Source organism: Phoenix dactylifera, chromosome 13 (assembly GCF_051530095.1).
Source record: "Phoenix dactylifera cultivar Ajwa chromosome 13, Ajwa_hap1_PhDact_Kaust_v1.1, whole genome shotgun sequence".
NCBI classification, from domain to species: domain Eukaryota; kingdom Viridiplantae; phylum Streptophyta; class Magnoliopsida; order Arecales; family Arecaceae; genus Phoenix; species Phoenix dactylifera.
Genome location: NC_143202.1, coordinates 3,477,473 through 3,549,561, shown reverse-complemented (window position 1 = coordinate 3,549,561; position 72,089 = coordinate 3,477,473). Strand labels below are relative to the sequence as shown.

At 39.0% G+C, this 72,089-nt stretch overlaps 2 protein-coding genes across 8 annotated transcripts; one reads left to right on the top strand and one right to left on the bottom strand.

The window, feature by feature from the left end:
• The first annotated feature begins 12,616 nt into the window (after positions 1 to 12,616).
• Positions 12,617 to 38,061, top strand: LOC103695928 (uncharacterized). 2 transcript variants are annotated; one of them, XM_088710202.2, is made up of 2 exons: positions 12,617 to 13,711; positions 13,822 to 37,286. In XM_088710202.2, exon 1 carries the CDS (start codon positions 12,699 to 12,701, stop codon positions 13,623 to 13,625), a length of 927 nt encoding a protein of 308 aa, XP_088566328.2. In that variant the 5' UTR covers positions 12,617 to 12,698; the 3' UTR covers positions 13,626 to 13,711; positions 13,822 to 37,286. The 2 variants fall into 2 exon arrangements, with proteins under 2 accessions (XP_088566328.2, XP_008775600.4); XM_008777378.5 differs by lacking the exon at positions 13,822 to 37,286 and adding an exon at positions 37,562 to 38,061 and having other exon boundaries at positions 12,618 to 13,711.
• Positions 38,062 to 40,552: 2,491 nt separating this feature from the next.
• Positions 40,553 to 51,427, bottom strand: LOC103695930 (uncharacterized). Of its 6 annotated transcripts, XM_088709951.2 has the most exons (6): positions 51,274 to 51,421; positions 50,433 to 51,122; positions 50,209 to 50,259; positions 49,988 to 50,060; positions 49,775 to 49,886; positions 40,553 to 40,938 (listed from the first exon to the last, which is right to left on the bottom strand). In XM_088709951.2, the coding sequence occupies exons 2-6, from the start codon at positions 51,047 to 51,049 to the stop codon at positions 40,922 to 40,924; spliced, it is 870 nt and encodes a 289-aa protein (XP_088566077.1). In that variant the 5' UTR covers positions 51,050 to 51,122; positions 51,274 to 51,421; the 3' UTR covers positions 40,553 to 40,921. The 6 variants fall into 6 exon arrangements, with proteins under 6 accessions (XP_088566077.1, XP_088566075.1, XP_088566076.1 ...); XM_088709949.2 differs by having other exon boundaries at positions 50,158 to 50,259; positions 50,433 to 51,427; XM_088709950.2 differs by having other exon boundaries at positions 50,433 to 51,427.
• Between the last annotated feature and the right edge of the window lie 20,662 nt (positions 51,428 to 72,089).

Genomic DNA, 72,089 nt, shown 5'->3' with positions numbered 1-72,089 from the left:
AGTAAAGATTCTAGTTAGACTTTTGTACTTGATCCTAATCTGTCCTAAGGTCTTTTAGAACAAATTGTGACTCCCACTATTTTCTCGAATTCCTCACACTCCCCTGGTAGGAAAATGGAAATCCCACACGACTAGGGTTTCTAGTGGGTACTGCGGTCCCACCAATTTACATGCCACCTCACCTAACAGTTATTGGTGACACATAGATGGATGAGTGTACAACTCTTGTACAATGCTTCTCAAGCATGTTGCAGTGCAACTTGGTCTCTAAGCCATGAAGACCTCACCTAACAGTTATTGGTCTCATTTCTTAGTTAAGTCAGACCCACTGTATAACCGTAGGAATAAAGTCGTCATTGGGTCCTCACCTAACAGTTATTGGTGCCCAACCCCACCTTTACCCTACAACATCTCATGTCTATAGAGAGGTCCAGCCCCCCAATGCAACTTGACCACTGTATCCAGCCGAGACAAGTCAACATCAGAAAGGCCTTAGCAGCTCTACTACAGTGGAAGACCTATTGACTTAATATTGGTTAATCAGGTCTTAGTGTTTGCAACTTGAGCCTTTCATAAGAGGTAATCGAACAATTGGCCAGGTAAGCAGGTGGGAGGCTCCCCTTACTCAGAGAGTAAGGTCCTAATTAAGTAACCACCTTTCATGCTTTCCTAGACACCAATTAGATCAATTAATCTAATATGACTTGCTCATGTCGGTTCACTCTCGACTTGATTGAGGAGGTTTTGATTTAGGTCTCAATTGGGTTTGCTACATCACATGTAGACCTATCTACCCGACTCTCATTCACATCACATGCAAACGGCGCATTGCAGGCAGTTATAATCGCGGCAATAATTAAAGCTAAACTTTAACTAGGTGATGATCATGGATTCTAATTAGGTCGTATTACAAGCACATGCACATCAATTGATCGAGTGGTCTTCAACTCTTGAATTGGTTCCAAGCCTCCTTGATTCGATCCTTGATCAACCCTTGATCCCATCGCCATCAACCGCTTGGATCACCTTTCATCTCATGCCTTTGCTTCAACTTGATCGTTGATGTACATCACATCACAGAAATACAACCAGATGTAAAATAAAAATAAAAATAATTTACATCTCCTTTTAGGAGGCACGCAGGCCTCTCAAAACATCAAATAAGATGCATGCAAGCATCTGAAAAATTACATGACATCGCAGATCACATCGCAGGTCATTACATTTGATACCAAAAGGGGTTGAATCCTATGATCATCACCGTATGCAACAATTATAATTTTCAGATCTGAAACTTAACTGATTATATCATGACATAGGTCGCTGATCATGCTAATCATGATTCTAAACTTTGTAATCCCATTAACAATGCAATTAGAATCATCTTTTTATCACATAAAAATCAGCATGTAAAAATCAGCACCCATGAAAAATCTGCATGCAGAATTTTTCAGCATGCATGATCATTTAATTTTCAGATCTAATATGCCTTTAGATATTTAATTCTTACCTTAATCTACGAAGCCTAGGCTCTGATACCACTGTTGGGAACCCGCCCATGCCGCTGATATTTCAAAAAATTTTCAGATGGCAGCGGAATCGGCATGCGCGAGTTCGACGTTCATCACATGAACGTTGTTTCGAGACCTTTCGTAATTAGGTAAGAATTAAAACTTTTAAAACTAATAGGAAGATCAAATCTTCACCTTGCGCGGGTAGATGATCACCGCGAATCTGAATTCGTGGTTTTAGGAAGAGGGTTCGCTTGAAGCCGTTCAAACGTCCGGCCTCTACGGGTATCCACACGAAGTAGAGATCCGATCAACGTTTCCTTGTCTCCCCGGGGTGCTAGCTCCCTTGCAGAGACTTCCTTTGATGGCTGATCTCCTCTCTTTCTTTCAACTCTTGAAAGTGCTTGAGAGGAGGAAGAAGAAGGAGGGATGATGAAGAAGAACAAGAACCCTTTGCAGCCTTCTCTTCCTTGCTTGCGTTGGAGCCCAAACAAGAGAAGAAGGATGAGCCGGCAATCCCTTTCTCTCTTCTTGCTGATGGCGGCTGAAAACCCAAGGGGAGGATGAAGGGCGTACGGCACAAGGGAGAGGAAATCCCAATACCCTAGGTGCTGCCCCTTGAGCCCCTTTAAATAGATTGTGGAGCTCCTAACTTTTAGGAGCTCCATACTATTTTCCAAGAGGGGCGTCGGCCCCTCTTACCTTGCCGCACCAAAGAAGAGAAGAAGGAGGGGGCGTACGGCCCTCCTCTTGGTTTGCCCTAATCCTCATCTAATGAGGATTGGGAGGCCCTAATCCGGTTTAGTCCTAATTCGATTAGGCTTAGCCAAATTTGGTTCAATGCATACTAGTCCTAATCCAATTAGGACTTGAATGAACCATGACTCAATTGAACTCTTCAATCCTAATCCAATTAGGAGTCATGTTGATTCATTAGATTATTAATTAATTTAGACTTAAGGAATCCTAATCCAATTAGGATTTTTTTAATTTTAGTCCTAATCCAATTAGGACTCTATTTGAATCCGAAGTCCTAATCCAATTAGGATTTCTAGGAATCCTACTCCAAGTAGGAATCCAATTTTAATTCAAAATTCCTAATCTCATTAGGATTGTAGGAATCCTATTCTAAGTAGGAATTCCAGTCCTACTCCAACTAGGATTCCCAGTCCTAATCCAATTAGGACTCTAGGTATCCTACTCGAAGTAGGACTCTTGTTTCAAGTCCAATTAATTAATTCCCTTTGTTCCTTCTTCAACTTCTTATCAATCAAATTGATTACTTGTGATTCCTAATCACGATTTCAACTATCGGATCGGTCAATACTTCTAGTGTGTGTGACCCCATAGGTTCTATCCTGACTGGTAGTGAGATATATTGTGATCTCTATCACTATATCATTGAAAACTCCTTTCAATGGGTTGGAACGATTCCAACTCAACTCGTTAGGGTTTATCGATCATCAAGATAATCCCTATGAGTCCCACCATCCACCAGTGACACCTAGCAGCATGTAGTGGCTACCCAGCAGAATGGAATGATGAACCTCTAGGTGCAGTTAACATGTGATACAGTCCTACTATCGTGGATCCCTACAGGACGGAGGTCATGGACAACTCGTCAAACCCCATCGTCTGTCATATGTCAAGATTTATTCGACTTGAGTTCGATAGTGGAAAACTCTTTCTCCACTTTACTGCCCTGGCCAAGGTCTTAGAACTCAGTCTAACAAATCACATAGGATCACTCCTCTTCTATCAAGGTCGATAGATTCCTTATAGGTGCATACCCTACTCCTACAGTGAACCTACTGCAGCCAATCTACACTGCATGGACCCATATGGCTAGAGACCATGTATGTGTGCAGTCAAACTACAATAACCTCACTGTGAGTAGCCGAAGCACCGCAGGTCAAAGGACCAGTCACACTACTGCAACATCAAGTAAGTCACTGACGAGTGGATAGACATCCAAGTGACTTCTTGTCTTGGTCACGCTCAGTACCCTTGTTCTCTAACAAGCACCTGCACTATCACTTCAGTGTCCCTACACTGTGGACTCAAGTCTCGTCCATCCAGAAGGAAAGTGATCTGTGCACTGATCGGATCGATCACCGTCCTCGTGATGATCCATTGATCAGGAGCATTTAGAAATTAATCACCAATGATACATGGCTCAAATTCTCAACTCTTGAGAATATGTATCATCATCTTATTAATTTCTTGGACGATTCATAGACACATAAATAATATGAATGAAAAGATGCCTTTTATTTATTCAATAATAAACAGTCAAGTACAAAATTATGTCCCTAGAATCAACAATGTGTCAGCCAAATTGGCTTCTAGGGCATACATCTAACACTATCAATAATTTTTGTGGGTGTGTAAGGACCATTTGTTATGACATTTCCCATGTCATGGTCAAGTACTTAAACAAGTATGTGCATGTGTGCTTTCCAAAATGTGTAGTTTGTTTCAACAAATAGAGATGGTCTATTTGTGAATTGTCTCTCAGCTAGAGAGGTACCAATAGGGGCTACCATATATCTCTAACTCTTATGATTACGTCAATGAGCAGCTTGAGTATCAGGGGTTCGATACCACTTGTTGCCAAGCTATGCAACCCAAGAAGAAGGATAAACTAGATTTTTCAAAAATATTAACTGATAATGCATTGGAATAAAATGTTAAATAGATAATTATTCAACTCAGTAAGTAACCACTAAGTAAATATGCGAGAAAGTAAAGAAAGGAAAACAACAAGACGAATACAAAAAAATTATAGTAGTTCGGTGCCAAGCCTATACCTTCATTCACTCTCCAGGATCTCTTGAGAATTTTACTATAATTTATATCTTAGATTACAGTCTAGTTTTTCGGATTTATAACCAAATCTAGTTAATTTTTTTAGATCAATCAACCAAAACCATCATCGATTATTTTTCGAGTTCATAATCAACCTAGTTTATTTTTTAGGCCAACCAACCAAAATCTACCCCGAGCCTATTGTTGGGAATTGTATCCTAAATGTCAATCATCAGCATATTGATAATTAAATTTTGTAAATGAATTGATAAATCAATAAAATATTTTTTGGCATTATTCATCATTTTACATCTTCAAATGAACTCTTATATGATGAAGTCCTTAGGACTTATTAATGATAAAGGAGGATTTATCTTCGAGTCCTTAAACTAGTTCGCGACCAAATGATATGTTGTTACAAGGACGACAGCATTATCGAGATTAGGTCATTGTGTGATATATACGTTGGTTGTCCTCTTAACCAAGGAGTGTGGAGACACTAGTATGCCACACAGGTGAAGTGTTGGAGTACATTTCACTGAACGTGACCAATTTCGGAATACTCTACTGTCAAGAGATGTTCCGAGTGGATATGGATATAAGTTTGACCCTCTGACCTGAGACTGCAATCTCTGACTAGCATGCAACTCATTGTACTTTGGTACCGAACTACCTGAATTTCTAATTCAGTAACGGAAGGTCATTGGGTGCAGTCAAGTACTTGCGTAGTCAGTTATGAGTCGAGATGGAATTGACCCCTCCTGGAAACAGAAGATAATGTATTGTGATTAATTTAGCAAAACCTTAGCCAGGATAATTCCAGTGAGGAGTCACGGGATATCTAAAGTTAATCACATAATGGATGTACTAATTATAGGGTTAACAATGAGCTCTAAGTTATTCTGGCATTAGGAGTCAAAGGGATTGAATTATACAGTAACCATAGTTCAGGGTTCCAAAATATTTGCTTTGCATATATTCGGCCTATCCGTACGTCGGATACCATTGCTAGATGGTCACATTGATTAGTGTAGGAAGTCGTTCCTATACTACGGGCTTAGGTTCGAACCTATGAGGTCACACGCATAGAAGATTCCTGATTGATCAAGAAGGCTGATGAATGATTAAGAATCAATCAGGGATAATTTGGTCAATTCGATTGGTAAATTATCTTATAAAATAATTAAAGTAATTATCGAAGGATTAATTAGTAATTAGATTGCTAATGAACTCAATTGGATTGAGTAATTAGACTAAGGATGAGCCAAATTGAATTAGATTCAATTCTGAGCTCAATCAGAATTTTTGACCTGATTGGATTAGGTCTTAATCAAGAGGACTTAGATTGACCAAACTAAATTAGATTAAATTTGTGCTTAATTAGGGATTGACCTAATTGGATTAGGTTCAACCCATGGTAATTGGATCATTCTAATTGTTAGGATTTAATTAAATTAAATGTGTTTGATCTGAAACTGTTCGGATCTTGAAATCCACTTGTCACATATCCATGCATGGCACCATAAATTGATTTTTAATATGATTAAAAATTAATTTAATTTATTTAATGGTGCCATGGGACACTTGGCAACATCAGGGATCTCTTTTATCATCAGATGGGGTGACATGGAGAGATAAATTCATGAAAAGAATTCGATAAGATCAAATTCTTTCTCTTCATGGCACATGTCATCCTTATCTTTATCTCACTTCTAATTAAGGTTGAATTTCGAATTTAATCACCACAAAATCACCACGTGACCCTCTAATCTGATTGTGGGCATGGGAATTTCGAAATGGAGTGAGGGAATGGGCGACATGATGAAGGGCTTGGATGTGATCAATCCTTCATCATGTGATAGCGCATGAAGCTATATTTGAATTTTGAATTCAAAATATAACTTAACTCTACAAAATCTTGATTGTTGGCATGTGAAGAGGAGTAGAGTTAGAGTATAAGAGGGGGTTATCAGATGGTGGTCGAATTCAAGGAAAAAAGAGAGAAAAAGGAAAAAGGAGAAAAGAAAAAAGAAAAAAAAAGAAACTAGTTCATCATCCAACTTGCCATTTGATCTTCCACTAAGTCCTTCACGCCATTAGTATTAGGGGTCCCTGATAAGAGTCTTTAGATCAGATCTAAGTCCTCTTCAATCCCTCTAAACCTTTCCTCCAAGTTCTTCCAAAAAGGCGGATCAAAAGTTGATAGCGTTGGAAAGATCAAATTTCAGCCTCAAGAAATTCTGCGCAAGCTAGCACTTCCGCAGGATTGGATCTCTTCAGGAACTTCGCATGTACTTCTCATAGAGGCCATTCGTGTGAGTGGCTGCAAAGTCAAGGATCAGATCCACAAGTTTCATCCATCATAAAAAGCATTAATCTAGTATTAATCATTCATTATGGTGTCAAGATCTAGGTCTCATTCTCCGAGATTTTACCCTCTTTTGGGGCTCCTCACGGAGATATCTCCAGAATCCATTCGATGGATATTCGGAGATTAATTGAAATAGAGTTCTTAAGTTTCAAATCTGATTGTTAATCATGCATAAAATTTTAAGCATAATTATTTAAACTATTCCGGCATAATCCTATGTGTTCTTACAGTGCTGATTTCTAGATTTGATCTTGTAAGCATGCATGAATTAAAATTGTTTGATTCGATTTTTTTGCTGTATTTTTGAAACTTAAAAGAACTACGTATGGCTTAATCCCCCTTATGAAAGGGTACATAGGCAACCCAATCAGGTTCAGCCATGGTTTTAAAAAATAATAATAATTTAGCATGCTTAATACCGAAGAACCTAGGAATCACTTTCACCTATCCCATGCTCAACACAATCTAATTACAGATTTGGACAGACTTTTCTTCATGTTTCAATCTCTAAAACTTGTTACAGCAATAGATAGAAAGAATTAATTGTTGTTACAAAGAAAACAACTCCTAAATAGTAAATGCAAAAATAATAAATGGAGCTACATTCTGTTGGTTGACTTGATGGATCTTGAAGGCGCTTCACCAACTTTCTAATTTTGAAGATGTAATCTTACCTCACAATGAAAGCTCTTAAAATGATATCTTCTTTGAAGCTCTCTCTTTTGCTCTCTATTTCTGACTCTTAGTGGATTTGTCTTTGTGGTGCCTAAGCTCTTATCTTTTCTTTGGTGTTCCCTTGCATTTATACTCTTTGGAGATGATTGGAATACGTTTCTAGCCGTTAGACAGTTAATAGAGTCGTTGAGAGGAGAAAACAGTCGTTAGACTCGTAGAAAAATTAGTCGTTGCAGTTGTCAGGTGTAGAGGGATCGACTTGCAGATTTTTAGGATCGATTCAAGATTTTCAAAAATCGACTCATGATCCTTAGAAGTTGGCTCGAGCTTACTTCTGCTTTTACTGCTCTCTGTCTTCTATCTGCGACACTTGTCGTGTTGGCTCTCTCTTAGTTCATGGGTCATCTCGAGATTTTCAAGAGTCAACTCATTGATTTCATGGGTCGAGTTTCTTCTTGTTTTATGAATTAATCAATTAAACTGAAAGCAATAGATTAGTAAATTTTTGACTCAACTATTTTGCATCATCAAAATTAACTCTTTAGGGTTAACATGATTCATTGGCAGAGAAAGGTGATAAGTCTTGTAACTAAGTTGTGTAATTGTGTCACCGATGTAAGATTAGCTAGAAATAGGACGATCAAAAGATAATGAAAGTAGCATAGATCCAGATGTCTTAATCTTTAAGGACTTTCTTTATATTCACACCATTCGTTTAAGAGAAGAAGGATAGGGTAGCATATGGCATAGTTGGGGCTACAATCAAAATAATCTATTGCTACTCCTATAGATAAATTAGAATCTTTTTGGTAAATTAAGAGCAAAAAATTTAAAAATAAAGTTAAAGATAATTTGAAAATAAAGATAAATTATTTTTGTTGATGGGTCGAGAGGTCCTCTGTTTGGATTATAATCTATTATTTATACATATCACAAAAATTGTAGAATAATTGCTGAATTTTTGTAACTATCCATGTTGGCTCATCTTGATCTTCACCAGTTCTAGAACTTTACCTCCATAATTCCACATATCTCATATATGGCATAACCATAAGTCAAATGCCAATTAAGATAAAATTAACATCCTTCAACCTATGCCTGCACACACTATACTCGAGTCCCATTCTTTCGGCCTATGTCCCTACACTTGTCTTGGTTAGATTGTTATAGTTGAATCCTATTACGTCAAGTATGGATTATGTGATTTCCATCTATTCTGCTTCCTTAATCTCGTCCATATAATGCTTATTCATGACTGCCTAAGTGTTAGATGTTAGCTCTAAAAGCTAATCTGGCTGACACATTATTAATTCTGGAACATAAATTTGTACTTGACTTTATTATTACTGAATAATAGGGCATCTTTGTCATTCATATTATTTATGTGTCTATGAATCGTCCAAGGAATAATAAGATGATGATACATATTCTCAAGAGTTGAGAATTTGAGCCATGTATCATTGATAATTAATTTCTAAATGCTCCTGATCAATGGATCATCACGAGAATGGTGATCGATCCGATGAGATCAGTGCACAGATCGCTTTCCTTATGGATGGACGAAACTCGAGTTCACAGTGTAGAGACACTAAAGTGATAGTGCAGGTGCTTGTTAGAGAACAAGGGTACAGAGCGTGACCAAGATAAGAAGTCACTTGGATGTCTATCCACTCGTCAGTGACTTGCTTGATGTTGCAGTAGTATGACTGGTCCTTTGACCTGCGGTGATTCGGCTACTCATATGAGGTTATTGTAGTTTGACTACACATATACATACTCTCTAGTCATATGGATCCTTGTAGTGTAGATTGGCTGCAGTAGGTTCACTGTAGGAGTAGGGTATGCACATACAAGAAATCTATCGACCTTGATAGATAAGGAGTGATCCTATGCGATTTATAAGATTAAGTTCATAAGACCTTGGCCAGGGCAATATATATATAATGGAGAAAGAGTTTTCTACTCTCGAACTCAACTCGAATAAATCTAGATATATGACAGACGACGGGGTTTGACGAGTTATCCATTACCTCCATTCTGTAGGAATCCACGATAGAAGGACTGTATTATACGATAATTGCACCTAGAGGTTCATCATTTCATTTTGCTGGGTAGCCACTACATACTGCTAGGTGTCACTGGTGGATGGTGAGACTCATAGGGACCATCTTGATGGTTGATGATCCCTAGTGAGTTGAGTTGGAATTGTTTCAACTCATTAAAAGAAGTTTTTAATGATATTGTGATAGAGATCGCAATATATCTCACTACCAGACAAAATAGAACCTATGGGGTCACACACATTAGAGGTATTGACCGATCCGATGGTTGAATATGATTAGGAATCAGAAATAATCAATTTGATTGATAATTAATTGACTCGTTAAAGGTTAGTGAGTTGAAGAAGGAATAATTGCAATCGGATTGCAATTTAATTAAATTAATTAGACTTGATCACGAGTCCTACTTGGAGTAGGATTTCTAAAGTCCTAATTGAATTAGGACTGAAATTTCAGTGGTCCTAATTAGATTAGAATTTCTTAAGTCCTAATTAATTTTAATTTAATTAATTAAATAACTTCTAATTAGATTAGGATTGAAGAGTTCAATTGAGTCATGGTTCAATTAAATCCTAATTAGATTAGGATTTGAAAGGAAAGGAAAAGGGTGCACATAATCCTATTTTGAATAGGATTGAATCCTAGCACTTGGATCCAACCCTCCCCACTTAATTAGATTAAGTGGGGGCTAACCAAATAGGAGAAGAGGGAGGGGCGTAGGCCTACGCCCCTCCCTTGGCTGGTGGCGTGAAGGAAAAAGGAGGGGCCATGCCCCTTCTATTTTGAATTCACAAAGGGATAAAATGAGCTCCTAAAATTTAGGAGCTCATCTCTATCCACACACCATAAAAGAGGGGTACAAGGGGCTACAAATTTTTCATGGTTTTTCCTTGGGATTTCGGCAGCAAACTCCTCCTCTTCTATCCTTCTTTGAGCCGCAAGCAACAAGAAAAAAAAGGAGCCTTGGCGGCTCTCCTACTTCCTCCATTTTGGTTCCAACGCGAAGGAAAAAGAAAAAGGCTGCGGGCTTTTGTTCTCCTTCCATTGAACCAACCTTCTTCTTCTTTCTCCCTTAGGCATTCAAGAGTTGATTGAAAGAGAGGATATCGGCTATCAATAGCCATCTCTGCAAGAGAGCTAGCACTCCAGGAAGATCCAAAAGCTTGGATCGGTGCTTTACTTCATGTGGATACCCGTAGAGGCCGGACGCATGTGCGGCTTCCATCGAACCTTCAACAAATCCACGTAAATCAAATTTGTGGAGACCATCTACCGGACAAGATGAAGATCTGATCTTTTTAATGTCTTAAAAATGGTTCATAAGAATTTAATCCTAATCTATCTACAAACGATATTTTAAAAATATGTTCATGCGATGAACGGGATTCGCGCATGCCCTTCCGCTGCAGATCTGAAAATTTTTGAAATTTTTCTGCGACATGCATGAGATCCTAACACTAAGTTGTTGAGATGGATTGTAAATAGAATCCATAAAATAAATATCTATAACAATCCAAGATGCAAGCATATAAAAATTCAAACACTTACTCCTCCTTTTGCAGCTTCAAAGTTCAATCTCAAGCTTCCTATTGCACTGCAAAAGCTTATTAATGATCTCCTTCTTCCTTGTATTTGAAGGCCGATCATGCCAACAGAAGTAAATACAAGGGAACATTGAGTTGATATTGATAATTAAAATAAAAAAATGAGAGAATAATGAAGAAAATATGTCAAAGTGAACTTTGACTTTAGTATGCCAGTGGATGGTGTATATGGAGGTGTTGGATTTATGATCAGAGATTTCTTGGCAGGTTGGTAGCAGCCGGAAGTCGGTGGATGCCCGATCTCACTGTTGTAGAGGCAGAGATTCGGGCTGCATAGGAGGGGCTGTTATATGTGAGGGGTGTATCTCGAGGGAGATTCTTCTATAGTGATTGACTGTATACGAGGTTTGGATAGGTATGATGATGGCCACCCTCTTATCAGAGAGTCGCGCAGACTGATTCGGAAGATGGGTGGTCTCCAGATAGCACATGTTTTTCAGGAGGCGAGTCGAGCAGCAGACTGAGTTACTTCCTTCGTCGTCTGGCACTTTGGGGAGTTCCTCTGAACTTCTATAGGAGATATTCTCTATCCCTTGTACTCTTTACTTTCTATTGATTTGGCAGGATGTACTCATGTTAGAGCTATATAAATTGTCGCTTTCACCAAAAAAAATTGTCTAAAATGGTAATATACCTCATATATCGAACATCTAAAAATATGCCAAGCAAGATTTATGCTAGTCCATAATATTTTCCATGATATCCTTTTTCTATAATGGTAGAAATCGATATAACAAATTAGAGAGAATCTAAAATTTGCTTTAAATGCTTCCATAATTTTTTTTCTTTCATTGCATTCGCCATCACCTTTCTTTCTTCGAGTTCCTCTAGGCCTAAAGAAGCATCGGTTATTTAAAATAAAGGCCCATTTGGGGGAGCTGTTGATAATAGAATTTTTGAAAATATAACTTTTAGAAGTAGAGCTTTTATAAAAAGTTATTTGATATTTGGTAACTACATTTATAAAGTGTTGTCACTTTAATATGTGTTTTGTAAACAAACTAAATTTTTTCGTATGACAAAATGACTATAAAGAACATTACATAGTATTATACAACAGAGCATAATAAAATACAATACATAAAAATATAATATAGTATAATATTACTATAATGTAATATAATATTATTATAATATAGTAATATAATTTTGTATACTATAGCATAATAATTTAATATAATATTAAATTATTTCATATAATATATCAATGTATTATGTTATAATATAATATAATATTATATTTATAATATAATATAATAATAAAGATATAAAATATTATAATATTAGCATAAATTAATTTTACATAATATAACATATTTTCTAGCTAGGTAATAAAATTGGTTAAAAAATTATTAAAGAGATATTTTATGTAATTGTTTTATTTTTTTATGGATATTTTGATTAAAAAAAGGTTTTGGGATGGAACTTAAAATGTTTTTTCAGAAAGCTCTAAAATAATAGGTAATTGCTGATACCGCTATTTTTATTTGCAATAGCTTTATATTATGATGTAATGCTCACGTGGGGCAGGACTCACCCAAACCGGAGCGGGGAAACAATAATTTTTCCAAAAACTAAAACCTTCGCTTTTTCCGCTCGCGAGTGTCCGCTTTCCGTTCCTCCTTCGCTTCCCCATTTATTTCCCCCCTTCCTCTCTACCCGAAGCTCCATGGCGGAACCCCAACCGCCGGAGGCCCCCACCAACGGCGCCGCCACCATCGCTGGCGAAACCTTCGTCCCGGGCTCCAAGCGGCAGCGTCGCCCCAGCGTCCGCCTCGGCGACATAGGCGAGCAGCCCGCGGCCATCACTTCCGAGCCCCACCTCCGCCGCGGCAAGCAGTGGAAGATCTCCTCCTCCTTAGTCGGAGATCATCCCCGCCACCCCCTGCCGTCCAAGGACCCCTGGAAGCCCACCTCCAAGACCCGTCCCCTCACCATCCTCGGCCCCGACGACCCCCGCGACGCTCGCGACCTTCCCCTGCCCTCCTCGTCCTCCGGCGCCGCCGGAGCCGCTGAGGACAGGGTCGTCCTCCCCGTCGACGAGATCCCGGAGCCCGTCGCCGTCGCCGTCGCGATCCGGCGGGGGATCCGGGACGCCAAGGCTCGGCGGGCCGTCGCAAGGCGGGTGAGGTCGGCCTGGACTTCCAAGGTCGACGAGGGCACGGACGGCGCCGACATGAAATCGAGCGGCGGGGAGGACGCCGGAGAAGAAGGGTATCGGGAGTTCGACGACCTCCGGGGGGGGGACTCCGAGTGCACGAGGGCGGCGGCGGGGGCTAGGGTTAGGGTTTCGGACAGCAGGGATATAGGTCCGGCCAGTGATGCCGTGGAAGGGGATTTGCCGTCGGAGACCGACGGTGGGGATTGGGACAATCAAAATGGACGGTGCGGATCGTACGAGGACGGCGAGGTCCGGTCGTGGCTGAACCGGCTGGGGCTGGGCCGGTATGCGCCGGTGTTCGAGATCCATGAGGTGGATGATGAGGTGCTACCCTACCTGACCCTTGAAGATCTGAAGGACATGGGTATCAATGCGGTGGGGTCGAGAAGGAAGATATTCTGCGCCATCCAAAAGCTGCAGAAGGGCTTCTTGTGAGAGTTCCTGTCAGGAATGATGTTGAAAGGGAAAAAGAAAGCAGTTTTGAAACTGGTGGCCAACATGAGAATTGCGAATCTGAAATGGTTGGTTGGTGTTCCTCTGTTTTCTATGAATCCACTCGATATAAGTTTTTCCTGACATAATATTTTCACTTGCTTCAAGATATGATATCTTGCCATTTTTTTCTGGTCAGATGGTTGAGATAGCTGCCCTTGGTAGATAACATGGCAAGGGGCTGTTTTGAATTGTATTAGAAGTTACAACTATGGTATTTACTTGTGAGTCACTGTATTAGTGCGAGATTCAAATGGACATCTTTTAATTTAGCTGTACATGGTTTCAGGATTCGATTCTCATTTCACAACCTTTAGTCTGCATCATAATTTCAATAATAGATGCTTAGGGATGATGATGTGGATGCTGCTATGAATTCCACAATTTGTGTTTCTTAAATTTTGGAACTAGTCTTTCTTTCTTCCTCATTGTACTCTTCATGCTTCACTACATCATACTAGCTTGATATGAGGAATAAAAAGAAATTTATAGACGTGCATACAGATAGATCCAAGAGAGGTAAAAGCTAGGGGTGGAACTATCGAATTATGTTGCCACTGAATTTTTATCTTGTGCCTGTTTGACAAGCATCTCGCTCTGGGACATGCATTCATCTTTCCAAACTCTTGATACATCTTGCTTTAGAAACCTCAATCTAGGAATAAGGATAATAAACATTTGATGTTTTTGGATCACAATGAAAAAGAATAATATATTATCATTTTCTATTTATTGGTTTCTACTTTATGATGTGCATATCTCTCTCAGTGTTGTGTGTTCCTTCATGAAAATGTTCCTATAAAACAGGGGAGGTAATTTCAATCATATTTTAGCTTATTCAGACTATCTCTAGCAAATGCCTTAAACATTAAATACAATACTGTCCATACAACACTTGTTATAGGACATGCTTAGCTGGTGAAGGAGAATAGTAGTTATTAGGCTTTGAATATTCAGTTATGCAGATTTTTTTTGATCTTGTATTATTGGATACTTGTGGACTTCTTGTTGATGTGTTTGGTGATGGTGACATTCTCTTGTAGTTCCTCATTGAGCTTTCTCAAAAGGATGTAGAAGATTATCTTTTGAAAGGAGAATCATGAATAATATAGGAAGTCTGAAAAAGTGCGGTGAAGCTAGGGTATCATGGACATGACTCATGAATAAGTAAATGCAACTTTACTTGGAAAATGTCTACATAAGATGGGGGTTTGTACTCATTACTTGAGGTGTATGGAGCAGCACAGCTACCTTAAGGAATTGACCATGGGTACCACATCAATTTTGTCAACCACTCAAGTTTTGGATGTTGGAGTGAGAATTTGGGTTATGTCGGAGGGTTAAGAAATTAAATGGTACTTTCATGTGCATGACATTTGAAAAGAAACAAATAAAGAGAAATTCTGGCAGGGTAGTATGTCGCCATCATTTTTTTGGCTGCTAGTTGTGGTGACCTTACATGATTTTAATTGAGTTAGTCTAGCCTGTGGTGAGAACTTTCTTCTCCATCTACGGCCCGAGGATGATGGATGGACTGACCTTTATACGGTCATCTTCTAGCGAGATAGGCAATATTCCTGAGATTTTATAGTAGACAAGGCAGGAAAGGGGTCTTTGAGAAATTTGGTTTTTAAGTGATGAGTTTGAAGAAATGATATTTGGTCAACTGCAGCTCATGAGTGGTTAAGACTTTAGCAAACTCTTTTGAAGATTTGCTCGTCTCTCTTCTTTTACAAGCGAATGAAAAAGCCAATGCATATGCCAGAGGGTCCAAGAGTTGAAAGCTCATTCTATAAAAGTACTTGTAATATGCTGATGTGTGTGCATCTCATCTTTTTTTAAATATTAGAGATAAACTGATGCATATCGGTTGGTTATGATTTTTCTGATTGCACAAGTTTTAATGTTTTTAGATGTTGATGTTTGATGTTTTTACCATGGGGCTAGTGAGACCTTAAGGGTAGATATAATTTACCTTGAAATGGTGCTTTTCAAATTTTGTGCCATATCCAAATGGGGATCATGGCAAGCAACACCAGACATGGCATGATGTCTTAATAGCATGTTCCATGGTATTGACTCTTCATGCTTGCTTATACGTATCTTTTCAATGGTCTCAACTCACCAGTATTTCTTTCTAAACATCAAGAAATCATGAGGGAAAAAGCAAAGGAACTAGGATTGTATTAGTCTCTTTATGCCCCCCCCCCTCTATAAAACAAAAACCCAACCCGAAATGATCACCACCACCATCATTCTTGGTTGGTTCAAAACCAGGCTTTTTAATCCCTTGTCCTTTTATTATTATTATTTTTTGGGATTTCTATGCATGATCCGCTTCAAAACCCGGTTGTCTTTTATCTTCCCTTTCCTTTATTTCTTTAATAGCTATCTCTCTTATTATTTAATAGATTTTAGGAAACTGCTATCAGCTATTATGTGATCTTAACAGTAACATCACTAGTGTGGTGTATGGACTGGTGAACTGGTGTTGGTCTAGTCTGGCCGATTTTAATGTCTCCTCATCTCAATATTTATTCTTTTGTTTATTGATTGAAACATGCATGTTGCCCAAAATGACATTTAAATGGGTCTGCCTATGTCTGAGTTTTTTTGAGGTTGCTGTATCAGATTCTATAGGATACTTGACTCCTATGTCCCATGTCTAGATAAAAGGGAGTGAAGGGGTTGGGTTTCTAAATCACTTCATCAAGTTTTATAAGTTATGTAGGTCAGACAATATGATGGCTTTGGATGCTAGACTAGGAGCTTTGATCATTTCAGGTGCTTCAACCCTGAATTTAGGGACAGGACAACCAATGTGGCTGCTTATATGGTGCTTACAGACATGAAGGTACCTTTCCTATTATAGACTTTTTCTCACTCTCTCTTTCAACACTCTATTTCTCTCTCAAATCAGGCGGGGGGAGGGTTTGTCTAGGCAGTCATGCATATAATGGTGACTGGGGTCAGGTTGCCATTGTTTTGACTACATAGGTCAAGGTTTGATGGTGGTGGTGATGTCCCGAGGAACATGCAGGTAGTTTGAGTGGTAATGCTGGCATAATTGAATTAGTGGGGCTTTTGAGCAATGATGACAAGGATAGACCTAAATAAATAGCAAGCTTATATTTTAAAGGGAATCTAAGGTATTGTAATTTTATGGGATTTTAAGTTGCATGCACTGAGAGTGGGGGCCAAAACAATTGGGTGTGGGGGACAGGTTACAAACCTAAAATAACTCAGAAACAGAATTACCTCAATGGTATAATTAGCTAGTACTCTACTTGATACTGTATTGAAGTTTTTCCTTTTTTTTTTTTTTGGGGGGGGGGAGGTGTTATATTGAGTTCATTTAATTTGCACTTTGGAAAGGTATTTGTATTAGTTTCAAAGAGCCACGGTCGAAATGTGCATTACTTAATAAATGTTATGTGGTTTGGATGGATGTATCAATACCAATTGGAATTTTTATTCAATATATTGCAACCTGCAAGAGCATGGGAAGAAAAAATTGAGTGGAGAACAATTCTCTAGTGCATGTATCAACATCCAAGTTAATAAATTCTTGCAACTAAGATTTAAACCTTTAGTTGTAGCAATTATTCTTTATTTATTTTTCAGATTATGTCAATAGGGTTTATAAATATCTAGAATGACTTGGAAAGAGTTTCTAGGTAAGCTATTTAATACCTTGAAGAAATGTAACTTTTTCTGGTCTTGTTTTCGGGTTTTAATGATGAGGTAGGTGGATTAGCCAAACTGGATCATTATTATGGGCTTTAATTAATTATAAGATATGATGACATTGACCAGGCCATTGAATTGCTTGATATCTTTTTTTTTTTTTTTGGTGAAAACGGCAATTCATATAGCTCTAGTATGAGTACATCCTGCCAGATTAAAAAAAAGAAAAATATATCTCCTACGGATGTCCAGATGATCTCTTCGGAGTGCCGGGCAACGAAAGACGCGATCTAGTCGGCTACGCTGTTCGCCTCTCGAAACACATGTAGTGCCTGAAAATAGTTTACCTCTTGCGCCAGTCTGTGAATCTCACGAATAAAAGGGTGGCCATCCCCATAACAATCCACTCCACGAACCCACTCAATCACCGCAAAGGAGTCACCTTCGAGGCATATACGCTCAACACCTAGTACTCGCCTAGCATAGGATAAACCCTCCCAGGTTGTCCGGAGCTCCGCTCCAATCGTCGTAAGTCTGGGCGTGCAACGGCCATCAGCTGCTATTAGTCTGCCTAGATAATCTCTGATCAAAATCAACACCTTCAGACAACCGGTCCACTGACATGCTACCATTGAAGTTCACCTTGAGATGACCAGGAGGTGGGGGCTCCCATGAGGCATGGGCGAACCTGGATGCTGTGGCAGCAGAAGGGGAGCCCCAGATATCCCTGGCCATCCCAGAAGAAAACATAACGGTAGTAGTGGTGACCTCTTCTGCATGAAGCAAAGCTCTGTCTACTACCATCCTCGGCGGTAATCTCCTACCTTCGAACAAACCTACATTCCTATCTAGCCATATGTAGTAAGCCAAGAATGCCCATAAAATCCCCGCCTCAACAGGATGAGGACTCTGCATAGAGACTCTTAATTGATGAATCAGGTCTTGTGCCGACTCCACCGGTTGAGGCAGAGGAACAGGAGACTTGCTCCATATCTTCCTGGCCATGGGGCATCACAGAAGTACATGATTCGTGGTCTCCTCAATATCTGGACACACTGCACAGCACGGAGAGACCCTCACCCCTCGTTGGGTAAGCAGAAATCTAGTCGGTAGGCAGCTCCAAGCCACCTTCCATATAAAGAGCGCCACTCGTGGGTGAACTTGTATCCTCCAAATCCATCCTTCCTCTATCCGTTGGACTGGCTTTGTAGTCAGCAACATCTAAAGATCCCTAGCTCGCACTCGCGACCGACTTGTTGGTAACCAAACTAGCCTATCCTGACTCTCCCGTGCAGGAATCGGTAGGGCCAGAGCTATCTCTGCTAGCTGCTCCCCAAAGACCTTCCGAATCAACCTCTCCAACATCCCCCACCGGGCTCGAACATGTCACTAACCCTGTAACCGGGTACCCTCGACGTATCCACCATGGTTGGCAATCTACTGATCGGCTGCTCAGTCACGCAGCTGTCCTCCAGCACATCCATGGATCGTCCATCACCAATAGCCCATCTGATCTTCGGAAGACCAACGCAGCTCTAGCACTCATCTCCCTCCAGATCACTGAATGGTGATGGTCTGCTCGAGCTCCGTGCACTAAAGTGCCATACTTGGCCCTCATCAGGGAGGACCACATGCCGTTAGGCTCCACTATAAATTTCGCAACATATCGTGCTGCTAAGACCTCCCGTCTCGCCACCAAAGACTGCACCCCCAAACCTCCATAACTGGTCGGCTGACAAATGACATCCCACGCCACCAAATGAATGTCGTCTCTGCCGCCACCTCTCCCTCATATGAAGTTCCTGAAGATCTGCTCCAGAGACCTTAGAAGCGCTATTGGTAAGAATGAGTTGGTGAGAAAGTAGATGGGGATCGAAGAAAGAACTGATCATACTAAGGTATGCCCATCATGGAAAGTGAATACATCTGCCAATCCTTAAGTCTGTGTCTGATACTAAGCTCAAGGAAGGAACAATCCTTGCTACGAAGACGCTGGCCGGAGAGCGGCACCCCAAAATACCTCAGCACCCCCTCCTGCTCTCCCACCCCCAGAATCTTCAATATGGAGGCCTTCACAGCCGGTCTGGTCTTCAGGCTAAAGCAAACTGCTGACTTGTTAACATTGACCTGTTGACCAGACACTGCACATAGTCCCGAAGGATCCTCCAGATGACCCGAGCGACCTGTCTAGTCGTCCAAGCTAACAGTAGACAATCATCTGCATAAAGCGTATGTGAGATTGGAGTGGCCTCCGGCACTGGTCTATAGACCTCCAGCTCTTGAGTAAACATAACATGCTGTAGCACTCTAGACAATGCATCTGTGCCAAGTATAAAGAGCAATGGCGAGAGAGAGCACCTCTGGCACAGACCTTCGGATGACTCGAAAAACTGAGGTGGCGTACCATTCACCAAGATAGCGTAAGACAGGACTCGGACACAACCCATGACCCATCTGATCCATGTCTCATGGAATCCAAACCTCTCCAAAGATTGCTGCACAAAGTCCCACCTCATCCTGTCATATAGGCCCTCTCCATGTCTAGCTTGATCCCCATCAAGCTCCTCCTGCTCGAGGCCCTACGAAGATCAAACATGAATTTTTGAGCAACGAGTTCACTATCTGAGATACTTCGCCCACCCACAAAGGCCCTCTGCTCTGGATTGATCAGCCTAGGAAGAATACCCCTCAACTTGACGGCTAGTATCTTCACCGTGGCCTTGTACAAGGTAGTACACAGATTAATCGGATGAAAATGATCTGGCTCTGTAGCATCCTGCCGCTTCAGTATCAGGGTAACAAAGGTCCTCTGCCAATCAGTAGACATCACTGCTGTGGTGAAGAACTGCTGTATGGCCGCAATCACATCCTGTCCCACTATCGCCTAGTACCTCCAAAAAAATAGCGGTGGAAAGCCATCCGGCCCCGGGGCCTTGTCCCCCAAAAGGGACCACATCACCTTGTTGCCCAAGGTGACAAGCCAAGAGGGGGGTGAATTGGTTTTTCTAAATTTTTTAATCCTTTAATTAAATCAATTGATGAGTGAGTGGTTCCGTTAATATTAATTGAGTGCGTGTAGTGTAGCTAGAATAATACACAATACAAACACACAAGAAGTATAGTGGTTCAGTGCTCTCCTAAGCACCTACGTCCACTCCCCAAGTGTCCCCTTAGGAATTCACTATAATTCTGCGGATTACAGTTGGATTGTTTTTCGGGCTCACAATCCAAAAATCTTTACACTTTGGTTTTCCGGGATCACCAAAAACCTATGTTGGTTTTGCGGGCTCATAATCCAAAAATCTTTATACTTTGGTTTTTCGGGATCACCAAAAACGTATGTTGGTTTTGCGGGCTCACCAACAAACCTTCACCGTTGGTTTTACGGACTCACCAACAAACCTTACAAAGTAATAAAAAAGAAAGAGTTTGAAACTCCTAAAAGAGCAAATATAACAATTTTACACTAATAGAAGAGATGAGAAAATAGTTATCGCTTTGAGGATGCTTTTCTCTTCTTTGCCAAGGTTCTTTCACTTCACAATGGTTTGGTGGAGCTGTTGAATACACACTCAGATTGCTCAACCACCTTCTTTTGAGACTTAAATGGAGAACCTTGATGAAAGATGTTACGGCTTGCTTTTTCTTGAATGAACTTTGATTTCTTGGCAAAAGATACTTTCTCTGATGAATAGTGTCACTTTAAATACTTGCCCACTTCTATTGGTCACTTTCTATTGGTTAGATTTGAAAAACTATTCATTACTAGCCATTGGGAGGTCAAAAAGCACTTCTGCAGAACTAGCCGTTATGCCATTGCCCGTGCTGGGGTCGACCCAAACTTTTCTGGGGTCGACTCAACTTACTATTCATCAGACTTGGGGTCGACTCAACTTTTTCTGGGGTTGATCCAACTTTCTGTGGGGTCGACCCCTGCTACAGTGGGGTCGGCTTTCTCAGGAACCACAGAACCTTGTATTTTCGGCTGTTTTCACTAGGGTTAACTCAAGCTTTCTTAGGGTCGACCCATGCTACAGTGGGGCCGACTCAAGTTCCATTGGGGTCGACCCTCTCAGGGATTTCAGAGACATGGTTTTGAGCACATAACCTTGGGGTCGACTCATGTTCGGTTGGGGTCGGCTCCATTGGGGTCGACTCAAGTGTTCCTAGGGTCGGCTCCAGCTGGGGTCGGCTCAAGAAATCTTGGGGTCGGCCCTCTCAGTGAATTCCAGAGAGTTGTTTTATTAAGGCTTCAAATTGGGGTCGGCTCAAGGTTCTTTGGGGTCGGCTCAAAGATACATGGGTCGACTCCACTTACTGTTCATCTATGCCATTTTTATAGGGATGTGCCAGATGGTTCTATGGTGTGCCAGGGTCGACTCCACTTAGCTTGGGGTCGACTCGATCCACACTTTCCTGCATCTTAAGGTTAGACTAATTCATATAATCGATGAAACATATTTCAAGCAATTTTGAGTGTATGCCACGATAGAGCTACATACCCTTAACAATAAAAATCATTGTTTTGCCCTTAAGAGTATATTTCATTTGAAACTTTGCTGAATTAGAATTAAGAGTTCTCTATCCCTTTTCTACTACAAATTTTATCTCGTTGTTAATCATTGGAAGACGTCTTGATCTCATTCTCTTAATATATCATGAATGTATCGAGGGTGTCGTATTCATTAGTGATGTATCACGTTAAACTGTATTATTAATTTGATATTTCCTCAATGGTTGTGTTAATCATCGAAATAACACTATCATCCTCAATCTTCTCCTTTTTCATGATTAGAAAACATTGGGCATGAGCAGATTGACACTTATATTAAAATTAGGAGTTTTGTTTTAGAAAGAGCTCAAGTTGCTGAATTTCAGCTTTTCAAATTTGAAAATGAAGACTTCCTCTCTTTCATCCAAATATTACCGATTTGAACTTTTGATTTTCTCCCCCTTTCTTTTGTATTTTATTAATGATGAAACTTCAAAAATTTGAGATAAAGCAAGAATTTCAGGTTATGTATCGAGGCATGAGAAGTATGTGCCAAATTCAGAAATTTTGATTGAAAATTCAGACTTTCTTGTTTTGAAAATTTTCATTGTTACATATTGCTCCCCCTTAAGTGAATATTATCTCTTCCTATAATTTGCAAACTTATTTCTCCCCCTATATCGCAACTTCTTTTTTTACTTCTCCCCTTTTTTGTTATCATCAAAAGAATGTACAGCAATAGATAGGTAGAAGCAATACATGATAAAATCTAAATTTCATTGATCAAAATGAAATATTGTAGTACACTAATGCCAAAAGTACAATGTTCTTCAATTAAGGTGTAAAGTACATCAACAAAGTAAAATGCATATGAGAACTAGATAAATCCTAGGCACTAATCATGATGGACTCCTGTAGTGCTATCATCGGGCCTAGGGGGAATCTAAGAGCTGTAATCTAGTCCTCATCCTCCTAGCATAAGTTGCGAGGGGAGGTCTAGCCTGATGGGACTGAGTCTGTCGTGGACCTCTGTGAGCTGGGTGACTCTGTGCCGAAACCTCTGACTCAGCTGCTCGGGCACATATGGACCATGAGCCTCTCTCTCTCTGTAATGCTGCCACCTGGTCTCTGAGGCCTCTAATTTCAGCAGTTATACTATCCATCCTGCTCATCATGCCATCAGAGAGAGAGTCCTCACCTAAGCTGACACAAGCTCAGTCATCCTACTCCAAAACTCCTCTGTACATCCCGTAGGTGTGGATGACGAAGGTCCAGCCTCTGAAGGTGCTGTAGGATGATCCGCAGGTATCTCAGGCTCAGGGATAGAGTCTCCAATCTCTGGTGCATCACCCTCCGGTGCATGTATCCCTGCACCTCCACGCACCCACTGACCGTCCACCTTCTCATAACCCATGCGAACTAAGGACCGTACAGTGTAGATGTCGGTAAATAGCAGATACCTGGATATCTCTTCCTCCATACATATGTCATGCTGCCTGAATACCAGGGTGAGTATCATTCCGTAGAAAAAAGAAACTCTTGATTTGCATATGGCCTCTCGCATCTGCCTGATCATCATAGCTGGAAGATTCAGGGGAATACCCTGAATGACATGCTCCATAATTACCATGTCTCGTTCAGATATGTGATCAAATCTTCCACTCTTCGGAAACAATATCCGACCTATGAAGTTGTGCAATAATCTCATCTCAGCTGATAGAGAGCTAGCTATTAAATTTTCTGAATAGTCAAAATCATCTCTTAAAAATTATCTGTAGACCCCTCAACTTGTTCTCTGGTCTTTCTGGTGTGGCTCCTTTGTAGGAGAGATGAAGCAACTCACTTAGGCTTTCTTCTGAAATACGAACCCGTACTCCTCGGACCTCAAACACAAGCCCTCCCGGACCGACTTTTAGAAAGGCATAGAACTCACGAACTAAGCCCGGGTAGGTCACTAAATCTAGGGAGCAAAGATACTCCCATCCTTGTCTTCGAATCCAATCACCCAACCGGAACCCTTCTTGATCCAAAAATTCAGAATGGATCCTTCTCGTGATTACCGGTCTCTCCGCATATTTAGCAAGTTGAACTGAGGGGGAAGAAGGTGGAGGAGGCTCTACACATGTCACCTTGTGGAGGCACTGTAGAAGATTCTCTAGCATGCCCTTCTACGATGGTTGGCTGTGAGATTCTTCCGGATCTCTTAGCAACGGCTCGCTTGGGTCCCATTTTCACCAAGTGCTTCCTTAGGTCTTGATCTAACGGCTTAGGAAAGCAATCTAGCACTGTTTGAAGTTGATTGGAAGGGATTGGAGAGTGGGAAATAGGGTTTTAGGAAGAGAACAAAGGAAAAGAATGCCCTAAAATGGCTCACGGGTCTCCCTTTTAAAAACGGGTCCCGCCATTGGGTCAACCCCAGATTTTTCTTGGGTCGACTCAAAGAGGGGTCGACCCCATTCTGGCTCGGGTTGGCCCCGATTCAGGTTTTTTTTTTAATTCTTCCTTCCTGATCCTTACCAAATCGTTATGGGACATTGATATATGAGTAAGGAGTCTATAAATGAATAATTTTACTACTATTTCATGAGTTTTTCAAAATTGGAGAGTATCATGAGACAACCTGTTCTTTTCATTTGCTTTCAATCAAAGGGATCACATATGCCTAATTCCCTTCTAAGCATGCAGAATCTATCTTCACTTAAAGGTTTTATGAATATGTCAGCTAATTGTTTTTCGGTAAATACATGCTCAATACATACATTCCCATTTTGCACATGATCTCTAATGAAATGATACCTTATTTCAATATGCTTGGCCTTAGAGTGCTGAACCGGATTTTTGGTAAGGTTAATGGCACTAGTGTTATCACACTTTATAGAAATGCTGTCTAGTTTGATTCCATAGTTCTCTAGTTGTTGCTTGAGCCATAGTACTTGAGCACAACAACTTCCGGCAGCTATATATTCGGCCTCAGCCATTGACAATGCTACTAAATTCTGCTTTTTGCTAAACCATGATACTAAGTTATTTCCTAAGAATTGACATGTTCCACTAGTGCTCTTCCTATCTAATTTGCATCCAGCAAAATTTGCATCAGAATATGCAAGCAAGTCTAGACAAGAGTCTTTAGAGTACCATAATCCTATGTTTGTGGTTTCTCTCAAATATTTAAGGATCTTTTGACAGCACTTAGATGTGACTCCTTAGGATCTGATTGGTATCTAGCATATATTTCCACACTAAATACTATGTCTGGCCTACTAGCAGTGAGGTAAAGCAAAGATCCAATTAAGCCTCTATAGAGCTTCATATCTACACTTTTTTCTTTTTCATCTTTGTCTAGTTTACTAGTGGGGTTCATTGGGGTGCCTATTTCCTTGTGATTTTCATTTCCAAACTTCTTTAATATTTCCTGTGTACTTAGTTTGATGAATAAAGATGCCTTCCTTAGTTTGCTTGATTTGCAATCCGAGAAAGAAATTTAGTTCTCCCATCATACTCATCTCGAATTCTTCTTGCATTAATTCAGCAAATTCTTTGCAAAGACTATCATTAGTGGCACCAAAAATTATGTCATCTACATATATTTGTACTACTAGCAAATTTTTGTCTTTTCTCTTGAGAAGAAGTGTTTTATCTACATTTTCTCTGCTGAAATCATTATTTAACAGAAATTTGCTTAGTCGATCATACCATGCCCTAGGTGATTGTTTCAATCCATATAGTGCCTTATGTAATCTAAATACATGATCAGGGAATTCATGATTCTCAAAACCAGGGGGTTGCTCTATATATACTTCTCCTTCTATATAACCATTTAAGAAGGCACTTTTTACATCCATTTGATATAATTTGAAATCCATGAAGCATGCAAAAGCTATAAGTAATCTAATAGCTTCTAATCTAGCCACGGGAGCAAATGTTTCTTCAAAATCTATCCCTTCTTCTTTATTGTAATCCTTAGCTACAAGTCTAGCTTTATTTCTTATAACTACCTCATTTTTATTTAATTTATTTCTAAAATCTATTTTGTTCCAATTACAGAATTATGCTTTGGTCTCTCAGTTAATGTCCATACATTGCTTCTTTTAAATTGATTTAATTCTTCTTGCATAGCATTAATCCAATTTATGTCATTCTCAACTTCTTCATAAGTCTTAGGTTCTATTTATGAAATAAAAGCAAGATAGTCATTTAAATTTCTAAGAGAGGATCGAGTTCTTACCTCTTGAGATGGATCACCAATGATTAAGTCTTTAGAGTGTCCATGTGCGTATCTCCATTCTTTTGGCAAGTCTTGAGATTGTGGTGGCACACGATCATCTTCCTTTTCTTGATTTGGCACGTCATTAAGATTCAATTTTTCAAACTCAATAATTCCTGCATCATCATCAAAAGTACTTTCTCTCATAGGAGACTCACTATCAGACTCATTAAAAATAATATTAATTGACTCTTCAACCATAAGAGTTCTTTTGTTGAATACTCTGTATGCCCTGCTAGAAGTAGAGTATCCTAAGAAGATACCTTCATCTGACTTAGCATCAAATTTACTTAGATCTTTTTTGCCATTGTTTAAAATAAAACATCTACACCCAAATACTCTTAAATATTTAGCAGTTGGTTTCTTATTCTTCCAAAGTTCATAAGGAGTTTTCTTTGTTATAGGACGTATTAAAATACGATTTAAAATATGACAAGCAGTATTTATGGCTTTCACCCAAAAGTACGTTGGAAGATTTGACTCACAACATCGTGCGTGCTATTTCTGCCAATGTCCTATTTTTTCTTTTAACAACCTTATTTTGTTGAGGCGTTCTAGGTGCTGAAAATTGATGGAAAATACCATTTTCATTACAGAATTTTTCAAAGTGTTGATTTTCAAATTCAGTTTCATGATCACTTCGAATTGCAATTAAGGTGAGCTTCTTTTTAGTTATGATATTTTTATAATATTTCAAGAATGCTGAAAATGCTTCATTCTTATGTGCAAGAAATGACACCTATGTATATCTTGAGAAATCATCTACTATAATTAGCCCATACTTTTTTCCGCCTAGACTTGCAGTTCTAATAGGCCCAAATAGATCTATGTGTATGAGTTCAAAAGGCCTAGTGGTTGATACTACATTCTTTGATTTGAAAGATGATTTTGTTTGCTTTCCTAATGAGCATGGTCCATAGATTTTGTCTTTTTCAAAAATCAATTTTGACACATCTTTTATTAAATCCTTTTTGACTAGTTTTGATATTAAGTCCATAGCATGTCCTAGTCTACGGTGCCAAAGCCAACTTGTTTCACTTTTCCTTTCTTCATTAGTGATTAAGCATAATCCATTTTTCTTGCCTAAATCATTAAGATCTACCATATAAATATTTCAATGCCTATGTCCCATAAGTACAATGCTATTATCTTTAGGATTTGTGATTATGCATACTGAGGCTTCAAATATGACTTTAAGACCTTTATCATAAAATTGACTTATGCTAAGTAAGTTATGTTTCAGACCATTAACTAATAAAACATTTTCTATAAAAGTGGATAGAGTAATATAAATTTTACCCTTTCCAATGATAAGTCATTTTCCATTGTCTCCATAGGTTACCACTCCACCCTTCTTAGATTCCAAAGTGACAAATTGTTCTCTGTCACCTGTCATGTGTTTTGAACAGCCGCTATCTAGATACCATTATCTATCCCTCTTATTAGCTGTAAGACACTCATGCAATCAAAATCAAGAATGTGCTTTAGGTACCCAAACTATGTTGGGTCCTTTAGGGTTAGTACTTGATATTCTTTTTGGAACCCAAATATTTTTGGATTTTAGCTTACTCTTATCACTCAATTTGTTATAGTTGGACTTTCTAAAATTACATTCATATATTTTGTGTCCTACTTTATTGCAGCAATGACAAGTTATATTTTCATTTTTGGCTTTCACAAATATGTTCTTTAAGTATTTTTGCTTCCTATTTGTTTTATATTCTAACCCAGTTTTATCATATACAGCTTTTTGACTATCAAGAATCATATTTAATTTAGTTGAACTAAGTGTAAACTTGTCCACTAAGGATTTGTATTTTTCTGCATCTTCTTTTAGCTTGAATTTTTCAGTAATTAGACTTTTGGTTTCATTAGTGAACTTCCTACTTAATGTTTCATAGTCATTAGATAGTTTCAGCTTTTCTTTGTTAAGAGATTGATTTTCATCTTTTAGAACTTTAGTTTTATTGATTAGCTTCTTGTGTTCTTCCATGAGTTCTAAAAATGCATCATGTAACTCTTCTACTATAAAATCACATTCAAGTTCGGAATCTACCTCATCGTCATTGGCCATGTAGCAGATTTGGGCCGTCTCTTGTTGATTTTTCTCTTCCGAACTTGACTCCTCACTTTCACTCCATTCAGCCATTAGGTTTCTCTTTTTAAGCTTTCTTGTCATCCATTTCAATTCCGGGCAATCTATCTTGAAATGTCCGGACTTGTTACACTCATAGCAAATTGGCATTTTCTTTTCTTTTTCTTTGTCAGCCCTTTTCTTTGCTCGAGCTACCTTTGAGGAAGGGTTTCCTTTTATGAAATTTCTTCTTCCCTCTCATAAATTTTTTGAATTTTCTTGCGAGCATAGCCATTTCTTCTTCATCAAATTTTTCATCAGACTCTTCTGATTCAATTTTTTGTTTTGGAGTCGTAGACTTCATGGTAATGGTCTTCTTTTTTTTGACCTTCTCTTCTGAGTTTTGTTTCATGGTCAACTCATGGGTCATGAGTGATCCTAGAAGCTCTTTTAATTGTAGTATATTGAGGTCCTTTGCTTCTTGAATTGCAGTTACCTTGGCCTCCCAAACTCTTGGTAGTGACCTGAGAATTTTTCGCACTAGTTCAGAGTTAGTATAAGACTTTCCTAAACTCTTTAGTCCATTTATGATTTTCGTGAATTGAGTGAACATTTCAGTTATGGACTCTGTGGATTCCATTTTTAACAATTCATATCTATGTACTAATATATTTATTTTTGACTCTTTAACCTGATTAGTTCCTTCATGTGTGACCTCTAGTTTATCCCAAATTTCTTTCGCGGAGATGCATGTAGATATTATATTAAATTTATTTACATCTAGTGAGCAGTAAAGTACATTAATTGCTTTAGCATTTAATTGTGCTAGTCTTCTATCACTCTCATTCCAATCCATTTTTGGTTTAGGAATGATTGTGCCCTCTATACTAATTGTGTGTGTGTGGTCCTCTAGTTATGATATTCTACAAGTCATAATCTAGAGTTTGAATGAATATCCTCATCCTAGTTTTTCAATATGTATAATTAGTGCCATTAAACAGAGGAGGTCTATTTGTGGATTGCCCCTCGCTCATAGAACATCCTACTTGGGTTGTCATGATTTTTGACTCTTGATCGTGAGATCAACAAATACTATGAGAGCACCTAGCTTTGATACCACTTGTTGCCCAAGGTGATAAGCCAAGAGGGGGGTGAATTGGTTTTTCTAAATTTTTTAATCCTTTAATTAAATCAATTGATGAGTGAGTGGTTCAGTTAATATTAATTGAGTGCGTGTAGTGAAGCTAGAACAATACACAATACAAACACACAACAAGTATAGTGGTTCGGTGCTCTCCTAAGCACCTACATCCACTCCCCAAGCGTCCCCTTGGGAATTCATTATAATCCCGCGGATTACAGTTGGATTGTTTTCCGGGCTCACAATCCAAAAACCTTTACATTTTGGTTTTCCGGGATCACCAAAAATCTATGTTGGTTTTGCAGGCTTACCAACAAACCTTCACTGTTGGTTTTACGGGCTCACCAACAAACCTTACAAAGTAATAAAGAAGAAAGAGTTTGAAATTCTTAGAAGAGCAAATATAACAATTTTACATCGAAGAGATAAGAAAATAGTTATCGCTTTGAGGATGCTCCTCTTCTTTGGCAAGGTTCCTTCACTTCACAATGGTTTGGTGGAGCTGTTGACTGCACACTCAGATTGCTCAACCACCTCCTTTTGAGACTTAAATGGAGAACCTTGATAAAGAATGCTAGGGCTTGCTTTTTCTTGAATGAACTTTGATTTCTTGGCAAAAGATACTTCCTCTGATGAATAGTGTCACTTTAAATACTTGCCCACTTCTATTGGTCACGTCCCATTGGTTAGATTTGAAAAACTATCCGTTACTAGCCGTTGGGAGGTCAAAAAGCACTTTTGCAGAACTAGCCATTATGCCATTGCCCGTGCTGGGGTCGACCCAAACTTTCTTGGGGTTGACTCAACTTACTATTCATCAGACTTGGGGTCGACTCAACTTTCTCTGGGGTCGACTCAACTTTCTTTGGGGTTGACCCAACTTTCTGTGGGGTCGACCCCTGCTACAGTGGGGTCGACCCCTGCTACAGTGGGGTCGGCTTTCTCAGGAACCACAGAACCTTGTATTTTCGGCTATTTTCACTAGGGTTAACTCAAGCTTTCTTTGGGTCGACCCATGTTACAGTAGGGTCGACCCATGCTACAGTGGGGTCGACTCAAGTTTTATTAGGGTCGACCCTCTCAGAAATTCCAGAGACAGTTTTGAACACAACCTTGGGATCGACTTATGTTCAGTTGGGGTCGGCTCCATTGGGGTCGACTCAAGTATTCCTGGGGTCGGCTCAAGGAATCTTGGGGTTGGCCCTCTCAGTGAATTCCAGAGAGTTGTTTTCTTGAGGCTTCAAACTGGGGTCGGCTCAAGGTTTTTTGGGGTTGGCTCAAAGATACATGGGGTCGACTTCACTTACTGTTCATTTGTGCCATTTTTGCAGGGATGTGCCAGATGGTTCCATGGTGTGCCAGGGTCAACTCCACTTAGCTTGGGGTCGACTCAATCCACACTTTCCTGCATCGTAAGGTTAGACTAATTCATATAATCAATGAAACATATTTCAAGCAATTTTGAGTGTATGCCACGATAGAGCTACGTACCCTTAACAATGAAAATCACTGTTTTGTCCTTAAGAGTATATTTCATTTGAAACTTTGCTGAATTAGAATTAAGAGTTCTCTATCTCTTTTCTACTACAAATTTTATCTCGTTGTTAGAAGACGTCTTGATCTCATTCTCTTAATATATTATGAATGTATCGAGGGTGTCGTATTCATTATTGATGTATCACGTTAAACTGTATTATTAATTTGATATTCTCTCAATGGTTGTATTAATCATCGAAATAACACTATCATCCTCACATCTTCCGAATCTCGCTCCAACACCGGTCTGATCAGTGCTGCTTTGTCCTCCTCCAAGACTCCAACCAACGGTGCCGGTATAACCGTTGGATTGCCACTCTCTAACTGCTCGGTCCATCTAGCCCTGAAGAAGCCCTCCAACACCCTCCGAATCGTATCAGGGTCCTCCAATAGTTGCCCATCCTCACCCTTGATAGCCTTGATCCTGTTCCGGTGCCTCTTGATCACAGCCGCCTGGTGAAAGAAAGTGGTGTTTCGATCTTCCTCCAAGATCCACTGTACCTGTAATTTTTGCCTCCAGAAAATCTCCTGCTGTCGAAGAAGAGAGTCATGCAGTGCTAAAAGCGACCTGAGCTCACACATCTCCTCGTCCGATAAACTGTCCCTCACGGCCTCTTGGGACGCAATGTGGCGATGGCCTCCTCCGACTCCTCAATCTTCCTAAAAATGTTCCCAACTCCCTCACGATTCCACCTCCGCAATTGTCTCCTCGTCAACTCCAATCTGCGGGATACCTGATATATAGCATTACCCCTAACGTGTACACCCCATGCCTCCCTCACCATTTCCCACGATCGTAGGTAACATAGCCAGAACTTCTCAAATCTAAAGGGGGAGCGACCTGGAACCAGTGCATCAGTACTAACTAGTAGTGGGCTGTGGTCTGACGCGGTCCTCGGCAAGTGGCTAACCTGATGATCCGGAAAGCACTGAGCCCATCCAGCTGTAGCACAGGCTCTGTCTAGTCTCTTCCATACTTGGGCCCGCCCCTGCTGATTATTACACCATGTAAATCTTGGACCCGAGAATTCCAAGTCTATCATACCATTCGACATGATGAAGTCCTGGAACTTCTTAATCCTCTTCTTTTAAGTAAAAGCCTTTCCCTCCATCTTCTCATTCGGGTCGACAATGCAGTTGAAATCCCCTACCACCAACATCGGATAATCCTGATTGATCAACTAAGAGGCCTCCCCCCGCAAAATCCTTCATTGTCGAAAAATTTGTACTAGCATACACAGCTGCGAGGACCCACAGGGTTCGATTATCCTCTGAAATCACCATTATCACCTCTTGATTGCAAACATTAAAGGCATCAAGTTTACAACTGCCCTGGGCCCACATCACCATTGCTTGATGTTCTCATCACTGGTTAGCACTTAATCTGTGTAACAACCAAGGATGTTAAATGTCTTTAAGGTTGGTGTTTAAAGCTAGAGTTAATCTTGTGTGGATCCCATAAGTACTGGAACCTATGATGGAAAGATGGGATAGGCTACCTTTAAGCTTAAAACCGATGCAGCTCAGTACTTCATATTTTGTTGGGTCCAGCAACAAAAGCTCGAAATAGTTGAGGCCTAAATAATAAAAGCTGATTCCAAATGGTTGGGATAGGGGTTGATGGTTATGGTTACAATATTTGACAGCACTAGGTATCCTTTTATACTATTAATGTCATGGAAAAGCTGGAAAACAAGTAAATTCTTGAAAACTATCTTTGAGGAATAGAAGCTATAGATCAACTTATAGGATGAATGGGTGGAGGAAATTTTTGAGTCTTGACATCGATATATATTTGGATTCTAAGAAAAAAAAAAATCTTGTGGAAGAAGGTTCATATGAACTTTACGTTAGAGAGGCTTCTGAATGAACAAAATCATAAATCCTTTTGTCTCAAAGGAGATATTGACACGTGATTTTTCTTACTGTTACTAGTTGGAGAGTTAAAAATTGTGCAGAATGGATCCGGTTAATGGGATGGTTAATAAGATTGCAAGATGGGAACAATATAGTCTAGACTCCTTAGAGAGAGAGTGGTGAGTGGCCTAATGGGCTTATTACACAATTCTAAAGGAACATGATTGATGCCATTAGAGGTTCGCCAAGCTAGAGGATATTGGAGCAGAATTTAAGGCAGCCACAGACTATTATTCAGCAGTTGTAGTGGTGTTATATTACAATTGCTGAAGAGGAGCTATTTGATATTGGCACATGAGTAATGATTTCCAAAAGACCATGTGGAACTGCTTCCGATTGGTTATTTGATTACAAAATTAATTTTTTTCTGATGCAGCATTGTAGTTTCTTCTTATTAATAAAACCTTTCTGCAAGTTTAATGGATTATTTGCATTATCATTGCATTTATTGGTCTACTATTATGTAAAAATGGGAAAAGGAAGTTTCCATTGATAATGACCTGAAAGAACTGAATTCTGAGGAGTAATATTAAATTTTAAATATTTGTCCAGAAATTGGACATGGGGGTTGAACAATTGAGCAGATGTAATGGCAATGTAGATCTGGTCGGAACTACAAAAGCCAGGTATTTTTGGTGATGGCTTATGATGAATAGAGCTTTTGTTATCCTTGAGATTGCTATCAAATATATCAGTGATCTCGGGAGTAGAATAACCACCACTTGAATGGCACTCTTGTTTTTTATGGTCATCCAGGATAAATTCTTAGTTTGGTTGATTGGCATGGAGATTTTCCAATTATATGAACATGTCCAAAGATTTTGTAGAACTTCATAAATTTTTGCAACAGTTATACATGCAGGTGCAGCTGTAGTGAGAATTTTGTAAAAAGCAGATGTTGATCTTAGATCCTTTTGTTCTATATTCTCTGAACTAAATTAACTAGGCAAAGTTGACAGTTTATGTAGATTTTATGGACCCAAGTTATGTATGGGTTCTCGACAACAGCAAAAAAAACGAAGAGTTGAGAAACAATTTAAGAGAACCAACCGACAAATGAATCACATCAACTTGTTACATTGAGTGGTTAAATATTCTGAGAAGAAGCGAACAACAGGAAAAGCATTTGATACAATTAGGATGGGGAAGCATTTGGGAGATGTGACTAGACTAAGTTAATTTCTGGTGCAAGCAAGCTTGTATGGTATCAGTCTAGATGTGTTGGCAACTATGTGGGTGTTGACTGCAAACAATGCCTAATATCAGACAATAGATGAAAGCTATATGTGAGGCAAACTTGCACTTTTTCTGGATTACATGCTCAGAGCTATTGAAACATCAACACGGATGAGAATGACATACTATCTTGATTGAAAACAGAGAAAGTGCTACAAGTGGGGTAAAATGGTATGTTCTTATTTCAGTTACCCTTGAAGAGAAATTATAAATACATGCAAAGATGAAACTGTTAGGCATATTTTAAGCCAATATGATGACCAGTTATTAGAGTGCGATGAATTTGATATTACTCGTAGGACCAGGTATAATTGTGTTTGTGTGCGGACCAAGTTTTAGTTGCAGAAGGGTCATGTATGTGCCAAAAGTTATTAGCCTGGACTTATTGTGTAAAATTATCTTTTAGTATTGTGTGGAAAAATACACTAAATATTTATCACTGGCAGATATTGAAATGGAAAAATCCAAAGAATTAGTAAAATATTCTGCCAAATTGCTTAGGCATATTTGTGACCGGAGGCTGCAGAGATTTGTAAGCACTATTTGATCTCTACTGGAAAGCATGTGATGTGGTGGATCTCTGTACCTACCATTTTTTGTTTTGGAAAACCATGATGGTACTAATTGTCAACTATGAGAAGGGAGATAAACTTAAAGTTGAAATGAAAATGAAGCTGGTCCTTATTGTTAAAGAGGAATGGAGACTCAGAGCTGAATAACCAATGGCATAACAACATGTGGGAGGGTTGATGATACATTTGTAGCTGGTATTGTAAAGTAATGCTGTAATATCTCTTAGTCCTTTGGTGCAACCTTCCTGACTCCATATCAAGCCCCATTGTAATGGGAAAACGTTTGGTGGCAGTTTTGGCTGCTGTTGAAATTGGTGATTCAACCCTATCAAATTACTTATATTACCAGATGATTCCTATTAAGCACAAGCTGCTAAGATTGGTTTTAAAGCTATCACATTGAGGACTTTTATTTAGGATCATGAATTGATTCACCATTCTAGCTTTGATAACTCCAAGATTTTTTCTTGAGGACAAAAGAGTATTAGAAGATGTCGAGTACTGTTCTCAGAGTGATCTCTTTAGTGATTATCATCAAATAAAAATACGATATAAGGTCAACAGAACAAGTATCTTCACTTTTTTTCTTTAATAAAAAGCAACATGGGTATTCGTTCTTTGTCTACAGTATTTTTGAGACATGAAGTTTCATGGTTTCGTATTGTGTCATACTTGTCAAGTTATAACAGGTAGCAGTACTCTGTCAGCACTGATAACTGAATTAGTTAGTTCATTGCACTGGATGCCAGAGTCTGGGAAAAATCATTGTGTCTTGTTAAGAAAGTGAGAACATGGACACTTATGTTTTCAAAGAAAAGTGTTTTTTTTTAATGCAAAAAATCAATAACTAAGAACAAATTTGTGTGCAAGTTTTCATTTGAGATTGTGTATGGATGAGTAATGAAGGTGGACTAGTCGAGCGTTAGATTAGAAGGAATATTTTGACAATCTTGGATTCCCAATGTGAGTAAAGTTGATGCTTCACTTGATCGCAGGACATATCATAGTTAATACTGACAAGTTGAAGAATGTAAAAACTAGGTGTTGAAGATATTCTGGATCTTTTGAAGAATAAGACAATATAGTTGATTGTTGATGCTGCAATTCTGCAAAGTACCATGTGTCAGCAGACTCTTCACTGCCCATCTTGCTAATGGGGGTAAATCCCATCTCTGATTTCGAACCCTGTAGTTTCTAGTCTTCATGTATATAAGGTCCTCCTTTGCTGCATATGTTTTTTCAGCAATAGGCAGGCGGAAGAAGAATATTTTGACTAGAGAATAAGTCCTCTCAGTTGAGAGAACCAACGTATGACTTCCTCTCTGGTTGTGGCACATATGGTGGTTGGTTGTCAGTGAAAATTCTATACGCAATGGGACATTTTATGAGTTTTAACTTGAACAATTATAGGTTGAGGCTAGTTGGAGTACTTTATTTGGTAGGAAGCCAAACTAGAGCTCAGAATCAACTGCTTGATATGTACTTAAAGGGTAGAATCAATTCCTAGTTGGGATGGAATTCACAAAATCCATGCGTATGGATGCTGTAAAAACCTTATTTTCATGGGAATTTTCTGTTCTTTTGTAAATTCAGGAGGTTTGTTTAGCAGATTCAGTTGTATGGTAATTGAGTGTTGAAGTGTTCTTATTTCTCATCAGTTCCATGCTACCTGCTATATATGAATCATATGAAATATCAACAGTTTGTTGTTTTATAGATCTCTTCAAAAATGTTCTTTGACATGGCTCTCTTTTATTATAAGTAAAATGAGGGATGAACTTGAATATCCAAATTTTTCCGTATGGTGATCTTTAAACACATACCGGAAAATTTTGTCAATGAATCATTGATTCACCAGAACTTGAAGATCATTCTGTTTACTATTTTCTACATTGTGACCAACCTAGTGCTTTTCTATAAACTAGCACATAACTGTCTTTTGAGATAACTTTTTCTAGATAAATTTATGTGGCATTAGAATGAACTGCCATACTTCCATAGCACCTCAAGTTAGCATTATAAGAGATGTGCTTATGGAATATCTTCCATATATTTACTTTAGATTTGGAATATAACTTTTTCTGGTGAAGTTTAAAGATTAAAGGTTTAAGCTGTGACTCTAGGTAATTGTCCATTTGTTCATGTTGTAACGTTGCACAAAAAGTTATTTCCTTTTAGAGAAACATTTTCAAATTGCTGTTCATATGTTTTCTTTCTTGTGAGATGATCATTATTCATAATCATGTCAAGATGTGTTTCTTGCTTCTGCCTGGAGACAAGAACAGGTAAAGAAAGTCATAGATCATCTGTACTTTATCTTGTGCCATTTGATATATTTTGATCTTTTCTTCTAAAATTTGTAATTTACAGGTATAAGCATATGGCCAATTTTTCTTCTGTAATAAGCTATGATAGCAACTACTAGTAAATATCATTCTTACTGGTGTTGTTTTGCACCGTTAATAGTTAATTGGAACACATTTTTCCAATCATAAAACTTTGTCCAAGTTTGCTTTGTTTTCCTTTTAGCATTGGTTAAGTAAAATCTATGACTTGTTTCGTGCTTCCGTCTCTTTTCCTATATTTGAAACTTATGTCTCAATCAGGTCATACTGGTAGTTGAACATAGTAACTTTGCTGCTGCTTCTGATCAGTCTCTCAGATACATGAATTTTGCGTTTTTTTGTTTTAAAAAATTCTAGCCTGGTGAGTGCATAGCAGGTGATACATTTGCTGTGGCATGTGGCATTTAGTTGGATATAAAGAAACTGGAATTCTAGGGTTTGCTTTTCTAATTCTTGTATCTCAGCTTTACTATCATTATTCTTATGTGTTGCTTTATGAGAATTCTTATCTCGTAAGATTCCTAGAATGTGTTGTCTGATGCTTCATGCTATATCCTTCTCTACAAGGGACCATAACTTGTTATGATAACCTGTTTACATTATTTTCCCATGAAGGATATGTACGATCGATGTTGATGGTATGCTCATCAAAATGCCCTTCAGAGAGAATCACATGCAGGGAACTATGCTTGTCCTGATGCTGGTGGTTCTGTGCTTTTTCGGATCAGTGGTAGTTGTAGCTGGGTCCTGCTCGCTTATTGTTTGTGCCTTTGTATTTTGGTCCATATGTCTCCGTTTTATTTGCATCTTTTATTTGGATCATTGAGTTTGGCCTTTGCTGTTCTCCTCGTCTATTTTGCGGACGCTGACATCCAACTGGTGTTATCTCAGTGCTGTACAGGGGATGGATCTTTGACGACACTTTTGTAGCTCTCCGTGTTCGATCCTCATCATATGTTCTTGATGTATAGTTGACCATAACCTAATTGCTGTTGAACATCTGGCACATGGCTTCTGTTCTTAAGCACAGCAGTTGTCAAAGTCTTAATGTAATCCAAAGCTGGTTTGCTGATTTTGTTTTATAAGATGTGTGCTGCGTGCCGTGATCGTGGTTAGACTGTTTGTCATTTCTCCAACTGTGTTTTATCTTATTTGCATGTATCCAATGATCCATATGGACCAGTTAGATCTTTGTAGGCTCAGTCCAGGAAATAGATCATATCAGCTCTGCATGTTCTTATGTGCCCTTGAATGTTCCAGCTCAGAAGAGGATTTGAACTCCCATTAAGCTTATGCTTATAATGGTGATGACTCCAACAGTTTGTCATTGTAAACCTTTTGAGTTGTTATAGAGTTGGTTATTCTTTGCCTTCCATTTGCTTTTGATAGAATCGAGTTTGAGGCCCTATTTAGTAGAGCTATTGACAGTAGAGCTTTTTGAATTAGAGCTTTTATAAAAAGCTATTTACCATTTAGTAGCTCTATTTCTAAAATGCTATAGAATTTTAATGTATTTGGTAAGCAAACTGAGAAAATATTTTTAGTACAATAAAATAACCATAAAAGATATTATATAGTATTATACAACATACCATAATACAATATAATATGTATTAATACATTAATATATAATATAGTATAATATTAATGTAATATAATATAATATAGTAATATAATATTGTATATTTATAGCATAGTAATACAACATAATTTGAGATTATATAACATAGCATATCAATGTATTGTGATATAATATATAATATTATTTTTATAATATAATACAATAATAAAAATATAATGTTATAATTATTATTATTATATATTAATATTTTATTGGGTCTTCTAGAGATTTCTGTAATATAAAAGAATATTTTTTATAATTATAATATTTTATTATAGATATTTTGGTTCAAAAATAAATTTTTATAAATTAAAACAACTTTTCAACATAGGCTAAAAGTATTTTTCCCAAGAAGCTTTATTTTGGAGCTTCTCTCAAGAATGTTTTAGCTTTCTAGCGAAGCTAAAACACTTTTCTGATTTTTTTTACCAAATATCTCTTCCACAACATAGGAAGTAGATATTACGGTACCTTTTGAGGAGATGTTGGATAGGTTAGTTTGAGCGGCACAAGAAGATCCAAGGTGCGGGCTACGAACTTATAGGAGGTTTTGAGAGGGGGTGCTGCTAGGCAGATGAATCTGGAGGATGGGAGTTCATCTTCGTGTGGCTCTATTATTGTGGAAGATAGTTTAGGGTTGCCTTCCAATTATGAGTGTGTCGGTGGAAAACGGTGTCCGGATCCTCTTGAGTTGTGGTAGTTGTACTAATGTAGAGAAGTCCATCAGCCATACCTTGATTGGTTGCCCGAGGATGGCATGGATTTGGAGGAGGGTCTCATTACCACTGCCCCAGGCTGTTCGTTCTGCAAATGATCTTCTTCAAATGATGAGGGAGGTTGCGCGCAGCTCGAGGATAATTGAGTGGGGCGAATAGGAATGTTTGGGCCTTTGAGGACAAGTAGGCGTCACTAAGGTGTGTAGTGGATCATGCTCTCCTTTATGTAGTGAAGATCACTAGGACTACCACGACGACTTCATCTGGGATGGCTAGGGACATGTAGGATCCTCTCTTAGCCGTTACATCGCTCAAGTTTGTCGATGTTTCTTGGGAGCTCATATCTCTCAATCATCTTAAGATGAACTTCGATGGTAGCGCTTCCAGTGATGAAGGTAGAGCAGGGTTTTGTGATCTGGAGTTATAATTTTAGGTTGATTGCTACTGGGGGGGGGGGGGTGAAGCACCGCCGAATTGACAACCGTAGGATTGGAGCTCAGGACAGCATAGAAAGTCATCACCTTTGTGAGACAGGTGTTGAAAACTAAGCATATCATCTTGGAGGGGGACTAAGTGACGGTGATCGACTAGATATGGGGTGATGGGCGAATGATGGATGGAGACCCTCTGTTGTGTGATATCCGATAGATGGTGGACTGTAGAGCCTTTCGGGCCATGCATGTGTACCGAAAGGCAAACAAAGCCGTCGACTGGGTTATCATTTATGCTGTTCAGCACTCCGAAGAGGTCTTCCGACTATACTAGGAGGTCGCCCCTCCTTTGCTTCTTATTTTCTCTTTTGATTCTATTAGCGGCGTGCTCGCTAAAAGTAACGTAAACAACTATTGTACCAAAAAAAAAAAAAACTTTTTGAGGGTTAGAAGGAGAGAGAGCTTTCTGGCCTACCAAAAGCTCTACCAAACCGAGCCTTAGCAGATGAGAAACTAAGTTTGATTTCCTTCTAAATTCACTCTTTTAATATATATTTTTATATTTTCTAAGTGCTCTCTTAACTTTCACCGTCTAAACAAATGATGGAAACAGAGTTAGGAAAACTAAATGATGAATAGATTTATATAATCTATGTCAAACAATGGTGATTTTATATAACCGTATGCATGCCCTGAAACTCATGTTCATGACTAGCCAACATTAGTGAGATAATTGTATGATTTGAGAATGTACATAGATGATGCCCATCTTAAAAATTGGTGGATAATATAAGATTTGATCAACGATCCCATGAGAGGAAGAACAGATGGAAGGAGAGAGAAAAATAACAGCAGGAATTTGAATTAGTTAGTTAAAAACTGAAAAATTTATCAAGCCAAGATGGCTTGGAAATACACTATTGATGTTCCATCCCTCAAACATTGTGGTGCTTCCAAGCTAATTCTCAATGAATTAGATATAACAAAACAGAAGGCATGAACCAAAGTTAAGAACAACAAAATGAATTCAGTGGAATGATTAATTATACACGAGATCGATGCAGAAATCTATGCGTTTCTACCATACTGCAAGATCATCACATGATTGGTGTTAGGCGAGTCCGCCAGCAATGTCGCTGCCTCCCTCAAACGCCATATGCTGTCTCGAACGTGTTGTAATGTCCAGTAGGGAAGAAGCAGTTGTCCTCTACATGTAATCTCTATCTGATTTTGGTACATAAAAGTGTAAATTCATATGTAAGTATTACATACAATCATATTTATCTATTATTCTATCATTATTATCCATAGCCACAAGTAGATTAGAAGCTAAGCAACTTTGTACTATTGAGCAAAATCATTGGACTTGGTAGCTAATCTTTGGAATGAACATTATAATATCCAGTCCCCTCCATAAGATAATGATTGAGATAAGGTAATCTTGAGGGCATCTTAAGGCTGATAGTCTAAAGTACAATTCATGTTGTCATATACAAGTGTCGTGTGATAATAATGTCTGTTAATGGGCAGGCACTGCGTGTCTCTTAAACTAATGAAATCCATGGACTCCCTTAGAAAAAAGAAAATTTAAAGAATGTCAGCACTAGGGCCAACAGTGGCAAGTAAGATCATATAGGTGGTATAGTAATACAAATAATAATTAGATTATAATAGTATGAGCACCATAACCTCAAAATATTGAGGGCAAATATGATCCTTTGTAGCCTATGGATCAATAAGGGATTGAACAAAAAGGTGTCCCTCTCCTTAAGCCAAGCTTGTTCTTAATCAATAAGATATCTAAATCAAAGGAGAGAGAAGGGATCGCAATTAAAAATAAATAAATCAAACACCTACATGTATATTTTCATGCATGCATCAAGAAGAGAGCCCTAACCCACCTCAAAATCTCGAGGTAGACCAATTGATAGTTGATAAGAAGGTTCACCAAAATTAGGTAATTTACAATATTATATTATTAATAGAATTATTAACCAATTTAATTTATTCTAAAAAATATTTGAGGTTATTTTTAATATTACTAATAAGGTGATGAAGGGCTGGAGGTAGTGGCCGCGAGGTAACGTCCGCTTTACCCCATGCCATTGCTTTACCCCATGGGAAGGGATTCTCAAACCATGGGCGTCACGTAGTTTGACCCCTCCACCGGGCAGCGGGCAGCTGGCCCAGATAGAGTTAAAAGAGCAATGGAGCCTGCCCGTCCCACCACCCTATCTGCCCGCCCTTTCTTAATCATTACGAGAACCCCACCTCTTCTTACCTTTACCCTGTAACCCACCAAACCTTTATTTATGCGTCGCTAGAACCATCCAAAATTTTAACTAGTATATTACCCATACGCACATATATATTTTGACAATTTTGTAAAGTTGCCCCTGCCCATGTCCCATGAACCATGTACTGAAAATAAAAGAAACCTATCTAATTAACCATCACTAGAATATCAAAAGGTGCAATATATTGGATTAGCTGTACTTACGTAAGAGCTATATAAAATATCGTTTTTAACAACAACAACAAAAAAAAAAAAAAAAAAAAAAAAGGATTTAATCCTAATACTGACAAATTACAATTGAATTGAGTACGCAAGTCTAACCTATTTTAGGTCTGGTAGATGTATCCTTGACTTGTATAAAACCTTGTTTCAGGTAAGCTTCAACTAAGAATACAAAAATAGTGCAAGAGGCATTGGCTATATTAATTTACATTCTTGTTGGAGTTATGTATAGTAATTATAAAAACCTAACCTAATCCATTTATATGATGTGTAACAAAATTCATAGTTAGTCCATCTTGTAGACCAATATATATTATACAAATGTCATTAGATATACTAAAATTTATTTACATTTAATTGATAAATATTAAGTGAGCTGCATACCTGTCCACCCCATAGGACCTACATTTATATATATTATTAGTATTGTCTTTAATATGGGGAAAAATGGATCATCCAGCCCACAACTAAAAGGTCGTCCAGTTTCGGCCCAGTGAACGTCAACGACCATTAATTGAATCTTCACTTCGGCCTAGAGTCAGCTCGACTTCGGGACTTTGCCAAAAGCTCCACCAACTTTAGATATTTGCCGACTCCTCCGACCAAGCTCGAGGTACCTCCAGACAATTGTTGACCCGCACCGACCAAGCTCGGAGCGCCTACCCCAGCAATATGCCTCGACCTTCGAGCTCGAGGCGCTCCACCGAGCACGCCTTGGACCCGGAAAGCCGAGCTACTCCCAACACCTGCCAAGCCGACCTCGTCAAATGCATGACGTGACCACTTAACGAGCTTGGCCTCGCCAACGACCGCACTCATGTGTGGGCCTATGCCTACCTACGTGGCCGTACTTCACAACACTACCGTGTCACGTCTCCATAATCGGCTTTCAACAGTTAGACGGCACCTTGACTACTCCGACCATACCCTGCCATGACTGTCAACACCCTATCGTTCTCAAGAACGGGCAGTACTGCACGCCACCAGTCAGCCTAAGCTGCGCGCCATCCGGCTCAGAGCCACGCCTCCTCATGATAAGGGCTAATAGTGCCTCTGCCATATGGGCCACTCCACCGAGACTATAAATAGCTTGGTTGGGTAACTTCTAAGGGACCTTTTTGGCTGGACCAAATTTACCCTACTCTAACTTGATCATTGAAGGGCCCTCCCCAGGAACACTGGTGAGGCTTTGTGCAGGTCCACGGCCGTCGCGCAGGAGGTAGCTTCCGTCTTCCCCTTTTAACCATCGGCGGCTCCCTCGACTCCATCCTCGTGGTCACTCTCGGCCAAATTTGAACCACAACAATCTTATTAACGCTTTCCATGTGTGTCAAAGAAAATAAAAGGTAGTGGATCTAAGAAGCATGCCAAGGAATCTGCATAATTTTTGTAAGACCCCACCGCTCAGAGAAAATATTGGTTGAATCAGATTTACCGTTGAACTAGTAGATCAATCTAATGGTAAAGCAACATGCACAAAGACTGAAGAAAAAGAAAATGAGAATAATACACATGAATTCATACATGTTGCTTTCTGATTAAACTAGTCTACCAGCTCAGCACTGGTGGTCGTTGTCCGACTAAAAATTTCGCCATGGCTAACGAAAGAGGCAGGGAGAGAAGAAAGAGAGAGAGAATAAATAAGAGTAGCCGACAAAAGAAGCACGCCGAGGAATCCGCACAACTTTCATAAAACCCCATTCCTTGCCACCCTTTTCATCTACCAACCGGCCTCCTTACCAAACACAACACATCACAACAACATCGCATGCACGTCTCCCTCACGATGTCCTTTTCTATACAAACTCCTCTCCTCTTATCGTGGAAGCCAAAACAAGCTAATATTCTCCCTCTCTAGGAGAGAGGTGCTCTAAAAACAAATGGTGGGAACCCCCCACCCCTCCTTGTTTTGAGGCCTCCAAGGGCCTCTCAAAGCCCTACTATACATATAAATTTTGTCCCCACCCCATAGTTTATAGGTGAAGGTGGTCCTCCATTTGCTTTTTGTCTATGTTTTGATGGTTTCCTCTTCACCAACTTGGAATGACTCTTATTGAACATGTATAGCACCCACCCCATGCATTCATTGTCTTCCCTCAAAAGCCAATAATATGTAGCTATCTATTGTGATGTGGATGGGATGCAGCTGGGGCCTTAAATATTCCCACAAAGTGCACCACTTAAGCCTTTGAGGTGTCCAATAACCACAGTCTTAGCCTTTCTAGAGGGGAACATATTGGACCTAGATTTGCTGTTGAGAGGCTCAGGTGAGGCCGGCGAAAGCATGACGACGGCCGGCGTCACCTTATGTACACATTACATGCAAGGGGTCCACGTGTATCGGTTGCTTTCCTAAGATAGGGTTTTCTTTGTCCAACTGCGTTGTCATTCAGGCCATAATTAAAGTCAAAGATGTTGAATAGGTTGCATTGTTCTTAGTTCCTTCCCCTGTATATAATAATCAACCATGAAGATGATGGTACTCTATAGAAGATCCCTAATAATCAATGAAGGATTGCAAAATTAGTTCAAGGACTTCATTTCATAAAATGACTAACCATGAAGAATACCTAGCACCATACGTAATGTCCTAATTTCAAAACATTCTTTCTCATCAACCAAGAATAATCACATGCTCATGGGAGTGGTATGCAGATCAGAGCAAATATAACAAGAAAATAACTAAAGTACAAACGAAGCCTACAAAATATTAACAAATTTGAAACACCATCATTCCGTGCTGTCAACCAAAGGATGGCATGTTCAGATACTTGAATATCAATAGTTAAAAGGGAAGAAAATCTCTTATATAACTCTTAACTCTAACCATGGACCACTTAGACTTAAGAGCGATGACATGCATGACGGAAGGTGTATCGGGTTGTTAGAGCAACTGGGAACCATGTTGTATTATTCTTAATCAGTTTCTTCTCATTCATCCACCTCTCTTAGATTAGGAATGCACTTAATATAAAGTAGAGCGTACACCGATGCAATGCAAGAAGGATATCAAATTAACGGTATAGAGTTGACTTTCAAAATAAAAGATTGGCATGACAGGAATGTTGAATGGTTGAAGGAATGATGAGTATAGAATATTCTTTGTAGAATACTGCATGTTTACAGGTCATTACAAGCATATATATATATATAGTGATGAACGTTTTAGGTGGGGATATAGTAAGGCAAGAGGAATGATGAGGATAGCAATATTAACAGTTCATCAAGAGCATACAGTCAGTATTGCATGTTTTAGGTAAGGGAAGAACAACTAGTGATAAACTACTCGAAAGAATGCAAGTGGTTGTCCTCTTATCTGAGGTTGAAGGTGTGTCCTAAAAAATATTGTATAAGACCACATTCCGTAGTGCAGGAGAGGCATAAACTCTTCCCTTGGTAAAGAAGTCCATGCAAAAGAATTCATAGGATTTGGAGTAATTATGGTAAGATAGGAAACATCACCATTCGAGGCTTATCAGGAAACTTCAACAAAGATATATACTAAAAACCTAAAGGTGTAGCTTTGATCGAAGACCATGTCAAGCAACTTAATTTACCTATTCACTAACCACTATTTCTAGTATATTGAAGTACAGATATTTATACATAGCTTAATTGAGAACTTGCTAGTCTACTTTTCTAGACTGTGAAAACAGAAAGGGATTTGATGTATACTAGACATCCCAAACCCCTCCTACAGATAATACACATTATGTGTTGAAATAATCAAAGTGAAATTCTCATCATAGGGAAAGAAAGAGGGAGGGAGGGGGAGACAAGTCCTCTAAATTAAAATCCTAAAATTACTAAAGGCCCGAAAGTGAGAAAATTTAGTAAGACATTACATTGAGTGATTTACAGAAAGAGTAATTCTTTTAAAAATAATTTCTTTTAAAAATAATGCAACTCTGGACAACATCAGTAATGGCAAAAAATAAATATTGTCATCCCTAAGTAAGTTTATAGTTGTTAGGACATGTTTCTGGAAAGGCAAAGCTTGCATATGATGGTTTTCAATACTTCAAACTCATAATTTTGACATTTTCCTAAATTAGAAAATTTTCAATTGAATGAATTCATATTCTTAAAAATCTCGGGTCGTGCAAAACAGAAGGTTCAACAATGGAAAAACTTCAAAAAACACAAAAAAAAGAGGAAAAAAGCAAGTAGTGTGACATTCTACTAAAGCAGAAATTTTTCATTTCATAGTTTAATTTGGGGCATTTTATAAATTTCATTGCACAACCAACAATCTAATATAATAAAATTATATCTTTTATGTCCAATAGCCAGCAAACTCGAGATATATCATGAGTTTGTAGCACATCCTAATGCACCTCAAATACCTTGTAGGAAGAAGGAAAACATGTTTACAACAGAAATACTAGAACCCCACTTCCCCTCCCGCCCCCAAACCCAAAGAGAAAAAAACAAAGAAAAAGGAAAAAGAAGGGATAAAGCAATGAGCCTAGGTCTTCAATTACATAGTGAAAACTTCGCATTTTTCAAACTCCAAACAGAATAGATTCATAAGAGAAATGGTACAAAGCAGCTACATGTTACTACGTACTGTGAAGGAATTTTTGCAGCAGTTGCCATGCATGAATTTAGACATATAAGCATATTAAGAATAGTGGTTTATCCGAGATTTTGTTCACCACACAACATCTAGTAAAACCTAGTAATCCTAATCTAGAATGATCATCAATGACAAATTCTGTGTGACATAACAAGAAAGACAAGTATGTCTGAATGTTCATATACAGATTTTAGCATTTGATTCGATAAAACAGTAAATTTACATAACATCCATCTTTATAGTTATTGTTTCTAAGAACTTCAATAACCACTACTTATGGGTGCACTTTAAATGTGTTATAGCAAGTAGAAAACACAATACAAGAAGTAGGTGTGATTGTAATTCTATTGGTTATGCTTTCAAGATATATATGGCAAAAAGGATAAGGGTAGTAGGCAAAGTCGTAGCTTATTTGAACGTGAATACAACAAACACATCTCAATGCATTTTCCATGTATAAGAAAATGACTACTAACTTTGACAATTGAACCCCCCACCAACCCATGCCCCCACTTGTGAAGAAAAAAAAAAGATAAAGCAATTAACTACTACACGAAAAAAGGAATGGATCCTAAATCTTTCTGGGTTCAATAGTTAACTCAACTGTCTAATACGTACATGAGATACTGAAAATTGTCAGAATCAATTTATTAGTTATTAATTATTTGACATCTAATAATAGTTCATTAAACTGCTTTAATTACATAAATTTTTCATGAGAGATTAAGTGTAATTTGGATCTTCACCAGCCTTGGGGAGTAATGTGAGTTACCACCTTAAAGGTATATATGATCATTATATAATTGTTTGCTAGTTATAATAATATTTTGGATTTCATACCTCAGTTAAAGATCTTTGGATTGCATTACTATCCTTCAGTTTATCATTTTATTAGCCATCAATCAAAACCTGTCCTTATTCATAAGACGATGTCAAGACATATTGGTAAGAACTATCAGCCGAGAATAAATGTTTAACTCCAGTTTTTTCTATTTTTGACACACATACTCTGATTTAGAGATAGAGAGAGGGAGAGACCGCTTTCCAATGCTGAATTATTATATTAATGATTCCAACATTTCTAATAAATACGTTGTGAAAAAAATTTCTAATTTTTTTTTTCTACAACAAAATATATGCTAAAACATTAGATTAAATTTATTACCATCTCTACATTATGATGCTTTTATATTCTTTTTATTAGATTTTTTTTTTTTAACTTTTCTTTCACAATAAAACTCAGATATGATGATCAACTCAGATATGATCATCTGCATCCTGAGCTAAACATCTGCCCTATTGATGAATCAGTGCAGGTTGGCCAAGTTCCCCATCCATTCTGGATGGATGGATTTCTTAAAAAAAAGGAAAGAAAAGAAGAAAAAAGAAAGAAAAATAGTATGAGAGGATCAACATTCATATTATATATACTCTAAATAAGCTTAACCAAGCTAAATCCAGGAAAAGGAAGGGTGGTCAAAATAGATGGTAAGATAATAACGTTCGGGAAAACAGTCTTCATAGCAAATGAACTAAGATAACTATAGAGTTGGGATCACAGAAAGCAAAAAGATACTTATAGAGTGAGAAAGATGATTATAGAATAAAAAAGTTAAGGAAATCTCAGAGGGAAAATCCAAAAGCTCAAGCAAGCATATATATTATAACCCACTGAAATTGTGCTCTTTCCTCTTTCATTCTTTTATATGATCTCGTGGTAAGATGAATTTTTTATCTTAACATGTAGATGATTGGCATTAATCATAGAAAAATAATCCCTCTATTATGTTATCACCTATTAATTTTTTGATGATAATTTATCTATCCCCCCCCCCCCTCTTTTTTTGTATGAGATATTGTGGAAATGAGATAAATGTTTAAAATTCGGCAGCTCATCTCAAAACCAATGAGGGATGATGTGAAATATTTGGCAGGCTACAATGAGCAACTCCAACTCATACCCAAAATGAATAGAGAGATAACCTCCTTGTCCAAAGTTATCCTCTATGAGGGGGGTTAAATATACAGTAAGCCCTTCCACAGGAAAACCCCTTCCAATCTATAAAAGAAATACGGAAGTTCCTTACAACTCTCTTCTATAAATGATCATATTCTTTAACAAAGACGCCTGCATTGTCCTACAAAGAACAAGAAGTGCCTATTTTCTCTTGGGAAATAGAAAAACTAAAAATGCCTAATAAGTGTACAAACAGGCCAAGCCTAAATCATTATGAGAACAAAGATTGAGACATCTTTTACTGATGGGGAGAGAGGGAGAGAGAGAGAGAGAGAGAGAGAGAGAGGGTTTCCACAAAGACTCCATCCCATAGGTGGCTTCACGTTTAGGATAGTGTTTAGGATAGTGCATTGCTTTCAGCAAAGGTAGGTGAAATAATGCTCTTAAGGTCGTCTCGAGCACCCAACTAGGAACAAGGTCAGTAATGTCCATCAAAACTTTTTTCAAATTTCTAGAATGGATATGAAATAGCCATTGCTCCTCATATCATCTCCCCCATATATTCTTTACTATAAGAACTAATTTATACGGCCCTCCTACTCTTACCTATAAGCTAAGGCATGTCCCTTCCATTTATGGTATGTCAAACCTACAAAGAAAAAGTTGCTTCGCCATGATGGGTCATGAACTATACGGTTTTCACAGCCCACTTCAAACATTGTAACCAAAAAATGTGCACTTCAAACCCCCCTCTCCACGTAATAAACCCACCACCAGCACTGATAAGTGATAACCATGTATCTACCCAACCCCAAGGCAGCTCCAAAACAAGCTCAGGAAGCCCTAATCATGGCGAGGGCAATGATGTGCCACTCAGACACTCACATCCCACCTACAACAGGTTACTACAAAAGCTAGCTAGTATCCCACTTTTAAAGGAGCCTTTTTTAGCTCCCAAGTTCCTTTCACCATCCCAACCCCAGCTATAGAGAAAGTAGAAAGATACCTGGAACCCATGTAGTAGACCTCACGGCGGTCTTGCTCCCATTGTTGTGATATGCTAACAATGATCTTGCTAGAAATCTTGGCATTAACCCAATTGCAAGACTATTGACAATCTATGAGCACGCTTTCCATATCAAAATAAGAAGCCGCAGATTAAACTAAGAAAAATATAACAAGACTCAAATTAAAAGGGGGTTTTCATGATTAAGTGTACCTCTGATTCATCCTCCAATCCCAGCTTGCTCACCAAGTACTTCATCAACAACCTAACTGTCATCCTCCCATCCCTGTAAATATATTTTTTGCAAGAGAAAACAAACCTATTTAAGCAAGGCCATGGATTCATCTCAAGCCCAAAAAGAGCTAAAAGAGAAGAAAGATTACAAACGGATAGTTATTTTCTGAGAAAGTAACATAAGGAGATAGTGTTGATACTTAATCCTCAAGTAGCTCTTTGGTATCTGAGGCAAAAAAGGCTCCCTCCCTCTGCATTAAAACCAAAGGAAACCCACATACGTGAACAAAATAATAATGAAAGAAACTAAAGAGATTCAAGAAAAGAAATCACTATTATATATCCAATCAAATTATATATAGATATAACCAAGAGAAAAAAAAAATGGAAATATCAAGGACAAATATAAAATAGAAGGACTCACTGGTTTTGTGCCGCCTGAAGCATGAACCAGACACCGGTCTGGGGCCTCGGCGGCGGGCTAACCACCATCATGTCGGACGGGAATATGAATTGCCGGGCCACAAACTCCGGCATCGCGGGCGGCGTCCTCGAGCTGCTCCCCATGATCGGTCCGCGGTTCCACAACCCCCACGGCGGTGGAAGCGGCGTTGCATCCTGCCGGTAACTCATGATCCGTTGGTGCGGCGCCAGCCGCGGCACCATCACGGAGGGCATTCCCGCCACCACCGGGCGAGCAATGGCGCGGGGATCGGACGGCGAAGGCCTCGACGACGAAGACGATCGTCTGTCGGTAAACAGCTCGAGCTCCGTCAATCCTTCTCGACGGCGAGAGGGAGTCGTTGGCGGGCCGAGGCCTAATCGGAGCCAGTTTCTGGAGCTGCTGCTGGTCCCCACCTCTTCCTCGCCGTCTTGTTCGTCGTCGTTGTCACCGTCGGGTCGGCGGGTCGGGGTCTGAGGGGGCTCTTCGGCCATTAATATTGGATTGGATCTCAGGGAAGGGGGTTTGGGCTCGAAATCGGAGCAACAACCTCCATAGCCGTCGTAGTGCCGGCGGAGGAGGTTCCTAGCCGGGACCATCTCTCATACCATGGTCACCCCCACCCTTCCCCGCCGTCCGACGATGAACACCTCCTCTTCACCAAATCGGAAACTGACACAAATACAAAGCCCACCGGTGGTAGAATAAGAAGAAGAGCAAGAAATTAAAGGAGGAGAAATACAAGTTCATGAAGAGGAGGAGGAGGAGGACGAGGAGGACGAGGAGGAGGAGGAGATGAAGAGGTGGATGGGGTTGAGTTTACCAGCTAAGGCAAGGGACGACAGAGAGAGGGAAGGAAGGGAGGCTTTTGGATCTCACTTCCCACTAATTCCTCTTCCTTGGAAGCTTTGTCGAGATCAAATAGTTTTCTTTCAGACAGAAAGAATGAATGAATGAACAGAGAAGAGAGAAGGAATGGTGGGGTGGCAGTTGTACATTTATTTATATATTATATATTTTTTAACATAAAATAAGATTTCGATATAATAATATTTATAGTTTTTTAAATAAGTTAAGGAAACAATAATAATAATAAAATAGGAAAGGGTGGTGCCTACGTCGGGGGGTCATGGGGGAAGATGCGAGTCTCGCGACATGATTACCATAGCACCCACGGGAATTTCAGATATTTACTGACGTGTCCTGGCGGGGGGGCACCGAAATCGAGGCACGGCGGGGCATCATTCCGGTTTTTCTTAAAAAAACCGGCCCGGCGGTCCGGACGGGATGTTTGGTTTCTTTTTTCTTTTGCTAGATCAGACGGTGCAGAACGACCCAAAGGCAAGTAGGTGGGCTTTGGGGCCCACATGAATTTGATGGGACCGGAGGATCGAATCGTATCCGTGGGGTTTGATTTGACGGTGCAAAGTTAAATAGAGGTATAGAGAGAGAGAGAGAAAGAGAGAGAGAGAGGAGGAGGAGAGCACGTGCTCACGACGGCGGCTACCACCACGAAACACAGTATAACACCTGAGGTTATGCTGTCCCTCAGGACCATCACAAATAAAAATATTTCATTCCGTACAGAGTGTTTAATAATCATGCAGATTTTTTTTAAAATGGATAAACCCAAGTACACATGCAACCAATAAAATTAAAAAACAAAATGTCTTGAAGTGCATAGAACAACTCTCTATCTCCACCAAGGCTCGTGGCAGATTTTTTTTTTAATTTTTTCTAGCACTACTTTTATTCTGTAATTTGGTAGCTCGGTATCCAACTTTTACTCCAAATATAATTATAAAGATTAGTTAATTCAAAAAAAAAAATTTTGCTTCCAGGAGGAGGCGGCTGACCAAAATATTAATTTATTGGGGGTAAAGTAATAGTCTGTCAAAATAAAAATTAATGAATAATATTGTTAAGATAACTAATAGAGAGATATTAAATTGAAAAATAAATATTATAATTAGTTAAATGAACAAGAAAAATGTCAAATAATTGATTATTATTTTTATCACATGATAAATATTGTAATCTGAGCACCAAATATTGATTATTATTTTTATATCAGATTTTGACTCTGCAGGGTATCGATCATCAATTTAGTCCCAAATTAAGGGTCTTTCCAGGCTTTGACCCATGTGAGGTAGGGTAGTTATGGATGAAATACCCCTTTTGGGATGAGTAGGATGCTCAAAACTTTTTAGATCACAAAAATAAATAATTATTTATTTTAATTAAATATTCATTTATTACAGCCACTAATTTATGATGACTAGCTTATCAAATTTCATTCAAAAAGTTATGAAGGTTATAGCGGTTGACAACGGCATCAGTTTTAAGATAACAAGTTTTTGGTGATCCATAGGGAAAGAAAGTATCCTTAATTAAGATTTTACGAAACTGCTGTCATGATATCCAAGAGGTTTTAATATAAAGAGAAAAAGATGCGAGAATTGATCAGAATCATGCAGTAGAAAGGCAGATGGGAAATGGTGTGAAACAACAGATGTTGATTTTAGTGTGATTAAATCTAAGGGTCGATTGATGGTTTTAGATTGGTGATGGGTGGACAGCTGAAGTTTGTATTATAGAATTTTTTTTGCAGATACATGTTAAGCTTGTGTTGTTTTGAGAAAGTTGTCATGGTGCCAGAAGCATGCAGACCAAGGAACGGCTTGTAGCATGATCGAATGCAAGGAATTGGCTGACACTATCTTTAATTTATTATGCTTAGTAAAAAATATTGATTCTTAAGTTGTTAATGGGAAAAGAGTAAATTGGAAATTTCGAATAAAACTAGTAGTTTGGGCAATAATTGGACATTAAACATCAAAGAGAGCTAAGACACTATTACTTGAGCAAGGGAGAATGGTAATGTCAAAATCATAGATTAAATATTCAATTTTGTTCAAGAGTTCAAATCTTTATTGCCAAAAGAAATTCAAATCCTCAGTTTTTCTTTTCATTCATTTTCCTTTGGCTAAATCATTCTTCATCTATCTATCTAAAGTTCGCAAAAGAGGAGCCAGATGGATTATTTATTGGTATGCAAGAGCAGCAAAATTGGCTGATCCGTAATAATCCTAATCAACCAACTCAATCTATCATGCGCCACTTAAACACATGCCTAGGAACCCCATTACCCGCCACACAAATGAAGGGCAGGGCTCCATAAGCATGTAAGGCCGCAATCTATTAAATAAAATAAATATAATCAAACTAACAATAATCCAATAATATAGGTAGGATAATAACCATAATTTTCAGAATTTACTCAATTTTTTTTTCAAAACATAAATTAGATACATGCCAATTCTCAAGACATACACAAATTACATATTTATGTAAAACTACAACTCAACCAACAAAATCACTTAACAAAGTTTTTATGGGGTTCATATAGTTCTATGAAACAATAGTATCTTGGAGCGCTCCAAATAAAACTGTAAAGGCTGGTATGATCCAACTAGACCTAGGGCCTTCCTTTAATCTCACAATCCAATCTCTATCCATTCTCTCCTATGGCTCGAGCTCTATAAAAAAGAAAAACAAAATCAAAAGAGTGAAATAACAGCATAGTAGGTAACCAAAACTATAACTAAAAGAATCGGGCAAGTATAATCAAACAAACTTGAACAATTATAGATGCATGATACAAAATAACTTATTTAACAATATAATATTTTCATAATCCAAGTTATACTTATAATGCCAAAGAGCATCATACATGTTATTTTTTGAATCAATATTTCAAATATAATTCAAAGGAGCATTTTAGAAGCCATTATCAAAATCAAGGTTACTCATGCCAACGCTTTCAATAAATATCTTATGATCATTTTCTAACATAATTTATCGACTTATCAATCTGAACAACTATGGCTACATTATTTCTGTGGCAAGGTCCAAAGTACTGCATTTAACCATTGCGGGTGGTCTAAAGTGCAGCACTTACCCTTTGCATAGTAGGTCCACTGTACCATATTTAACCTTATTGGAGTAGGTCCGAAGTATTGTACTTAACTCCTACTAAACACCCTTGCTAATAGAGCAATCAAATACCAATATATAACCCCCTTGTTAGTGCGGTCCGAAAAAGACGAAGTCCAAATTAATACACAAAATCCAATTATTTTACCAATATCATTATATTTTATTTGCTAGTATAAATATGGCTCAAACAATTTACAACATACACAATTATACATAAGTATCAAGGAATTTCAAATGTCTGATATACAAGCATGGCTTTCCAAAGAAGGAATTCAAACACCTTCGAAAATGAACAATCCAAAGTTTCATGTAGAGATTTCCAATAATTCAAATATTTCTTGTAATTTTAAAAATAACTCATAATTATGGATACACATGAATATCAAGGATGCTTAAAAGTATCAATGACATAATAATTTTCTACTTGATCCAATTTACACATATATAAAGCAGACTATACAATTTTCAAAGTATTTAATAATAATTATTACAAAATATATTATATATATATATATTATATTTTAAAATTACTCTAGTTAGGTTGAGATTACTTACCTATGAGTCTAGACTACATTCAAGTTTAACTACTCCAAAAGTATCCCTAAGACCGAATAACCCATAATACAAATAATTAAAATAGACATAATTTCTAAAATACTCCAAGTCTACAATTAACTTTTCAAATTTATTTCTAAGAACATAGAGGAATCAATGGAGGTCACTAAGCCTCGAAACAAAGTCTGACAATAATTTTATACTAAAAGCTCCGATAGGCCAATCCCTAAACTATTTATTTATAATCCAATTCTAATTTAAAATCTCCTTCTTCAATTCTAGATCATTAGATATATATAATTTGGTACCAAATCTCCAAAATCTATCCTCATGAACAAAATTTTGGTGGGCACCTGTCTCAACCTCACCTTTGAATTGCCTTAGTTTTTTCAATCAATATCGGTTGGACTTTAAGATAAGCTAGCCATACATCAGAACTATGCAATTGTATCTTGATTGCAAACCTCTTCAAGTCTTCTAAGATTTGCCTCTCAATAATGATCAAAGTAGCTAAACATTTAGAGAACTTCTTGCTCAAGATATGTGCCATCACATTAGCTTTCCCTAGATGATAATTAATAGAAAAGTCATAGTCCTTCAAAGGCTCTGACCATCATGTTCAACTTCTTCTAGACGAAGATATACTTCAAACTCTTTTGATTAGTATCTATCTCACATTACTTACCATATGGATAATGCCTCCAAGTCTTAAGAGCAAAAAGCACCATCATCAACTCCTAAGTCATGAGTAGGGTAGTTTTTCTCATACGATTTCAACTACATGGAAGTATAAGCCACTACCTTATTATGCTACATCAAAATATACCCCAAGACTTTCTTAAAAGCATCATTATAGATAGTAAAACCTTTATTTTCAAAAGGTATGGTGAGAATAATAGTGGATAATAATGTTTTCTTCAACTTTTAAAAGTTATAAGTCTATTTAAATTTGACCACCTTTGAGTTAAACGAGTATTGCTACCTTTTTCATCCTAGTGCAAATGAGCTTGAGAACTTGGGATCCTCAAGGAACTCGGTTGATCAAGGTAGAGAGCGGCTCTCCAAGATTGACTAAACGACACCTAGATGCATGTGTAGGCATGCCATCAGTGTTGGGCTAGCAAGAAAGGTATGGGTTGAATGGAGGATAGAGTACAACATAGTTTCAGATGCTTTGATTTTCAAAAACTTTCGCCACCATCACACCATCATTTGAAGAAGATAGAAATGGAAAGAGGAATAATGCTAGGCTATGTTGGAAAGGGTGTAGCGCTACCTACAATATAAGTGTAGTGCTGGATTACGGTAGAAAGCTAAGTTATATCTATTCTTAGGATAAGCAACTAAAGTAAAAGTAAAGATAAAAATAAACTGTTTGGATTTATTGTCCAAGGATCCTAATACAGTGCAATTCTATTTATTTATGCTAATACATATCAACTACATACAATTATAATAATTGTCCATTCCAATGGTTGCTTCTCACATACGATCTCCATTCATGATGGTTTAGTAACTACCGTCAACTATCTTCCTATTATGTATAAGTACGATCTTCTGACACCTATTTCTTATAGCCTCGAGACCTATACTATCCATAATTTACATGAGAGTTTTTGAACATTCGTAATGTCTGGTACCAGGCCAAATTGGTCCTTACATTATTATATTGCCGCTTGGCATATGAAACACGCACCACAGCAAAAACTTTCAGAAATCCTCTTTGATATGGTCGTCCTCTAGCCCTGTAATGCTTATGTCCGGTATTATAGGACCACTATAGTTTTGCCTTTTACTCCTAGACAAACAATCAGAAACTAATGTTGGCAAGGATTTGCCAACTTCACCAGTGATCCTTTGTATTTTTTCATGATCGACACTTTCATGATACCTCAATCAGTAGATTCTAAGGTCTCCATTGTATAATCTTCAGCTACTCCCTCTGAATGTACTGAAGTCTCCAACTCTGGTTTCTCATGCACCATAGTAATTTCACGTGCTAGCTAATAAGCCAATTCGTCCATCATCGTGATCCAATCGGAGAACAAAATGATTTTTCTCAACTCATTTAACTCGAATCTCTCAAAAAAAAATAAAAAAAGATAGAAGACTTTCGAAAGTAAGGCTTAAGTCCTCTTTTGTTTCATTGATGATAAAAAGAATAAGGCATACAACCTCTATTTATAATGATGAGGTTTGTCCTTATACAATTCAGGTCGCTTCCTAATTTTAATAGGACTCACTTTTTCAAAATAGACATCACTAGTAGAAATAAAGTTGAAAAGCTAAAATTCTACATGAGGTAGATCCTGACTTCTACATCAACTTTGCCTTCTATTACTCTTAACCTTATTCTTCTCGGATGGATACATAGGTTTGATCAAAGACTTATCAAAAAAGAAACTTTTGATTTGACAGATCCATTTCAAACCCTAAATGATAAAATTTGAGCTCGATCGCTAGAGGCACTGCTCCCTAAAGAGCATGTGTCTGTGAAGCATCACATCGTAGATCTAAAAAAACTAACTGATTTAAAAAAAAAATATCTTAATTGGATATTGTATCATCAAGCTATGACTTTCGAAAGCTTGGCTTATGTGGCTTTTTGATGTGATGGATCTTATTCAACCCTACTCATTATGACGAAAATGATCCACATCTAGTCCGAGGATCCTCTTAGATCACATAGGAATGAGTAAAAGTGTCTTCACCATAGGACTCACTGGAATGTACTCTAGCCTTGTATATTGGCGTTTAATTGTAGAAACAAGTCTTTCAAACTATCCCTCTATCAAAGTCAAAAATGCTACATATCTCTCCAAAAATGGTCTTAGAATAGCAGCCACTTTCTTTGCAGCTGCTTCTTTGGCTTTCTTTGACCATGGCATGATAGCATCTATTAAGTTGTATCACCAAAAATAGTGTGACGATGACTATACAGGGTCCCGCCAAAGATGATGTGGCAAGGACTACACAATGTCCTACTAGACATACCAGAAAGCCTGTTGTTGCCTTTTTTACCCCATCTAAGTGAGCTAGGAAACTCAAGATCCCTAGAAATCTCGATGGATCGAGGTAGAGTGTAGCCCATGAAACTTGACCAAGTAAGGCTTGGATACTGCACAGGCATGCCACCTATATCAGGCTACCGTGAAAAGTGTGGGTCGAATGGAGAATAAAGAGCAATATATATCCATGTGTCTTGACCTTCAAGGACTTCTGCCACTACACACCACTATCTTCTAGAAGAACAAGCCAGTCTTAGAATGCTACGGACATCAAAAATATTTGTTGGCTAAATCCATTTATAATTTCTTCCTCTTTTTTTAGATCACAAAAATACCTTATTTTGATACCACATGCCTAAGAAATGCCACATTGTCCAGTCAAAACTCACACTTCATCGACATTGCATATGACTTCCTTATTCGCCCATCTTAATTGCTCTTCATGCTCTTCTTTACTTTTGAAATTTAGATATCATCATTGAAGACAACCACAATCTAATCTAAGAAGGTTTTGAACACCCTATTCATCACATCCATAAAGACCGCTGGTAAATTATTCAGCGGCCCAAATGACATCACCAAAAAATCATATTACCCATACCTTGTCCTAGAAACTATTTTAGGAACATGTTTTGCCTTGAATTTCAACTGATGGTAGCCTAACCCTAGGTCAATCTTGAAGAAGACTTGGGCTCCTTGTAGTTGATCAAATCAATCATTTATCCATAGCAAAGGATATTTGTTTTGCACATTTACCTTATTTGACTTCTTATAATCAATGGTGAGTCTCATGATCTCATCCTTCTCTTTCACAAATTACACTAGAGCTTTGACACATTGGGCCTAATAAAGCCCTTATCTAACAATTCTTGCAATTGCTCCTTCTACTCTTTCAATTTAGCTAGGGCCATCCGATATAGAGCCTTAGAAACTAGACTTGTGTTGAATACTAGCTCAATAGAGACTTCAATCTCCCTGTCATATGAAAGTCCGAGCAAGTCTTGGGAAAAACATCTAGAAACTAGCAAATAGTAGGAATATCCTCCAATGCTAGGTCTTCTTGTTGAGTGTATATCATAGTAGCTAGATAATCTTTGCGACCCTTCTTCAGCATTTGCCTAGACTGTAATGCTGATACTACTCATAGAGGTGCAACACCTTTACTTCTAACAAAGCTAAACTATGGTTGGCCTAGAATATAGAAGTTCTCTTTCCATGAAAATCAATTGAGTCATGATAGACAACTAACTAATCCATCCTCAATATAACAGTAAAATCTTGCATTTCAAATTGTTAAATGTGCCAACAATTCCATATCTTTTGCTCTGATTACATAGGGCTTACGAATACAATTAGCAATTAAAATATCTTTAATAGGAGTACAAGACATAATTCAACATCTAAAGGCTCACGCGATAGATCATGCATAATTAAGTTGGTGAGACTGGAATTATACTTGTCACCACCATATTAGAAGCTTGGGCATCCTGCTACATCAATGCATAGACCCTCTCTTGTACCCTAGGCTTCTGAATCCCCTGCTTTCTCTAACCCTCAAGAGTTGGTCATCATTCAAAAGGCACCCTAATGGTCTAAGATGTCTGAGTAGGCTGCCTCTCCATCTTAAAGGGATAGGTAATCACATTGTGGCCTAGCTAGCTACACTCAAAACAAGCACCACTAGTCCAACAACAAACCTCATCTTCATGGCTCTTGCCACATCTAAGGCACCAATCTCCATAGCTTTGCTAAATACTAACAATAGAGTGTTGAGTCTCTCTCCTCTTAAACTGTTCGGTAGAATTCTAGCCAAATCGAGATACTACTATTTGGTGTCTCTTCTTCTTTGAACTACATTCCTATCCTTCTAAACATCATTAAGTTACTTCCGATCAAGAGTTCTTTGGTTATAACTACCACATATGTAGCCAAGTTAAATGCATTTACAAGCTATCTATGTTGGGGCCTTAGCCCCTATAAAAAATTTTGAATTCGATCCTCCTTATCATCTACCGAGGAAGGAGCAAACTTGGCCAAATAGGTAAACTAAGTCTCATACTAGGCCATAGATATGCTCCCCTGCTCCAATTTGGTGAAATTTTACTCCTTCTATATCAGCACACTCTTAGGGAAACATTCCTCATAGAAGGCCTCCTTGAACATTTTCCAAGTGACAACACCTAATCTACACCTGCACTCCTCCAGTAGCCTCCAATCATATGCACCTCCTTGTAGGAGATAGGAGGCAAAACCGAACATTTCTTCCTCTAAGCACTTTTGAACATGGAAGACCTTTTTCATTTCTATCATCCACTTTAGTCTTAAATGGAACAGTGGTCCCTGCAAATGGTGGTGGAGCCACTATTAAACTCAGCAAAACTACTATGTCCCTTAAATCACTGCTACAGCTATGGAGTATACTATGGTTACCGATTTTGTTACCACTAGTTCTGTTATTATTGCATTTTCTACTAAATCTATAATTGCTGCTACTAGATTTGTTGTTGCTGCATCTGTATCAATTGTAGCATCTTAGATCAAAACTACTCCTGATTGTTCCCCATAGGGTCATCCAGGACAAACTTGTCAGGTTCACCTACGCCCTCCTACTAGTGAGTGCCACTAGCATACGAATTATCCTTAACATGGGTTCCCCTGAATGATGTGCCATTCTAACCTATATTCATAAACAATAATACCAACAAATTATAAAACTTTCTCAATGCTTAAACAACCAATGATAGATGACATATATGAAACATAAAGGTTATATATAGAAATATTTACCATATCTTGCAACCCCACCTACACTCACCCTATGATTTATTCCTAAAGGTCAAAACATAGGCTTCGATACCACTATAGTTGTCGCACCCCCGACCTAAGCATGTGCCAAGGAATGTAACAACTCACCGCAAATACAAATGGTTAAGCTCCATAAGCATGTAATGCAACAATTTGTGAAACAAAAAAAAAAATAACCAAACTAGCAGCAGTCCAATAATACAGGCAGGATAATAATCATAATTTTCAAAACTCACTAATTTCTTTTTCAAAGCTTGAATTGACCACATACCAATACCCAAAATATCCACAAATTACATATTCAAGTAAAATTAACACTCAACCAACATAATCATGTTACAAAATTTTTAAGAGATTCTTGTAGTTCTACAAAATAATAGTATCAAGGAGGGTTCCAAACAAAACTATAAAGGCTGGTTTGATCTAACCAAATCTAAGGTTTTATTCTAATCACATAGTCCAACCTCTACCATCTATTCCTATCCCTTTCTACCATAGTCGTCTTTTGCTACTGTGGTAGTCGTTTACCTTTAAGCAAGTCTTTGGTCATGCTCACTGGATGATAAAGCTAAAGAGGATCGAGATAGACTTTGGCCGTCTTGCTGCCACTATAGTTGGTGGCTGTGGGTGTCGGATGCCCTCGGACCCCAAATCCTTAAGGCCAGCAACATTGGCCCAACCATAGTTTTAGCCTTTGGCAGTCATGCTGTCGCTCTGGATGATGACTGCAGGAGACGGATCTCCTCGAACTCCAAATCTCTGAAAGTGGCAAAAATGGCCCAATTAGAGCTTTATTTTGGGGAGTCATGTTGCCTTTCTGATTAGTGGCTATGGAAGATAGATATCCTCGACCCCCACACCCTATAGGTTGGCAAAGTTGGCCCAACCAGTTCTTCTAATCGATCACCACACCCCGAAGGGTGGCAAAGTTGGCTCGACTTTCTCCACTTTGCAAATTTTGGAACTGCAAGCAATAGAAAAAAAATGCACTTTTATTAATGATGAGAAGTAGATAGAACTTGTTAATGCCAAAGCATTTCAATGATAATATATTCTTAAATTTTTAGAATTCCATAATTAATGTACTAATTTTCCATCCAAGTGTTCCAACCAATATATCCTGGAATACACTTCCTCAGTGATTCTATAGGGTCCTTCCCAATTTGGGGTTAGCTTTTTTTATCCTTCTCCAGGATGTTGTGCTCTTCTCAACATGAGATCTCCAAATCAAAAGAAGTGTTCATTCACTCTGAAGTTGTAACATATAGTAACTCGCTACTGGTACGCGACCATGCGGATTTGAGTTCACTCTCGGACTTCTTCAATGAGGTCAAGCTCAGCTCTTAGGTCTTCTTGATTTTGCTGCATGTTGTAGCATTCCACCCAATGAGTTAGCATCCTGATATCTATAGGTACCATGGATTCTACCCCAAAAGCAAGGTTGAAGGGCGTCTCTCCTGTGGGAGTTTGGCTTGTGGTGTGGTACACCCAAAGAATGCTTGGGAGCTCGTCAGCCTAAAGCCCCATAGCTTTGTCCAGCTAGATCTTCAAGCTTCACAAGATCGTTCTGTTCGTCACCTCAGCTTGTGGCCTTTGGGTTGGCGACTGAGGTGAATCAATTCTCAATGCTAAGTTCCCCATAGAAATCTCTAAAGTGGACATTATCAAACTACTTCCCATTGTCAATTACCAACACCTGAAGAATGCCGAATCTACAATCCTTGCATTGTTCTTGGTAATTCGAGTTGGAGGTTGATGTGGGAATTGATTTGCTTCCTATATCTTATTGCCAATGGAAAGGACTTAAGATATCTATCCCTCATTATGCGAAGGGCCATGGATTTCTCATTAGTGTCAACTCGATGGTAGGTTGATGTGGGATGTTGGAAAACCTCTAGCATCGATCGCACTTCTGGATAAACTTAATAGTGTCCTTTAAGGTACACCAATAGTTGCCCTCCTCAGCACTTATAAGCTAGTGCTCTGCCTCTTAGGTGATTGCCACAAACTCCTTCATATATTTCTTACTGAACATATTGTACTTCATTTGACTTGCAGCACCTCAAGTATGGCAAAGTATATGATCTTTTGTTGAAATTTCTATTAAGGAGAGTGTATGTGATTGCTTGATATCTAATCCTTCTAGCTTCTTTTCTATCCTTGGAAAGGTCTTCATCTTCAAGGTAGTTCACCAAGGGATCTATCCATCTCGACTTGTCATCCGCTTGTATTATGGAGTTGCTTTCTTCTTCAATACTTCTGCTCTATAGGACCTTGGGGTAAATGGTGTGTTCGAGATCAACAGATGCAAAGCTAGCGAACTTGGACAAGAAAACCACCTTGCTATTCTCGGACCTCGATATCTGATGAATATCGAAGTATTTGAGGTCAGACTACCATGGTTGTCCTCCTTAGCCTCCTAGTCTCTTCAGACTTGGTTGACTACAAGTTGGGAGCCATTTTATGCTATGAGTTGGACCACCTCAAGTTTCTTTGTAAGTTTTAGTCGAATCACCATGGCCTCATATTTAGCCTCATTACTGGAGGCGGAAAAACCGAACCAAAGTGCATATCCTAATGATTCACCCTTTGGGCTTACCAATATCAATCCATCTATGTTTTCTATTGCATTGGAGGATCTATCGACATATAATGCCTAGTTTGGGAGACTGTTGACTGAGGTTGGTGCTTGTTCTGTGTTCTTTTCCTCGGGGATAGTGAAATCAACTAGGAAGTCCACAAGAACTTAGGCTTTGATAGTTGGTTGGGGATGATACTGGATATTGAACTCTCTAAGATCTACAGACCACTTTACCAACCTTTCTGATGTCTCAGGCTTTTGCAAGATCTACTATAGTGGTTGTCTAGTAAAAACTACAATGTTGTATGCCTGGAAGTATGGTCTCAATTTCTCAAGCTAAGATAACAAGCGCATAGGACATTTTATCGGTTCTTTGGTACCTCGCCTCGGCATTATGGAGTACTTGCCTAACATGGTAAATTAGCCTTTGTCTGGATATATATTCGTTAATAGTCAAGAGCCTTTCTCCTTCTTAGACCGTAACCAAGTTGATGGGCACTTAGGAGATGACCAAGTAGAGGTAGAGTACTTCTCTAGGTTCTGGTCAAGAAAGAAATGGAGGCAACCTGAGGACTTTCCTGAGCTTGTCAAAGGTTTGTTGAAACCTCTGGTCCACTTAAAGTTTTTGATGTTCTTCCAGGCCTCAAAGAAAGAAAAGCACTTGTCAGCCAATCTCGAGACAAATCTATTAAGGGTAGTGACTTGACCCTTGCAGCATTGGATCTTCTTCACTATTTCTGGCGGGTCATCTCGTAAAAAGCCTGAATTTTTTCGAATTTGCTTATGTACCCCCCCATGTCACCATAAATCCTAAAAATTTTTCAGAGGATACTCTAAAGGTGCACTTTTTGGGATTGAGCTTCATCTCATAGCAATGTAGAACTCTGAAGGTTTCCTCCATGTCTGCGCTTCTGACTCTTCATCAGCATATCGTCCACATATGCCTCCATATTGTGGCTAATCTGATCCTTGAAAATTTTGATAACTAGTCATTCATAAGTAGCCCCAGCATTTTTCAGACCGAAGGGCATAAATTTGTAACAATTTAAGTCCTCTTTCTGTAATGAAGGACGTCTTCTCCTCGTCCATCGGATGCATCTTAGTTTGGTTGTATCTAGAAAAGGCATCTGTGAAGCTGAGGTGCTCTTGTCCCAAGATGGCATCCACAAATTGATCCATCCTCATGAGCAGCAAGCTGTCTTTCGGGTAGGTGCTATTGAGGTCGATGAAATCAATATAGATCTACAACTTTCCATTCACCTTCTTCACCACATTGCCCAACCAATCTAGGTAGTGAACTTCTAGGATCAACCCGACTGAAGAAGCTTGTCGACCTCCTCATTAATACCTTGGTCCTTCTCTAGGGTGGAGTAATGCTTTCATCCGCCAAACAAACTTGTAGGTTGAGTTATTGTTGAGCTTGTGGACCATCACAAAGGTATCAATTTTGGGCATGTCTACCACTGTTAATTCAAACACATTTTTATTAGCCCTAAGAAAATGAATAAGTTGACCACATAGCTCGAGCTCTAGCAAGGAGCAAATTTCCACCACTTGGTTGTCATCCTCTTCTTGCAGGGATATTCGGATCAAGTCTTCTACTGGTGCCCCCTCTACACTTTCAGTTCATACCAAAATTCAAAACCTTCAATAGGGAGTGCTTCCTTGCTCCTCCCCTTAAGGCAAGTCACATAGCATTGTTAGGCTGCTGCTTGGTCTTCTTGGACCTCCCCAATTCCATCCTCGATCAGGAGTTTCATGACTAGATGATAGGTGGAGGTGATGGCCTTCATCGCAATGAGGGTTGGTCCCCAAATCATAGCATTATAGGCTGAAAAAATTTAGACGACCAGAAAATCCATCATAATAGTCACTTATCGAGGTGCTCGACTTGCTGTGACCGACAGAAAGATAATTCCCTCTAGTTGCACCAAGTCTCCTTTGAAGCTAGCTAAAGGAACTTTGATTGGCTTAAGCTGATTTGTAGGTATCTTCATCTTCTCAAAGGCCTCATAATATAATATATTTGCCGAGTTGTCATTGTCTACAAGGATCCCCTTCACCTCAAAGTTTGCAATGGACATGAAGATGACCAAAGCATCATCATAGGGGGCCTGGACCCCCTACAGATCTTATTCGGAGAAGGTAATAACTTCTCTCAGTCTCTGCCACTTAGACTGTTGGTCCTCCATCCTGATTTGTCGGACATGGGCTCTTTTGCAAGCTGCATTCACCAACATGGCAGGTCCACCAATGATTATATTAATGACCCCAGCCATGAGTATGTTATCAAGGGAGCGTTGAGTTGGGGGGCACCTTGTAGGCGACTGCTGATCTCTTCCTCCATCGTCTCTCCTATCTCGCTCGACAAAACAATCAAGGTAGCCATGATGGATGAGCTTTTCAATATCGTCTTTCAACATCGGGACTCGTGCAGCACTGGATCTCCTTCATTGTTCTTGGCGGGGTCATCTCTTAAAAAGCTTGAATTATTTTCGGATTTGCTTATCTGCCCCACCATCTCACCATAAATCGTATGAATTTTTCTAAGGATACTCTGAAGGTGCACTTCTTGGGATTGAGCTTCATCCCATAGCAATGTAGAACTTTGAAGGCTTCCTCCATGTCGGCACTTCAGACTCTTCACCAGCATATCGTCAACATATGCCTCCATATTGTAGCTGATCTGATCTTTCAAAATTTAGATGACCAGTTGTTGATAAGTAGCCCCAACATTTTTTTAGTCCGAAAGGCATAACTTTTTAAAAATATAAGCCCTTTTTCTATAATGAAGGATGTCTTCTCCTCATCTGTCAGATGCATCTTGATTTGGTTATATCTAGAAAAGGCATCTGTGAAGCTAAGGTGCTCTTGTCCTAAGGTGGCATCCACAAATTGATCCATCCTCGGGAATAGCAAGCTGTCCTTCAGCCAGGCCCTGTTGAGGTCGGTGAAATCGATGTAGATCTACCACTTTCCATGTCTTCTTCACCACATTGGCCAGCCAGTCTAGGTAGTGAATTTCTAGGATCAACCCCAGTCGAAGAAGCTTGTCGACCTCCTCATTAATACCTTGATGCCTCTCTAGTGTGAAGTTACTTTTTCTTCTTCCAAATAGAATTGTAGGTTGAGTCCATATCAAGCTTGTGGACCATCACAAACATATCAATTATGGGCATATTAACCATTGTTATTGCAAACACATCTGCATTAGCCCTAAAGAAATGAAAAGGTTAAGAGCATACCTCAGGCTCCGGCAAGGAGCTAATTTGCTCCACTTGGGTGTCATCCACTTCTTGCAGGAATATTGGGACCAAGTCTTCTACAGGTGCTCCCCTCTACACTTTCAATTCATCCCAAAGGAATAAGGAGTGCTTCCTTGCTCCTCCCCTTGAGAGAGGTCATGTAGCATTGTCAGGTGGCTGCTTGGTCTCCTTGGACCTCCCCGATTCCATAATCGAATAGGAATTTCATCACTAGATGGAAGGTGGAGGTGATGGCCTTCATTGCATTGAGGTCTGGTCCCCTGATCATAGCATTATAGATTGAAGGAATTCAGACAACTAGGAAATCCACTATAATAGTCACTTGCCAAGGTGCTCAACTTGGTGTGATCGGTAGGAACATAATTTTCTCTAGTTGCACCAATTCTCCTATGAAGCCAACAAAAGGAGCTTTGATTGGCTTAACCTAATATGCAGGTATCTTCATCTTCCTAAAGGACTCATAATATAATATATTTGTCTGTCATTTTCTACAAGGATCCTCTTCACCTCAATGGTCAAGGAGATGGCCGAAGCATCATCATAGGGGGCCTAGACCTCGATATTCTTCAGAGAAGGTAATAACTTCTCCCATTCTTTGCCCCTTAGATTGTTGGTCCTCCATCCTGGTCAGTCGGACATAGGCTTTTCTGCAAGCTACTCTCACCAATGTGTCAGGTCCACCAATGATTACTTTAATGACACCACCCATGACTCTATTATCAAGGGAGGGTTGAACTGGGGGGCACCTTGCAGGAGAGTGTTAATCTCTTCCTCCATCTTCTCTTCTATCTCGCTCAACAAAACAATGAATGTAGTCATGATAGATGAGCTTCTCAATATCGTCCTTCAAATATCGGCACTCTTGCGGTGCTGGATCTCCTTCACTATTCTTGGTGGGGTCCATTTCTTGAAAAGCCTAGATGTTTTCCAAATTTGTTTATACGCCCCACCATGTCAACATAAATCCTAGAAATTTTTCTAAGGATACTATAAAGGTGCACTTTTTGGGATTGAGCTTCATCCCATAGCAATGTAAAACTCTGAAGACTTCCTCCATATCAGTGCTTCAGACTCTTCACTAGCATATTGTCCACATATGCCTCTATATTGTGGCTGATCTGATCTTTGAAAATTTTGATGACCAGTCGTTGATAAGTAGCCCTATCATTTTTTAGTCCAATGGGCATACCTTTGTGGCAATATAAGTCTTTTTTTTTTGTAATGAAGGATGTCTTCACCTTGTCTGTCGGATACGTCTTGATTTGTTTGTATCTAGAAAATGTATCCGTGAAGCTAAGGAGCTCTTGTCCAAAAGTGGCTTCCATAAATTAATTCATCCTCGAGAGCAGCAAGCTATTCTTTAGGCAGGCCCTATTGAGGTTGATGAAATTGATGTAGATCTACAACTTTTCATTCGCCTTCTTAACCACATAAGCCAGCAAATTTAGGTAGTGAACTTCCAGGATCAGCCCTGACCGAAGAACCTTGTTGACCTCCTCGTTAATACTTGGTGACTCTCTAGGGTGATGTTATACTTTTTTCTGCCAAACAAATATGTAGGTTGAGTCCACACTGAGCTTAAGGACCATCACAAAGGTATCAATTCCGAGCGTGTCTACCACTATTAATGCAAACACATCCGCATTAGCCCTAAAAAAATGAATAAGTTGAGCGCATACCTTGGGCTCCAACGGGGAACCAATTTGCACCACTCGGGTGACATCCTCTTCTTGCAATGATATTAGGACTAAGTCTTCTACAGGTGCCCCCTTCTGCACTTTCAGTTCATCCCAGACTTCAATGCCTTCAATAGGGAGTGCTTCCTTACTTCTCCCCTTGAGGGAGGTCACGTAGCATTTTTAGGTTGCTACTTGGTCTCTTTGGACCTCCCCGATTCCATGCTCGGTAAAAAATTTCATCACTAGATGGTAAGTGGAGGTGATGGCATTCATCGCATTAAGGGTTGGTCACCTGATGGTAGCATTATAGGTTGAAGAAATTCTGACCACTATAAAATCCACCATAATAGTCGCTTGCCTAGGTGCTCGACTTGCTGTGACCGGCAGAAAGATAATTTTCTCTAGTTGCACCAAGTCTCCCATGAAGCCAACTAAAGAAGCTTTGATTGGCTTAAACTGATCCGTAGGTATCTTCATCTTCTAAAAGGCCTTGTAATATAATATATTTGCCAAGTTGTTATTGTCTACAATGATCCTCTTCACATCAAAGTTTGCAATGGTTAAGGAGATGACCAAAGCATCACCATAGGGGGCCTGGACCCCCTATAGATCTTCTTTGGAGAAGGTAATAACTTCTCCCATTCTTTGCCCCTAGATTTTTGGTCCTACATTCTGATCTGTCGAACATGTGCTCTATTGTAAGCTGCTCTCACCAATGTGGTAGGTCCACCAACGATTACTTTAATGACCCTAGCCATGAGTCTGCTATCAAGGGAGCATTGAGCTGTGGGGCAGCTTGCAGGTGAGTGTTGTTCCAATCCTCCATCTTCTCCCCTGCCTTGCTCGACAAAACAATCAAGGTAGCCATGATGGATGAGCTTCTCAATATTGTCCTTTAGCTATCGACACTATTCAGCATCGTGCTCATTGTTGTGGTGGAACTAGTAGTAGTTGCTTCAGTCCCTTCTTGTTGAATCAACTTCATACTTTCGATCGATTGGATATAGCCTTCACCTCTTATCTCCATGAGGACATTGCTCTACAAGGTGTTCAGGGGTATGTAGTTTTCATACCTCCGAGAAGGAGTCCTCGAACATCGTGGAGTCTTTGGATGTCATGGAGTCTCCTTCTGCTCCATCAACTTCTTCTTTTTATTATTGTGGGCCTTCTCGTCATCTCGGCTCTTTCTTTTCTTCTCTGCTTAGTTGTCGCCTGACTCCCTTCAAGCACTCATCGTCTCTTCGACATTGATATGCTTCTCTACCTGCACAAGAAGCACTATGAGGTTCATAGGGGGCCTCTTGGAGAGAGAAACTAAACCTGGAGTTTCTCAGGTCAAAGAAGCAACTATCATGGCCTAATCAAGATCACGAACCTCCAACACTTCAAAGTTGAAGTAGTTAATGTACTTATGAAATGTCTCATCTCTCCTCCACTTGATGTTTATCAGGCTAGCTGAAGTCTTCATGTGACTCCAGCTACCGATGAAATGCCCTACAAATCTCTAGGTCAACTGATCAAATAAGCCAATCAAGAATGGTTGAAAATTAGAATACCACACTCAAAGATCTTTCTTTAAGGTGGCCACAAAAATGCAGCACATAATGGTGTTAGATGCCTCATGCAACAGCATAATTGCCTTAAAAGACTCATCAATTGGTTTTGAGGTGCCATCATACTACTCTATTTGAGGCATTTTAAATCTTGAGGAAGAGGCTTCGCCATGATCTGCTTGGTGGAGGCTGGTACTTTGCTAAGTTGAGGTTCGTCTGACGTGCTAACTCTCTTCTTCCTTACTTCCTTCATGACCCAGCTGAGATGCTTGTTCATCTCATCGAGCCTTCGGGTTAGCTCAGTCTCAGGCTTCTCCTGGAATTGTTGCCACCTTCCTTGAATAGTGGATCTCGCTTAGCACGGAAGCCTTTTTCAAGCTTCCTAAATTTATTTTCTGTCAGGAGCTCCCTTGCTCCTTGGGACCGTTGCCACCTTCCTCGAGTGAGTGGATCTCGCTTAGCACAAGAGCTTTGTTCGAGCTTCCTTGATTCGTTTTTCAAGTAGGAGCTCCCTTTACTCCTTTTTAGGGATCATTGCTGGTGAGACTGGTCGTTCCTTTCGCTAGGCCGCAGTCACCGATTCAACCGATCTCGAGCTTGATCGGCTGGTTGGTTCCTTCCCTCTAAAATCAAGCTCCTAACCAAGTTGGTTAGGTCCTAGACTTTCTGCTTGAGCTAGTTGAATTGCTCAACAATCATCGGTGCTCAGGATGATGGTGGTGGCGGCGGCGGCGGCGACATCCACGATCAATGGAAGTTGGATTCCATCGGGATATCTTTCCGTTAGAAACCATGGGATCTAATAGGAGATTTATCAAACTGGTTCCTTCTCTTAGGCGACATATCTTTTTGTCTGATTCTTATAGATAGTGCCAATCTATTGCAATTGATCTTCAAATTGTTGATGTAAATCATCTATATCGATCTGCAAAATAGCAATGGATCAGAGAACTCATCAAAGCTGGTTCTGATCGGCCCTTTCGATGCTTAAGTTAAAGAAAGTTTTATAATGTGGGAGAAGGATTACAAATCTGAAAGTAGAATTAGAGGGGTGGGAGTCTTCTACCTTTCATGCAGAGGTTTTAGGTCTATTTATAGCCATAGAATTTAGTCCCTTAGGGGTCGTGCTCCGACTGCCTGAAGTCGTACTGTAATTAATTGAGATCGTACAATAATCATTGAGGGGCGTGCTGTAACCATCCAATATCGTGCTATAACCATCTAGGGATGTGATATAATTGACTTTAGGGCCAAACCATATTTTCATATAAAGTAGTAGGGTCGTTGCTTAAGTTAAGAGCTTTGAATAGAAAGAGATGGCCATCAAGCTAAATGGTTGTCTAGCCGAGTTGCGAGACTTCATTTGGTGCATCAGGCAATGTGTGACCTTGGAGGTCTACTCCTTTTGGTCTGCTTGACCTAGCTTTTAGATCGGTCAAAGTTGACTTGGTCTGATTATATTAAGGAGTTGCAAAGTATATCCCAGTTGCCACATCAGCTGTAAGCTGATTGAATCCGATTATACCACATCATGAGATCTATTTTCTACCTTATTTGTTGCCAATCTTTACCATCTAATTCTTCTTTTTTTGCTCTTGTTATTTTTTTAAAAAAATAATACTCAGAATTCTATATATTTGGATCGAGTTTGAAACTTCTTGCAAGAACAAGACCTACGATCAGAATCTCTAACCATGTAAGTAACAAGTTACTTCTTCCACGTCATATTGCTTCGGCGCTTATTCCTACTTTTTTTTGTGTATGGCAAATCCATCTATAGCTGCCAGACCGAGCAAAAAGTTGAAGCAATAACAAATAATGCACTGACTATTGCATTGTACTTTAAAATCTTAATAGATTAAGTGAGGAAGTTAAAACAATATTTTTGCTCTAATGATTGTTTGAGAAAAGTCTATTTTCTTGAATTGGAAGAATAAAAATAATACATAGCTATATGATGCATTATGTAACTTGGATTTGCACATGTAATGATAAGCTTAACCTGTTCCAATAGAATACGCTAACAAGAGAAGGAACATTATTCTATGCCACGAGGGCACCGGACCACATGCTCGGGCCTTTCATGGGCATGTGCATGGGCATGGGCATGGCGAGTGGAGACCCCCTCCCCCCACCATATAAAACAGCAAAGCCACACATTCACTCCCACGTACCCAAACTTTTTTCACATGC

Excerpts from the sequence above, each read along its gene's own strand:
- LOC103695928 (XM_008777378.5), top strand. The coding sequence starts at position 12,699 with ATGGCGGAACCCCAACCGCCGGAGGCCCCCACCAACGGCGCCGCCACC.
- LOC103695930 (XM_088709948.2), bottom strand. The coding sequence starts at position 51,049 with ATGGTCCCGGCTAGGAACCTCCTCCGCCGGCACTACGACGGCTATGGA. Across the intron at positions 50,061-50,157 it reads CAGAAAATAACTATCCGTTT|GGATGGGAGGATGACAGTTA; the intron begins GTAATCTTTCTT and ends ATATATTTACAG. Across the intron at positions 40,939-49,987 it reads GATTGGAGGATGAATCAGAG|ATAGAGATTACATGTAGAGG; the intron begins GTACACTTAATC and ends TACCAAAATCAG.